Source organism: Paracoccidioides lutzii, assembly GCF_000150705.2.
Source record: "Paracoccidioides lutzii Pb01 unplaced genomic scaffold supercont2.52, whole genome shotgun sequence".
Taxonomy (NCBI): domain Eukaryota; kingdom Fungi; phylum Ascomycota; class Eurotiomycetes; order Onygenales; family Ajellomycetaceae; genus Paracoccidioides; species Paracoccidioides lutzii.
In genome coordinates, this window is record NW_015440998.1 from 1 (window position 1) to 72,089 (window position 72,089).

A 72,089-nucleotide genomic window follows, 5' to 3' on the forward strand; every position below is an offset into this window, starting at 1 on the left:
CTTTATAAATTACTTTAGTAAGTAGTGTAAATAAAAAGCTAGTATAAAAACTATTGATATTACAATATAACAGATAGCAATATAGAAAATTTTTTTATACAACTCATATTAACTTTTTAATAATCTAGAACTTTTAAGATTTAGATATTTGATAATAATTTAAATAATTTTTTGAAGAAATTTTTTTTTAAATATAAATAAAATCAATCAGTTTTTAATAATTTAATTATAAAAACTTATAATATTTTTAATAATTTTTCTATTAAAAATTAGTATATTTTTTTGACTTAATCAGAATATAAATTATTAGTTTTTTACTTTTTTTGTATTTTAAAAAATGATTATAAAGATTTTATTATATTATTTTAAAAATTAATCTTAGTTTACTAAATTTTTTTAAAAAATCTAGTCTAGTTACTGAACTAGTATTAAAATTAAAAAGATTCTATTAAATCTTCTTAAATTAAATATATAAAAACTATAAAAAAAAGTTAAAATATAATATAAATATTTTTTATATCTATAATAAAGAAAAAGATTCAGAAAAAAACTTATCAAAAACTTTCAGAATAAGAGATTTAAAAAAAAAAATAAAAGAGATAAATTAATAAATTAAGATAAATAATTTAATAATCTAGAGCTTGTAGCATCTATTTTGAAAAATTAAATAGATAAAGAAAAAAAATTAAAAGATTATTAATTATTTAATTTTAATATTAAAGTAAATTCATAAAATTATTATATTTAAAGTAAATACAAATATCTTAATCAAATATATTTCACTTTAATCTCAAATTAATTAAGTTAAATAAAATATTCTCATTTAAAATCAATTAAAAGTAGTATATAATGCATTTAAAAAGTCTATTTTTTTCAGATTATAATATTTTAATTGAAGATATTATAGATAAATTTAATCAAATTAAATCTATTTAGCTAGTTAATATATATAATAATAAATTTTATAGAAAGATGATAGTAGTTGAATAGTAAATATAGCTTTATTTGATTTATCAGTAAATAAAAGATCAATTATAAATAAAGATTTTAATACTCATTACTCATGATTAAATACTAAATATATTGAGTCTATAAAAGTAGACAAATTGATAAATTAATTGATTGTAAAAGAATTTAAATTAATTAATAAATCTAATAATAAAATATACTATAAATAAAATCTATTAAAAAAAATAATTATAAATTTAACTTTTTTATTCAAAGAACTATATTAAAAAAGAGTACAAAATTAGTTTATTAATTCAGAAAAAGTATTAGAATTATATCTTAAAGTTATTTAATATAAGGGGCTGAACTCATATATTCACTCTGGCTGGCTGACTCAGCCTAGTCATCATTTGCATGTGCGCACATGATCATACTATATAAGCTTGCTTAAGCTTGTGTTCTCATCTCATTTTTTTCTTCCCTTTTCCAAGTAATTCATCTTTGTTATATAAAAAGACTAGCCTTTAGTTTTTAAAGCTTAACTCTCTACATTATGAATTGCTTCACTCCTTTCATTGATAGATCACTGAGAGTCTTAATTCTGTATCATGAAGCTCAGCAAATATACTGACATATAACAGACTGTTGAGAGCCTTAAATTCTGTATCACAAAGTTCAGTGATAGCACTGATATATGAATAGACAGAGTTAGCAATTATATTAACAAATGAATGAGCAACATTGAAAATATCTAGCTGGACAAGATAAAGTGACAGACTTGTACAACAAATACACAAATAAATCAATATGAAGCAATGAGCAGAGATACCTCCAGCAGCTTTGAACAATAATAAATGACCTTTCTTCAACAGCAGAAACAGGTTCAGTGTGAGAACAGAGATTTAATAGCAGCTCAGCAAGCTGAAATAGCTAATTTATAACAAGCTTTGAACATTTCAACATCAATTCTCTCTCAATTGAATCTGCAACTACTCATTGCAGTCAAAAGATCAAAGATCAAGCTATCAGACTGTGAGAAGTATGATGATTCTAATCTGAAGCACTACTCTTAGTGAGAGCTAAAGCTTCAATCAAAACTTAAGATCAATGGAAAAGCTTTAGGTAATAATGAAAAATATGCTTGGTGTGTGTACTCAAGACTGGAAGGAATAGCAGCAGCTCAAATTTACCTCTGAGTTGAGAATAATAAGGACAAGATCAACTTCATAGTAGAGAGCTTACTGAAGCAGACACACATGCTCTTTAGTGATTCTGCATGACAGAAAAAGACTATTCAAAAGCTCAACAATCTATGACAGAGTAGAAGAGCTCTCTTTGACTTTCTACTTGAATTTAATCAGCTATTGCTGAAAGCTGATGATCAGGAATGAGATGTTCACATTAAAAAAGAGTATTTGAAATCCACCCTAAGCATGGAGCTGAGGGAAGGCATGGTGGATGTAAGAGAACCATCTCTCTATAAGAATTACTGCAAGAAGCTTAGATTAGTTGATTATCAACTCTCTGAGCTTAAGACTTTAAGGCAATGATCTAAACATTGTGAGAGCAGATCTTCTTCAGATCATACAACATCTAATCCACACTCTCTACTTCATCATGCTGTCCTTGATTGATAAAATCAGTCTCAAGCTTCTGCTGATGATCTGATAAATCTCTCTCCTGACACTGTGACTCTAAGTATCCACCACATCAAATTGATAAATCAGACAGAGATTAATTAATGAAGAGAGCAAGGCCTGTACCTGAAATATGAAGTCAGAGGTCATATGATTAAGAGCTGTCTGTTTAAATCTCTCAGACACCCTGCCATCCTCATGATAGCTAAGATAATCTTCAAGCTGATACTGAATGATGACAATGTGAATATGAGTGAGGATTCAGAAAAAGAGTAGCTTTAACTCAAAGACACTGAAAGGAGTAAAATAAGAAGCTTATAAAGAAGCAATGATGAAGATTTAAATCTAAGATAATATTCAAATCCTTCACTGTCAATACTCTAGTAGACAATGCCTTTTCAACTAGAGCAATAATAGATAATGAATGTAATATCTATGATCTTATTTCTCAATTCTACATTAACAAGCATAAGCTCCTGTGCATTAAAATTCTCCCTGTTAAAATGACTGGCTTTGAAGACTTCATGAGACTCTCCACAAGCATGATGACTAGCATTCAAATTGATATAGATGGTCATGTAACTGAACAGGCCTTTCTCTACATAGTGAATGAGTTATATGATCATAATATGTATATAGATAACCCCTGGCTGGCCTAGTAAAAGGTGACTGTGATCCCTTATCAAAGAATTGTAAGATTTGAAGAGAGTGACATAGAGGTAAAGCCTAGTTCAAATGCAAAAGCTGATGTGATTCTCATCTCTGCTGTAAGCTTCTCTAGACTTGTAAGCACTCAAGAGAAGCAAAACATCAGGATCTTCATTGTCAGTTTGACTGACATTCAAAAGACTCTAGAAGTGAAATCAAAGATTGACCCTAGAGAAAAGCTGCCTGAACATTATCATGAGTTTTTGAATATATTTGATAAGGAAGCTACCAATACTCTACCTCTACTTTGTGATCCAGGTAGAGATCATGAGATTGAACTGATTAAAAAGACTGATGATAGTACAGAATAATCCTCTTGAGGCTCACTATATAATGTGTCTCAAGAGGAACTACTGACTTTGTGAAAGACTATTATAGATTATATATATAAGAGTTTTATTAAAGTGAGCAACTCTCCCACAGCTGTCTCTGTACTATTTGCAAAGAAGTCTGAGAGTGAACTAAGATTTTGTGTAGACTATTGAGCTCTTAACAAAATCATCTGAAAGAATTGATATTCTCTATTATTAATCAATGAGACTCTACAGTGAATTGAATGAGCTAAATAATTCACTAAGCTGAACATTATTGCAGCTTTTCACAAGATTCAAATCACAGAAGATGATGAGTGAATGACAGTCTTTAGAACCAAATACAGGCTATTTGAGTAGCTGACTACACTTTTTGATTTGGCCAATGCTCTGAGCACATTTCAAAAATATATCAACTGAGCATTACATAGATATATGAATGACTTCTGCTCAGTCTATTTAGATGACATCTTGATATTATCCTCAAAAAGCTTATGAAAGCATTGTGAGCATGTACAAAAGATGCTTATGCATCTACAGAAAGCAGGCATGCAGACAGATATCAGAAAAAGTGAGTTCAAGATGAACAGTACAAAATATCTTGAATTTATCATTGAAGCAGGCAAGGATATATGAATAGATTCAGAGAAGATTAAGACTGTTTTGAAATAAGCAACGCCTACTACTCTTAAGAGTGTATAAGAATTTTTAAGCTTTGTCAATTTCTATAAACAATTCATCAGACATTTCTCAAAGATCATGATCTCACTGACAATTCTTACACATAAGAATGTTTTTTTTTGTAGATGAGCAAGGCTGAGGAAACTTTTAAATGGCTAAAATCAATGTTTATCTCTGCTCTGATTCTGCTTCAATTTGACTCTGACTATAAGACTATATTGAAAATAAACTACTCAGATTATGTCTCAGAAGAAGTGCTGCTACAATATGATGAGCAGAACATTCTACACTCATGTGTCTTCTTCTCTCACAAGTATTCATCTGCAGAATGCAACTATGAGATTCATAATAAGAAGTTATTAGTGATAATTGAGTGTTTAAAGAAATAGGACAATGAGCTACAAAGTGTAAAGAAATTCAAAATCCTCACAGATCATAAAAATCTAGAATACTTTATGACTACACACAGATTAAATGAAAGACAGCTACATTGAATGAATATTCTCTATTGATTCAACTTCAGAATTGATTATCAGTCAGAGAAGTTGAATGCTAGACCAGACACTCTATCATGAAGAGAGCAGAACATGTCACAGAGTACTGATGATGACAGAATCAAGCAGAGACAAGCTCAACTACTTAAGTTTAATGTACTGACATCTGAAATGAAATCAAGAGTGACTACTGTCAGTGTGAAACCTGAGATGTATCTTCAAGCTCAGTAAAATAAGATTCACAAAAATGACAAGATTCTGCAGTGTCTGAAGCAGACTTTTCATGAAGAAAGATTCAGATTTTCTTCTGAACTCAGCATTAAGATCTTCATCTCTGAGTGCTCTTTAAATGAGAACAGAGAGCTTCTCTTTTGAAATCATAAGTGAGTGCCAGACTTCAAATCTCTTTGAATTAAATTAATGCACAAGACTCATGACTTATCTCTTACTGATCATTTCAGACAAGAGCAAACAGCAGAAGTTCTAAGACATGAGTTCTACTGATCTGACTATGCTGCTGATGTGAGAAGAATGATCAGAAACTGTCATCTTTGCAGATCAAACATCACATAAAGAGATCAACATCAGAAACTGCTTAAGCCTCTCCTCATTTCTGAACACATGTGACAGGAGCTTTTCATGAACTTTATTGTAAACTTATCAAGCTCTAAAGAATACACAAATATCATAATTATAATAGATAAACTGATCAAGAGAATTATATTAAAAGCAGTTAAAAATCTGATGCAGAGATAGTGACTAGAGTGTTTCTTTGCAATATCATTTCTCAACATGACATTTCTAAGACAGTAGTGTCTGATTGAGAGTCAGCTTTCACAAGTATATTTTGAACTCAGATGTGTGAGAAATTAGACATTAAGAGACAACTCTTCACAGTCTATTACTCAGAGATTGACAGAGCTACAGAGTGAATGAATCAGACTCTGAAAATCTATCTACACAAGTACATTAGCTTTCAACAAGATGACTGATGTGAATGACTTCTTCTGACAGAGCTGATCATCAATAATAGAGATGCTGCCTCAACAGATGTGAGCTAATTCTTTTTAACACATCTTTTTTATATTTTCTTCATTGATATAGCTGATGCACTCTCTGTTGAAACACCACATAATCTCATTGAGTTTGTGAATGATTATAAGAGAAAGATCTGTGAAGTGTTGAAGTGAGCTCAAGTAAAAATGACAGATGCTCAGCAATCTCAAGAGAACTACACAAATAGATGAAGAGACTCAGCTTTAAGCTTTCAATCTGAAGATAAGATCTGATTGAGCTTAGAGAACATGAGAACTAATCATCTGTGCAAGAAGCTGAATGCAAAATATAATTAATATACTATGCTAGAAAAGATAGAATTTCATACTTACTGACTGAATATCTCATCTGACATTCATAATGTCTTTAATTCAAAGCTTCTACATACTACAGTGATAGATTCTCTGTCTAGTCAGAGACAAACTGACTAGCAGTCACTCACTATAGAGACTCTGAAAAGACCTGAGTTTGAAATTGAGAAAATTTGAGATGAATGAATCTATCAGAGAAAAAAGTAATATCTTGTTAAATAGATAGATTGAGCTAAGTCTATATGAAATGACATGAGTCTTCTACAAGAAGTGAAGACTTTGAACACTTGAGAGGCCTCTCAGCAGGCAAAATTAGATGTAAAGAGAGCTTTAAATAGTTGTAAAGACCTGCAACAAAGAGAGAGAAGAAGAGTATTATAAGAAGCTGAACCTTTAGATTCACTCTGACTGACTGACTTAGCCTAATCATCATTTGCACATGCACATATGATCATGCTATGTGAGCTTGCTTAAGCTCATGTTCTCATCTCATTCTTTTCTTCCCTTTTCCAAGCAATTCATCCTTGTTATATAGGAGGACTAGCCTCTAGTTCTTAGAGCTTAATCCTCTACATCTGCTCACAACTTTAAAAAATCATCATATATAATATAGAATTTCCACAAGGCCAATTCTACAAAAGTCAGATCATCAAAACATCTAGATGAATGAGTAAGAGTATGGAAAACAGACAGCTATCTGAAAGATAAAGATGATGACAATCTACTGGCATGAGGGCATGCTCATTTCTAGATCAGAAGGTGATGTTAGACTTAGCGCCAGGGCTCAGTGCTGGGGAGGCCCAGGTTCATCTCCATCATGTGGTCACGTGATGGTGCCCCACATGTAACCCAGTGGACCAGTATGATCTGGTCATGTGATCACACAGATTGTTTACAATATGTCACATGACCATGTGGGCTGTTTATAATCTGAGCAGATCTTGACATCTTTTTTTCTCACCAATCTTAGTATTTTGTTATATAGCAGTTAGCAACGCAGAGAGATTCTATCTTAAACAGCTCACATCCACTCTCTAACACTCATAATCATTGAGTTAGAGTTGAAGATTGTCATTTTCATTCACATTCTTCTAAGCTCTATTACTGTCAAACTATCAAAAGAATCTTAGCCTCTAGATAAGAATTCAATAATGACTCTGATATTAGTAAGGTATAGAAGAAAATTTATAAGAATTTAATGAATAATAATCAAAACAGTTAGTCTATTGGTAAGCTTGAAAAATTTTCATTTTACTCTTTTCTTACTTCTAATATAGCTGCTTGAGAGCAAGCACTCTTTTAAACTCAGAGGTAATATTATAGTTCAGCTGCTTATATATGAATTAAAATTGATCTGTTTCAATATCAACTATATTTAGTTGCTTATATTGATCTGATTCAATTTTCAATTATATATACTCTGAAGATTAATTTAATTCAATCTATAATCATCTATATATTTGACTATTTATTTATTTTTTATTCTAATTCTCAGTTTAATATGCTTATTACAGCTGCCTAGTTAAATAGATAAATTGAAGCTGTTGTCTTATTATTATTTTAACTTTAATTAAGTTATGATATATATTCATATCTATATGAGCTTCTCAGTAGTTGTGATTGTGCTGAATGCTCAAATCTATATCTATATCTATTTCTATATCTATATCTATATCTATGTTCATATGTATATCTATGTAAGCTTCTCAGTAATTGTGACTATATTGAGTACTCAAAATTTTGATTAATTTTTGTCTTTTTTATCTTTATTTTAAAAGCTTTTCTTGCTGTCTTTTATCAGGAATTTGAAAGTCCTATCAATAAGCTTTATCAAAATCAACAGCTCTGAATATCAATTTCAATTTTAACTCATCTGATACACTTTCTGCCAGACTTCAATTGAATTTCTGACAGTTTATATCACTAAGTTTGAATATATTCTCTATGAGATTAAAGTTTAAAATTAGTTAAATTCTTCAAAGATATCTTAATTTTACCAAGGCCTCAATATATCAATTCAAAATTATCTAGCTTAGCAGCTAAATCTCCCTCAAATCTACAAAAATTCTTGTATATTGTTTTGCAATTAGCTTCTAATTCCTTCTTTTTATTCTTTTCACATACTTCTTAGCTAATCATGTTAAGTATATAAATTACTCTAATCTCTCAACAGCTTACCTTGCTTTGATAGCCTAGTTCAATTTGATTAATTTGATCATTATAATTACTTTGATTATTATAAATATTATAAATTTATGAATCTCAATTAGATTCAAGTTAATACTATTGATTTTCTAGATGATTTTTCATCATATGCCTGTCAATATCACTCTCTCAATAGGAAAAATTTAATCAAAAAGGCTGTTATGTACACTGTGAATCTAATTATCATTTAGTTAAAGACTATTATTTTCATTCATATTCTCCTAAGCTCTATTACTGTTAAACTGCTAAAAGAATTCTAGTCTATAGATAAGAATCTGATGAATAATGATCAAGGTAGTTAGTCTACTGATAAGCTTGATGAAATTTTATTTTGCTCTTTTTTTACTTCTAATATAGTTACTTGAGAGCAAGCACTCTTTTAAATCAGAGAGTAATATTATAGTATAGTTATTTGTATATGAATTAAAATTAATCTATCTCACTATATTTTAAAAATTGATCTATTTTGATCTCAATCATACTTTGTTGCTCATATTGATTCAATCTGATTCTCAATTATATCTGCTTTAAAGATTAATTTGATTTAATTCTCAACTACTTCTATATATTTGACTATTTATTCATTCTTCATATAATTCTTAGTTTAGTATTCTTATCATAGCTGTCTAGTTAAATAGATGAATTGAGGCTGTTGTCTTATTATTATTCTATCTATAATTGAGTTATAATATTTATAACTTTTAAAAATTTTATATATATATATATAAAACTCTAAAATAATTGAATAAGAAAAAATTCTTTCAAGAAAATAGTGAGTTTTACTTTACAAAGCTAGTAATATAATTGATAATTTGAATACTTTATAAGTTATCAATCAGTCTATAATTTTTAAATTTTTTAATTAACTAAAGATTTTATAACAGTCAAAAATTAAAAAAAAGATGAAAGTTAAATATTTAATTTATTAATATAAAAAGAATTAAGAAGACTTGAAACTAAGCTGCTGCTTTAAAGATTAAAAACAACTATAAAAGTTAGAAATTAAGATTAAAAAAAATAGCAGCAGTAGCTTTAATAGCAGGTTTAAAAATTTACATATTTGAATAATAATTTAATTGAATTTATAGTTAAATATTTATTTAAGTAAAAAAAAAAGTTGCTTTGCATAAAGTGATTGAAAAACACTTTAATCAAAATATAGATTAACTAATTTAGTCAAATTATATATATAAATACTATGTTAAAAAATTAAAAATTGATATTTATAGCAGAAAAATCTTTAATTCAATAAATAATCTTTATGAATAATAGAAAATAGTCTTTATAAATTATAACTATATTAGAAATAATTAATTTACTATTTGAAAAGTGTGAATACAGTACTTTTACTATTGTAAAAAAAATATTAAATCAATAGAATTATATATAATAATATTTTAAACTAAATATAAAAATTTTATATAAATGATTTATATTGATAAATTATATAATAAAAAATAAGATTATACTGAAAAATTTCTATAATATTAATAAGATTAACTTTCTAATGAGAATTATTTTAATAGTCAAAGTAAGTAATTATTAGAGCTAAGAAAAATAATAAATAATTTCTTATAGTTAGAAAATAGAAAAGAGATATCGGCTGACTGTATATAGTACTACTATATTAACAAAGAAAAATATAGAGTTTATAGCTGTTAATATTATACAAAAGTGAAAATGAAAGAGATTATAGTTTTATATAGCTGAATAAAATATTTTAATAGCTTAAAACATATTAGCTAAAACTGCTAAACTTTAGAAATTTAATTAATATATAGAGAAAAAGAATATAAATTTTATCTCAGAGATTAGAAAATAAAGACTTTTAATTTATAATAAGTATAATATATTTAAATATAGTATTATATATTATTAATAAATATAAATATTTATTCTATATAATTTTTATATATAATTTCTTATAATTATTGTTTATTTTAAAATTTTATCAAATAATATAATAAAAGTAATCTGATAGATGATATAATTCAATAAATAATTATATTAATTTTTAAGTACTTATTTATTAGAAATAAAAAGTATAAAAGTATCTTTAGTTTTTTTTTCAATATAAACTATATAATATTAATATAATTTTGTTAATTTTATTTTCATTTTATTATATTTTCTAGTCTTTTTTTGAATACTTCTTATATTTTTCTTATTTTATTTTGCTATAAAAATATCTAGAAATAAACTTAACTAAATGATATCTTTTAAGTAGTTTTACTGATATAAGAATTGTATAATTGATAAATAATTTATAATATATTATAAGAAATCTAATCTGACTAGAATGAGATCAGATTATGTGATAAGATAAGTTAAGTCTTTTAGTGAAATCAACTTATATATATTCTAAAAGAAATTAACTTAGTTAATTAACTACTAATATAATTCATCTTTTAAGTAAATTATACTCTCAAGTGAATCATCAAAATCATCATATTTCAACTAGTTAAAATTTAATTTAAAATATTTATATTAATAATATCTTAATAAATTAAATTAATTTATATTAAAATTAAAATATTTTATTCTTTTATAATCAGATAAATTGCAAATACTGGACTATTATAAAACTTCTGAATATGATTAAAATTCTATATATAAAAACATTAGGAGTTGAATGACTAACTGTTTAATAGATGCAGTAGCTGAAAATAGCAAGCTAAGTAGCTTTTTATCTGATTAAATTTTCTTTTTATTAAATTTTTTAAATATATCTCTTATATTTTTACTTTTATTTTTTATTTATATTAAATATATTCTGATATTACTTTTTTATAATAGTGATATTAATTATTTTATATTTATTAATTTTAATAATTGAATTAAAATTTTTTAATAAATTTTGAAATTATTGATTCTTTATATAACTTTTAATCATTTTAATTTACTATTGTAATTCTCGCAGATTATTAAATATTTAAAGTACTGAAAATAAGATTGAATTACTTAATCTACTGACTAAAGAGATAAAGATTCAGAATTAAATATCTAGCTATTGAATAAACTGATTTGATTCAAATGATACTATATCAATAGCTCTAAAACTACTATGAATATTTTAAGCTTGAAAAACTTTTATATATAATGCAGAGTAGATATTTAAAAAGTATATTTTTTTAATAATATTGAATTCAAATCACATTTATTATTCAATATAATTACTATATATACATTTTAAAACTGCAAAAATATTTACATATAATAACTGCAAGAAATGTGAGAAATATATTAGTATACAGAGAGAAATAATCTTATTCATCTTGTAAATATAGTTAAATTCTGAGATAAAATGACTTTTATGCTTATTTAAAATAAAAAAAAAATAAGTATCAATTCTATATAAATTTATAATAGAAATAAATAATTTAATAAATTATTTAACTTCTATCTCATTTGTAGTTCAGTCATTAAAACTAATATTAAGTCTTTAATTATTTAAAATCTCATCAAATCAGTCTTTCTGTAATTTCTAACTCTTAAAAATTATATATAAAAACAAGACTCAATCTGACATATTGACTGTCTTAATCATAGTCACACATTTATAATTTTCATATTATAGAAGCTTTGCTTGGTCATAGTACTTACTAATATTATCAGATATTTATTTGTATAATACATCTGTTTGCACACCTCTTCATTATTCAATATTTTTCTATTTGAATATCATAACTATATAGCATGACTGGCTAATTACATTAAGAATTATTTTCTATATGCTTAGAGCATATATGAATAGTATATCCTACAATGCCACATTCACTGTACTGTAGTGTTGTTCACCTTTATGACTGCTCATCAGACTGCTCTACTACCTCTCTTTCTACTTCATTATATCTTTATATAGTTTATACTTTCTTAAACAGTCAATTTTTCTTTTTAGCTTATATATATATAATATTTTTTATATTTTCTCTTTTATTTAGCATTTATAGTTTTTAATATTTTATTTTCTGCTATCAGAATAGCAGTACTGTGTATAGACATGTAATATTTCTTGATCAGCTGATCTAAAGCTTGATTGATTAGACTAATTAAACTTTATATATAGTGCTTAATATAATTCTTAACTTTCTCACTTTAAAGCTGTAGTTATTATATATTATAACATATGACTATCATTCAGAAAGATTGAGAATTATATGAGATTTCAATAGAAGTTGACATATGTATCTGTATATTAAACTAGGAAAAAACCTGCTGTGAATTATAAAATTAGTTTTATAGCTTTAAATTCACTTTAAATATTCTTTTCACTTAGAGCTATTGTATAAACTAAAGGATAAATGATTAAAAACTTATTCTTATCAATGTAATTGATGTCAAGTCTCATTCTTTTCTCAAGTTCTTTTCTGTATGTTTGCTTTAATATAGAAAAATAAGCAATATTGAAAGACTGCAAGAGATAAAAAGAATAAGCTGATATATAAAGAAGAATGATTAAGTTCTGAGTATAAAATTGATCAAACAAAAAATTATTATGACTGCTATATCTATTTAAGATCAAGAGTTAATATTGACTAATCATATAGGATTATATATGTTTATTGAATATCTCTTTAAGCTAGATCAATTTCAGCTTATCAGTTATCTATTTATTTTCATTGATTTCAATCCACTAGTTATACAGTAGTCTATTCTTATATTAAAAGGTTTGATATAACTTTCTTTTAAAAATGATTATTGATGATAATACTCAGTCAGTTGCATTAACTTTCTCAACAATAATAACTTATTCAGTATTTCTAAGCTATACAAGCTTTGAACAGAGGATATTTTTTAATTCAGTAATTATCTTGACTATTTCAATAATTTTTATCTAAAACTCAGTCTCATCAAAGTTATATATATTCTTTTATATAATTCTATATTTCTGAATAATATTTCATATAAGTTTAAATCATTATTAAATAACCTTAGAATCTTTATATAGAACTTATTAATGATTATAAGATTAAGAGAATCAAGTCTTTATTTCAGAGTGATAATCAATAAATTGATTAACTCATTTTGTATCAACAAATAATAAAGTGATAGTATTGTCTTAGCTTGTAAGAAGAAGATTAATTATTTCTCATATAGTGCTCATCTAGAGAGACTGACCTTATTCATCTATGAATATTATTTACTGAAGAAGGACTAATTTCTTTATAAAACTGAGTTTTCAATTTTTAAGCTAAGAATTTTTTGATATTATATGACTATGTAGTCACTCAACTAAGCTGGTGTAAGAAATCTGATATGCACATACAGTAACTCAGACACTTAAAATTTGATGTCTTCAATGCCTGAATGGCTAATTGAATTCTTCCTTCTTGATAGGAAGCTTGATTGTTTTTTGTTGTTGACATTTTGACAATCAAATTGATAGATGTGTTATGTAGCGAAAAAGTGTACAAACAGATGTCCTGTACAAACAGGTGTCCGATTGCATTACTAGTAATAATCATAGTAATAATACAGAGTCTTATTGCAAACTTAGTCTCATCAAAGTTATATATATATTAAAACAGAATTTTATGCTCAGTAATTGTATTCTTTAAGATTTTAAATCAAGTCTGAATAATTCTTAAATTCTCACATTTAGCTCACTCATGATTATAGTGTCTGAAATAGTGACAATGAAGCTCTGTACAATATTTAATCAGTTTGTAGATTCAGTTCTTACTAATTCAGAGAGCAGAGATTGAGACAAAGATTGAATGTTGAAGTTTAAGAAGATGATTAATCATATTCTCAACAAATATCAGAGAGGTATTCCTTGTTTTACCAGATCTAGAATTCACTGAACTAGTTGATTCTTTTTAGACTCAGTTAATTTGATTGAATTTGTATGTAGATTTACATATACAAGTCAGCTGTTAAATCTATAATATAGAGTAGTATATGAGACCTCATGAAGACATGCAGCTTTATGAATTGAGGTATTTTCATTATTTTTTTAAAGCTTTTATTGTGAGTTCAATTCTTCCCCCTATTTCTACAGAGTTTCTGACATTTTTATTGCGAATTGGTGGCATTCTCACACATTGAAGTGGGTGGGTTAGAAAGTTGAAGCTTTTTTGGATTTGATGGTTCACTCATAGGTGTGGTTCGCTCGGGTGTGGATTACGTTAGTTAATTGATGTTAAGTAATTAGTTAGTTAATTATCTTATGGTTGCATTAACTAAAATTCCACTCGATCATCAATTACTCTTTTCCAATCATCATCAGCACTGATTCACATCCACTATCTAACTAGTTCTACAAGTCGCATTTCTAACACTTCTCATACCCACACTCAGAACGTCGCTGTCAACCATCCACCACCCCTGACTGATGACCCCTCGTGGCTTTTGACTGCTGCGACTCTTAAGTGGGCCGGAAGAACCTGGCGGTTCAGTCTTGTCGTATTTTATTTCTTTTACAGGACAAATCATTAGTCCATCCACCATATACACTCATTCTCATCCGCCCGGGCGACTCGAATACGTGTATATCATCATTTGACACAATCAATATCTTGTGCTCTCCCCCTTCTTGCCACCTCAAAGGGGTTATTGTTTATCATGTTCCGCACGCAACAAAACGCCTTCGACGATGCCGTTGGTGAGTTGAATCCCCAATTGCCGTTTACCTCTGTGGATATCTTGACGACGAATCCTGAATTAACTTCCCTTAGCCAAGGCGACGGACGAGAACTTGACTTCGGAAAACTGGGAATTCATTCTTGTATGCTAAGCATTCGGAAAATTGAATCAAGTTCTCCTTACCACTTAATATGCTAATAAACAATGGTGTAAAGGATGTTTGCGACAAGGTCGGCAGCGAGGATACCGGGTATGGGCTTGGAATCTTTGTGTAAAACCACAGATACAATAAGTGGAAGTAATGAGCTGACTTCGTTTGTCCGAGTTCCCAGAGCGAAAGATGCTGTGGCTGCAATGATAAAAAGACTTGCCCACCGGAATGCCAATGTGCAACTTTATACCCTTGAAGTATGCTTATTTCTTTCTTTTTTGGGCTTACCTCTATGTTATGGTTGTGGTTCCTTTGTTGCTAACAGAATCAGCTTGCCAATGCGCTTTCGCAAAATTGCGGCGTTAAAATGCACCGTGAGTTGGCGTCGAGAAGCTTTACGGATGCCCTACTACGACTTGCAAATGATCGGGTATGTCAACTGATGCTTGCGTTGATTTGGCGTACGCACATGGCCCACACACTCTTCCCTTCCACCATGCTAATCCGGTTCTTCAAAGAATACCCACCAACAAGTGAAGGCGAAGATTCTAGAAAGAATGGAAGAGTGGACAGAGATGTTTTCGAGCAATTCTGACTTCGGAATTATGGAGCAAGCATATATGAAACTCAAGTCGCAGAGTGAGTGACAGGCTGAATGGTGTTGTGGGGAGTGTTAATGTTGGATTCGTGGCTGACCGTTTGCTGGAACAGACCCGAATCTCCAACCGCCGTCCAAGCCAACAAAGCGACAAATCACCGAGCTTGATAGACAGAAGGAGGAAGAGGAACTTCAAATGGCACTCGCACTGTCCATTAAAGATAAACCTTCTTCTCCCACTGCCCAAAACAAAACAGCCACCCAACCTTCTGCCAGCGAAACCAACAAACCCCAGCCTGCGCCCTCCCAGCATGTCCCATCTGGAACGACGGCGGCGACTGTATCTCGCGTTAGAGCTTTGTATGACTTTCAGCCCTCCGAACCCGGAGAACTCCAGTTCCGCAGGGGTGATGTTATTGCAGTCCTCGAATCTGTTTACAAGGACTGGTGGAAGGGATCTTTGCGCGGCCAGACCGGCATTTTTCCCCTAAACTATGTTGAAAAACTTTCAGACCCAACACAAGAGGAACTCCAAAGAGAAGCGCAAATGGAAGCTGAAGTGTTCGCAGAGATTAAAAATGTGGAGAAGCTTCTAACACTTTTGAGCACCAGCAACTCAGAGCTCAATGTCCAGGAGAATGAGGAAATCACAACCCTTTACCATTCAACCCTTGCTATACGGCCAAAACTCATTGAGCTGATTGGTAAATACTCACAAAAGAAGGGTATGTGTTTGCATTTGTGTGTCACTTTGTCAACTAGTTTTTCTGACTTCTTCGAAGATGACTTCACGCAACTGAATGAAAAGTTCATCAAAGCTCGTAGGGACTACGAGTCCTTGCTTGAGGCATCGATGGCTCATCCGGCTCAGCCGCATTACGGACGTCCTCACCAGACCATATACGGCTATCCAGTGCAAAGTGGTCTCCAGGCATATCCCCACGGAGCTCCACCACAAGACCCTCAGCGTTACTATACCCCCCACCCTCAAGGTGCGCCTGTGTTTTGTCCCTTGGGTGTCATTTCTGACACAGAAACTTCTCAGGCACAGGAACACTGACGGCTAAAACGTAGACACTTCAAAACCTATTCAGCCCAGTCAAGTCCCGTTCTACGGGTCCGAACAATCCCAACTACCTTACCCAACTAACACCCAGACGCCCGACCCTCGACAACGAACACCCACTGGCACGCACCCGGTAAAACAACATCAACAACAAGTACCACCCGACTCCTACGGAACAAATGGCCTCGTTCACCACCGCCCCCAGAATCCCCCTGACCACCCTCAGGAGCTTGGTACATCAGTATACGATTCCCCTCAAGAGAACGCACCACCAAATATCCGGCACTCTTACCACCTACCTGTGCATCAGGCTCGATCGTCCGTCGCGCAGCAGCAGCAGCCGCAATTACAACAATCAAATGACTTTGCCTCCCCAAATTACTCCGCCGATGAAATCCCACAACTACTAGCCCAACCACAATCTGTAAATCCGCCCTATCCCACTCAGTCACAGCCCCCACAACTCGTTCAGCAACAGCATCAAGTTTCCCAGAACTCTCCTAGCCAACCTGCTCAAGCGCCTCCTCCTATGCCATCTAGCAGCCCAGTTCAACTTCCGTACCCCAGATTTTCTGCTGGGGCGAGACCAGGGCAAACTAGTGGTGGGTACCAAACCTATCAGTTGCCTGGCGTGAATCATCCAAGCTCACCAAACACCAACCCAAGTTCTTTTTACCGGTAAATAGGATCCTTTGGCGTTGAAAGCATTGGATTTATCGCCAAAGAAATAGGAAGATGATCGGAAGTGTATAGATCCACTACCGGGCTTACAGACATAGTTGGATATTGACGGCCAGGACATAGGTTTTTTTTAATTATTTGTGTTTTTATTATACATTACATTGTGACAACGCGCGGTCCAAAATCATTCTGGCGCGGCCCTCTTCCCCCCCCCCCCCCCCCCCCTAAAACTAACTAGAATGACATTCTCTTTGTCAAAGGAGTGCCTTACCAATCACTATGGTTATTATGTGGGCGGCTTTTGAGGATTAAACAACTCCGACCATTGTGTGCTTCACTAAACATCTTGGCCGTTCGTGTTTCAATTCATCTCTCTCCTATTCCATATATATCATATGTTTCTTCTTGTTTATGCCTTTGCTCTCGACACTTCTCAGTTTCCTGCACTTCATCGTTTTCCTCTCCGCGCTCCTGATTAGTTTTAACCACCTATTGGCTAGTGAATGGGGTGGTAGGTCGGATTCAGATTGACGGATTTATGCAGACACATGCTTAATGACATATAAGAGTCCTTTGCGTAGTCCAATTACCCCACAAGTAAATATAAATCTCACTCAAAGAGCCCAGTTATCTTGTCGTATCCAACAAAGTTTGGCAATACGTTCTGTAAACCCAATATTCTCACGTGACCTCAATTGTTCGGTCCAATCTTCCAACATTTCGAGCTTTAGTTAATTTCTGACTTGAGCTTGAAGGAGTGCAACAGCTTGTTTAGGCTGTAAAACAAAGACTACAGAAGTACTATTCCATTTTAAGTTGTGGATATTACTCATGAAAGGCGCTAGACTGTTGATTCGCATATTCTTCTGTGGACCCAGCTGAGCATTTAGCTGCTGGTATTCATAACTTCATTGGTTACTTCGTCATCTTTGCCACCTACTCCTCTGGTCGGTGAGAGAAACCCTTTTGAATCATCTAATACCATATTTCCTTACTGTTTCCTCACAATGATGCTTCTCCTTGGGCCTAATTCCCTATGGGTACTGTTGAGTGGTAAAATCGCGAACCTGACCTGACGGCAAGAGATTCACTGACTTTACCTCTAATATCACACCAGCATTGCCTGATCACCGGCAGGCAAGGAGCCTTCATGGATCCTGATTGGGATGAAGTTTCCCGGCTAGCTGTTCCTCCTTCTGGTCCCCATGTCCTACCGACTGTCGCCTCAACCATTGCTTTCGATGACACCCAGGAATTGCTATGGACGGGCAATGAATTCGTGAGCTGACCCCTCACCCCACCCTCTCCAGCTTGGGGTTGGTGGTGCATAAGTGGGATAAGAAATTTACTAATACATATCCACTTCCTCTTGTTATTAGGGACGGGTGGCCTCCTTCTATGGGCCTGAACTCCAGAGATATACGTCCGTTAGAGCCCACCCCGCATCTGAGGGACCAGTCCGTCAGCTTCTATTTCACCACAAAGGGGTGATATCGGTTTCTTCCAAAAGTGTGCATTTCATCTCCCGGCGCGGCCTGACAATATGGCATATTACTCACGAAGAAATGGAAGATCTCCGCTGCATGAGTTTCACCCAGCAGTCTTCAAAAATAATCGTTGCTGGTTGCCAGCCAATAATGTTTCACATTGACGTTGACAAAGGAACCATCGTGGACAAAATTACGACGGAATTCCGCTATACTATAATGAAGAAAAGCCGTTACTTGTGCGCTGCGACAGATACTGGCTCTGTCAATGCTCTAAGTTTGTCCGATTTTAGCGTAGTGAAAAGCTGGAAGGCGCATGGCACTGTTGTTAATGATATGGATGCTCGGAACGACTACCTTGTTACTTGCGGCTTTTCTGTACGGCATCTCGGCTCACCGATTGTCGACCCTTTGGCGAACGTTTATGATCTGAAGACCTTAACCCCTTTACCTCCAATCCCTTTCCACGCCGGAGCCGCCTATGTCCGAATGCACCCAAAATTACAGACAACAAGCTTTGTAGCCTCACAAACCGGCCAGCTCCAAGTAGTTGATCTGATGAATCCCAACGCAATTAATTTACGACAGGCAAATGTAACATTTATGCTTGGCCTTGAAATCTCCCCTTCTGGGGAGGCTCTCGCTGTCAACGATGCGGAATGTTTAGTGCACCTCTGGGGTTCTCCCTCCAAGATCCACTTTAACGAAATGAGCAAAGAATCCGAATTTGCAGATGTTCCTTCACGTCCTCCTTTAGTGGATTGGTTGAACGATACTCCTCTTAATGTAATCGGGATGCCATATTACCATGAACGGCTCCTTTCTGCTTGGCCCAGTCATATGGTTTTCGAGATTGGAAGCATCCCTCCACAAGTTGATCAGGCTATTACTCCATACCTCCATGCCGGCGAAATTGGACACTATGCCCCCAATCCACGTAAGACACGGAGGTATCAAGTTGAAAATACACGTGCACAGCCGATCCCCGAACCTGCATTGGCCGCTCCGAAGTTCTTGAGCGAGCGAGCAAGGGCGCAAGCTAAAGCCAAGTTTAACAGTAACTTGGACGAAGCTGCAAAGAATCTGGCAGAAGCAACTATTACTCAAGACGCAGAAGAAGATCCACTTTTGAAATATAGTAATGTCGAGATCAAATATAGCAAATTTGGCGTCGACGATTTTGATTTTAGGTCGGTTCCCTTCGAACAAACATATAACTTCCGAATGAATACTAATTTTATAATCCAGGTACTACAATAAAACTGTATTTTCAGGGTTGGAAACACATATAGCCAACTCTTTCACAAACTCCCTTCTCCAACTATACAAATTCGTTCCCTTGATCCGGAATCTGGCTCTCCACCATGCAGCAACGAACTGCATATATGACAATTGTTTACTCTGCGAAATGGGGTTTTTATTCGATATGCTAGATAAAGCAAATGGGCAAAACTGCCAAGCAACAAACCTGTTAAAAACCTTTAGCGGTTTTCGAGAAGCAGCAAACCTCGGCCTTCTTGAAGAAAATCTGACCGCCAAATCTCTTTCGTTATCTATTCAGTCTGTCAATCGATTTTTTTTGAATCAGATCTCCCACGATTTTCGATTGATGTTCCCACATTCCGACCAGCTAGACCATACACTATCAACAGATGCAGTTGAATCAATTCGCTGCATGCTTTGTCGCAATGAGACCATACGACCTGGTAATGCATTTGTAAATGAACTAATCTATCCTACAATCGATCTTAAGCAGTCGCGGCGCAGTTCCTCTTATCGATTTTCGAGTATCCTCAAGTCTACAATCGAACGTGAAACACAAAATCGAGGCTGGTGCAGCCACTGCCGACGGTACCAGCAAGTATCGATACGTAAAACAGTGCATAGGATGCCGCTTGTGTTGATGATAAATGCTGCCATCAATAACGCCAACATCCGCCAATTGTGGGGTACGCCTGGATGGCTACCAGAAGAGGTTGGGATCCTCCTTGAAGATGGTCGTATTCAATGTTTCGAAGGCGAAGAGCTAAAAGCACGCCAAAGAAATGACATTCCTAACTTTACGGTCTATGAGCTGGTAGGACTAGTTGCGGAAATTGATATCCCCGACCATCACAAGCCACATTTGGTTTCTTTCATCAACGTCGCCATTTCCTCACGTGATACGAGCGAAATGGATCGTTGGCATCTTTTTAACGATTTTCTGGTTACAGAGGTTAGTCGAGATGAGGTGTTTGCATTTGCTCAGACTTGGAAAACACCCTGTAGTTTGGCTTATCAGGTGCAAACTGCTCGGCATGGCGTGGACGATTCCTGGAAAGACGAACTTGATACCACTCTCCTATTTTATGAGTGGTCCATGAAGTGCGTTTTCTCTGATATTTTTATTTTTTTTCTGTTCCTTTTCCTCCCAAACCCGCACCATACTTCTCTCCTACCCACCATCGGATTATTTTTACTCTAACTAGTCCGCAGCAATTATCGCCTAACTGAGGCATGTCAAATTCTCCAGGCAGACGAAAAGCCGTCTGCGCGAACCCCTGTCGCTTTGGATACCGAGTTTGTTGACCTGGAAAAGGCAGAAATTGAGGTCAAGGCAGACGGTACACAGGAAATGGTTCGGCCGAGTAAAAGTGGACTTGCGCGAGTTTCTGTCATCCGCGGCTCTGGCGCTGCCGAAGGAGTCCCTTTCATCGATGATTATATTACCATCAAGGACCCGATCGTTGATTATGTTACACAATATTCAGGGATCAAGCCTGGCGACTTAGATCCCCGAACCAGCTCTCATAACCTTGTTCCTTTAAAAGTGGCTTATAAGAAGTTATGGCTTCTTCTAAATTTGGGTTGTGTCTTCGTTGGGCATGGTCTGGCTTCGGATTTCCGAAAGATTAATATCCAGGTCCCCAAATCACAATCTGTGGATACACAGTACCTCTTTTTCCATCCATCGAAAAACCGTCGCCTCAGTCTTCGCTACCTTGCTTGGGCTGTTTTTAAAGAATACATCCAGGAGGAATCGACCATATCCACGACTTATGCCACCTCTACCGACCCCGCTCAAGCTGCTTCTGAAGGTCATGATTCTATCGAAGATGCTCGCATGGCCCTACGTCTTTGGAAGAAATTCCAAGAATATGAAGATGCGGGCATTGTCTCGCAAATGCTGGAAGAGATATTCCGCGAAGGCTTTAAACTGGGCTTCAAACCTCCTCCGCGGAATTTTTCTAATTCTCTTGCGTTATCAGGGACTGCCAACTCACATCTCCCTGTCAGCGGCCGCAATACCCCAGATTTAGGAATAGTTGCTGGAACCCTGAGTTCCGGTGGAAGTATGAACGGCAGTGCTCCATCTACCCCCGGACAAGCCTTTAGAAGATCGGTTGCCCTTACTCCAAGTAACGGTAGCTTTGCGGGAGGAGCCAGCAAGGTGCCAGACATTTTCGGAGGCAGTCATCTACGATGAGACATCTTCCCCAATATGACGTAGTCTAGCAGCAGAGGTATCTATCGACTTATTTGAAGTGACTGCTTATTCTGGCAACCATTGGCGGATGATATTCTGTTTTCGTGTTTCTATGGTACAGCTTAGCTGATGCCTAGATTGGGCATTCAACAGGTCGACATAGCTCTGTTGCACTGTCAATGATTGACCAATTACTATTTACGACTGTATGCGTATGAATCTATTTACAGGATATACAGGCGCGTTGAGTTATTAATTTTTTGGTGTCCAAGTTGTGATTAGTTACCATTTAATTCTGAAATACACTACCTTTATGGAACCTCCATAGCCCATCCGCAGATGCCTGCTTGAAATGCCAGGAAAGCAGCACTGCCCAGGTGTCTACTTCGACTCCTGAACGTCCCAATCTTACCGCCCACCTTTAGCCGCTGTTCTCAAATCGGATTAGGCTTCCTAGCAAAATTTACCTGATCTAGTTTCTGCTTAGCTTTTGGAGGCCAGATATTATTATCCCCCTTAACCAACCATCCGGTTGGTTTAAATTTGTATATAATGGAATTGAGCACAAGACGCAAGACAGAACTCCGGGCTAAGTGTTTACCTTATGGGGTTTGTCATTGTATGTTTCGCAAGTTTCACTAAACATGACAAAATTCCATCTATGTTTCTTTTGCACAATGGAATGAACCCGTTGAAAATGAAAATCCCGAAGCCCTAGGGGGAAATATATGAATGACTTGTTGGAGAATCATTCAATCATGTCGAAACGTAGCTTGTTGAAGCGAACGACGGTATCTGGAAAAGAAAGGAGTGCAAATGTTTAGCTACAGTGAGAGCACACTTACACTCAATGCCCCCCCTTCTTCCACAAGAGCCTTAACTACATTATCTTCCACAGTCCTATCTACACCCAGGATCATCAATGCCTCCTTTTCAGGTTCATAACACCCTGTTTCGTCAAGGCCGGCTTTGACCTCGCCAAGACCTTTGATCTTCTGACCCACTAGCAAGCTCTTGGAAACAGGGGCCACGCCCATAAAGTTGATGTTGACACCTCCCTTCCCCAATATACTTCCGACAACTCCAATTTTCCCAGGAGAGTCATAATTGTGACAAATTAGCAACGTCCCTTCAGGAGCAAAGGAGGTAGTAAATCGACCGAGCCGAGATATTAGGGGTTGAGACTGCGAGCATGTCCCAGAAATTATTTGTTGTTCGGGGACCAGTTTTGCGGAGGAAACGGAAATTGCCTCGCCTGGTGGGGGACGGAAGGATGGGCGGGAAGGCGGGCGAGCGACCAGTGTGATGAGAGAAGAATATGAGTGTGATGCCTGGTCTCGGGAAAATTGCTCGTTGACGACAATGCCACGTTCTCTTGCAATGAGCTCTGCGTTGACTATATTCACGTTTACACCTGCGGTATTGCTGATCGGCGCAATGAGGCCCTTAACCAAGGCAGCGAAGAGTGGTTTTGTATTGTTAATTCCCGAAATCTCACCTTCATAGATCAGGTCAAACGCAGTACTGTTTGCTGTGTATGTGGAGGACGAGGTATAATGCTGCGTATACAAGCTTCCCATCTTCTCAACGAGATGCACAAACGGTTGGAGCTTCTTATACTCCTCTGGTAAAATCAGCGGGGCATTTACAGCGCTTCGGGGAAGAGCACCGCCTAATATCTGAAGCACTTGCTCGCAAACATCAATGGAGACATTCTCCTGTGCTTCAACGGTAGAAGCACCAAGATGCGGAGTGGCCACCACACGAGGGTGGGCGATTAGTCTTGACGCGCTGGAGTCAGCAAATGGTGGTTCAGAGGTAAATACATCGACTGCTGCTGCAGCCAGCTGGCCTGATTCCAGAGCTTCAAGAAGGGCGACTTCGTCAACAGTCCCACCACGAGCTACATTTAGTACACGAGCACCCCGTTTCATCTGTGAAATCTCTGCTGAAGATATCATGCCCTTCGTAGATGCGATTAAGGGTGTATGGATCGTGAGAAAGTCCACTGTTGGTAGTAGAGCAGCGAGGGAAGGAAAAAGGTTGACAGAGGCGGATTCTGCAACTGCTGGGGAAGCATAGGGGTCCACAGCGTTAACCTTCATACCGAGCCCCTTGGCGAGCCGCGCAACTATTAAACCAACTACAGGAATGAATACTGTATGAGAGGGTGTGTTGTTCCTTTCCCGCTTCGGGTTCAAAGTCAAGCAGAAAGGTACGAACCTTTTCCCAATCCAATGATTCCTAGAGTTTTGCCTTTTACTTCAATGCCCACTAACCGACTCCTTTCCCATTTACCAGCTTTGAGGGTTGAACAGCCTTCAGAGATGTTTCTGGCCATTGATAACATGAGTGCTATGGTATGTTCTGCGGCAGCGCCGACATTCCCTGAAGGGGAATTTATAACTACAATCCCAAGCTTGGTTGCAGTAGGGACATCTGTTTGAAGAAGACTGCTTGTTAGTCAACATTTCAAAACTCCAATAGGCAAAGATTATATTCCCTGGCCCGAAATCATGGAGATAATTAAAGTAACAACAACAATAACACACACAAATGATGAAGCATGTTAAAGACATATAGAGATGCAAGGGGGACAGCAGAAAAGAAAAACACTAAAGCATTCTCACCAACGTTATCAACACCAACTCCCGCCCTCGCAACAACCTTCAGATTCTTCCCAGCCCGCAAGACCTCGGCAGTGACTTTGGTCTCTGAACGAATAAGCAATGCTTGGTAATCCGGGATGATTCTCAGCAGCTCTTCTGGACTGAGACCTCTTTTCTCGTGTACATCCAGTGTAGTTCTGAGCAAAGCTAGGCCATCAGGTGATAGGTTCTCTGGGACTAGCACCTTTGCTGGCACGCCGTTCTCGGATAGTAGAGGCATAACTAGTGGAAGGGAACTATGGGTGATGGATGGATGGTATTGAAAGCTGTGTTGAAATCAAATAGATCGATCGCCTTGAAATTGCAGTGAGATGAAAAGCTGCAAGCTGATGATACGGTGGCACGAATATATATCCCTCAATGTCTAAACAATTGAAGACGACTAAAATAAGGAGATTATTCACGTAGTACTCCGTATTAAGACTGTCTGAAAATAAGTTTCTTAGCTGGTGGTGCAGTGGATGATGGTTTTAAAAAGAGAGAGGAACATAGCAAGCAAATGATAATGCACTAGGGGAAGGGATTTTCACAGTAGTTAAATGAGTACGTCTGTATGGTAATCCCTTAGATAAATACTCACTCAGTGGCATGGCCTCTCAATGTTCTCTCTGCCCCGCGAATCTACGCAATCAAAGGAAAACTGAGGATTTCGGATGCGGAACAAATCAGCGCCACAAGGCATGTTGTGTTATCATTGGGCGACGAGAGTAGTTAAATAACTCCGGGTGGTTGACTAGCTGCTGTCTGTTCGTGGACCTTGTTACCTTGGGAGTTATTAGATAATGAGTGGATTTCCTTAGTTATGAGTGATGGATAACTTTAACGATGTGTCTATCTGCCTGTGCCTAACTAAAAGGGGCCTCGATAAGTACCCGGAGAATGAGTTAGCGGGAGATTGAGTTACCTGGAACCAAGGAACATCCATTTCCATTGAAAGGAGAGGTTTTTCATTGGACTGGACGTTCCAACGCCGCTGAATGACTTTACCTTCATATTGATATCCATGGATGCTTCGGAGGTACCTGGCGGACGATAGGAGAGCGATATATACCTATAGTTACAGTTACAGTTAATAAAAGGCCCAATGGATAGACGGATAATCCATCTGTTTGAAAGTATCTCTGTACATGTACCTACTGCACATACATAGTTAAACCACGTTTTATGGTTAGTTACAGGTTAAGTGAAACAAATGAAAAGATAGAATATAAAACAGCATTAATTAACCCAGAAATTCGTCTCCGGCCAGTTAGGAAAAATTGAGGCCAACAGAGTGGTGTATCGGCTACGAAATAGTTATCTCCTAATACTCCATGGAGTCCTCGAAAAGCTTCCTTAATTCTTCTCTTTCAGCTCCCAGCTCTTTACTCAGGGTAGGGGCTAGGTTCAAAACCCGCTGTTGCGGAATGGTTCCTTCGATCAGATCGTCCACATTGCTGGAATTAAACCCAAGAGCCTTCAACCCTCGTGGCTGGTCACCCAACCCAATCAGAAACTCTGCGATTGTTTCACTCAGCAACTCTCCAGCACTCTCTCTTTTTACATTGGAGATATCCTTCCCGAATGCTTCCGCTGCGGCTAAGTGACGGTCCGGGTTGCTTGCCGCAGTGAATTTGAAAACGGCTGGCGCTGTTACCGCAACAGAAACGCCATGGGGGATTATATCGTGACCCACAGCATATCCTGGGTGCTTATAGCCCGGATTTTGCCCAGAGATTGGGTAGCTCATTCCGTGGCACAGATGAACCCCCGCATTTCCGAAGCCGATGCCAGCTAACGTTGCAGCGAGTAGCATTTGGCTTTGTGCTTCGCTGTCGTCTGGGTCTTTCACCGCACGGGGAAGATATTTTACGGTACTGCGCAGTGCCTGCAAGGAAAAGATATCTGAGATTGGGTTTGCACCCTGGTAAGCTGGTCGGTTAATTGGGTTGGAAGGGCGTGGGGTTCTTTCGTTGTAAGGGATCGCGGTCCACGACTCAAGCGAATGGCAGAGGACATCCAGACCGGAGGAGGAATGTACCTGGGACGGCATAGTTCGCGTGTTGAGAGGGTCACAGATACCTAGTGTAGGCTTCATATTTCTGTGTGCAACGCCCGTCTTTGCTTTCTTCGAAACAAGATCGAAAATCGCCGTCCCTGTAGTTTCAGAGCCAGTGCCAGCAGTGGTGGGTACGGCAATCAGGGGCTTCAGCTGCGTGGCAATTGGCAGGCCTTTGCCAAGAGGTGCATTTACGAAGTCCAGAAAATCGGCTTCGGGGTTGACGCAGTACAGATTCATGAGCTTTGCCGTGTCAATAACGGATCCACCACCTGCGCCGAAATAGGTCAGTTTTTGGCCAGTTAGAAGACGGGAACATTACTAAGCACACATCCATAATACGAGACACACCCACGGCCAGAAAAGCATCGGCATTATAAGGTTTTGCAAAGGCAATGGCATCCTTGACTCTATTGCAAACGGTTCGTCAGCACATCAAGTTCCCACTTAGGCCGCCTCCCACGGCCCAGCCAGCTAGGAAGAAACGTGATGATGGAATGAGACGTAAAAAACTCACGAATAATCCTTTGGCTCCACGCGCACTTTATCGTAGACTGTGAATGCCACCCCTTCTTTTGTGAGGGCCTCGATTACATGCTCCATAGTATCAAGTTTGGCAATGTTTTGATCTGTCACGACACAGACCCGTTTGGCACCCAGGTTCTTGAAATCCATACCAACCTCCTTGGTGGACCCTGGGCCAAACCTGATGCTCGATGCAGCCATTTCAAAAGCATATTCCTTCTGGTGTGCGGGATCTATGGGTGTTGCGAGGTTGCGGATGTGTTGGGATATCAGAGAATTATATCGATGGTGATGGTGATGGGTGGGGTTAGAATGGCAGGGGCAATTTGGAGGATGGGTAAACTGGACAGTCCGGAGAAGATTGAAAGCCCTGGAAGAAGCTGAGGAAGCTATTCTGATAGACGGGAGGCCCATGGCAATCTATATTCTGGTAGTGATTGGAGACAATATGGGTGGACTGATGTTGGGGTTAGAGGAGAACCAGGGTTAACAGTTAATAAAATATAGCTATAGCTGCTATGCGTTCGATAGCAGATGCCAACTAAATAACCAACGAGACCCAAAGGTGTAGAAGAAGAATATTATAATAAATGACTGATTACGATTGTGGTTGTTTGCGGGGAAGGGCAGTCTCTCTTATAAGGTCTGTTGGGAGTTGTAAGTTTTGGGGGAGAATAACCGCGGTTTCGGAGCTTTTAATCACTGAAACCATACATCATTTAACCTAATTGTTTAACTAAACGACTGACAACAGGCTATTGGAGGGACGGGCCGAGTTATGGAGAACAAATTCAACAATCCGGAGCGTGAACCGCGGCATAAATACCTACCTGTTAACAAAGTTATCCCGTAAGTTAACCAACAATGTCTTCAATTGACTGATCAATTCTACTCAGCTATATCGTAGGTATATATGTTTGTGATCGAAAAGCCTTGATAACCAAGTTAGAGGGCAGAGTTGTGGTCGTAGTTAAATACTTTTCATTAATAGCGGGAAGTACGGTAGACCACCACCCACTCGATGAGCACTACCACTCGATAAGCACCCCCAACATATATTATTTCTTCAACTTCCAACCTCAACAGCATGGTCAGCAATGAAGCTATTAAATTAGTAATTGAAGATTTAAGATCACAAGAGATTCCAAATTACAATGCTGCTTTCAAAAAATTCAAAATCAATCAAATGACACTGATGTGCTGCTATAGAGATGAAGCAGTTTCAAATTCAGAAGTCATCTTCAAACACTGCAAAAACTCATCAATTCACAAGAAGATTACCTTCCTCTGCATATAAAATATATCTCAAGTCATGGGCTTGCTCCTACATCTCAAAATATAAAGAATCTTGTGCTTAAGTTGACAAAAAAGAAGATTGAAATCAACTGAGTCTGCTGCTTTTACATATGTCATAAAGACAAAATGAAAAACATTTTGTCTATAAACAATTGATCAGAAGTGACAACTTTCATATCATTCTTCACACTTGAGTACTTCTATACTTATGTAAATAAGACTTTAATTTGATTGCAAGAGTGATTAAATATTGATTACTCTGTTCTTTTAATTGAAAATAATTATTAAAAAATATAATATTAAATCATTAAATATATATAATTATGATAAAAAATTTCAATTAATCTTAGATAAATTACAAAGTAAATTACCATAAAGAAGACTTTATAATTTAAAAAAATTACTATAATTTATGATAAAAATTGAAAATTTATCTAATTGATATAAAAGAGAAAATGTGAAGAGCTATACTCTAATCTCTATTAAATTTCTTATGCTACTATAATCTACTATAGCTTATTACATTAACATACAGCTAACTAACTATTAATTAACTAGTTGTTAATTAATCATGTAAGCATGGAAGTCACAGCTTACTATTCTATCATTTATAAGTTCTTACTGAATTAGTATAATTTTAATTAAGCTAGTCAGTTTATATTTTAATCAGATATTTTTTCAATCACTCTATTCAAAGCCACTCTTCTTTCTATTTATGTAAATATTTAACTATAAATTCAATCTAATTATCATTCAAATATACAGACTTTCAGATCTACTATGAAGCTGCTACTACTGCTTTTTTAATCTTTATTTTTAATTTCTATAGTTATTTTCTAGTCTTTAAAAATAGTAACTTTATTTTAAATCTTTTTAAATCTTTCTATATTAATAAATTAAATATTTAAATCAACTTTTATCTTTTTTTTGATTTTTGTTATAGAGTTTCTAGTTGATTAAAGAGTTTAAAAATCACGAACTAACTAATAACTTATAGAGTATTTAACTTATCAATCATATTACTAACTTTGCATAGAAAAATTTACTGTTTTTTTATAAAAATTTTCTTTTTATTCAACTACTGCAAAGTCTTATATATATATATTTAAAATTTTAAGAAATTGTAAACAAGAGATCTTGCAGTTAAAAAGATTAAAAAAATATAGATATCATTAATTTAAAATTAAATTAATTTTAATCTTGAATTTGAAAATAATTTAATTTCTTTAAAAAACTAAATAATACTAAATTAGCTGCTTTTTATTTTTAATATATATTATAAAATTCTAAAATCTTTGAATGTACTTAGTTATAGACTTGTATAAATTTTTTTTCTTTATAAAAACTACATTATTCAGATAGATTAAGATAAAGATCTCAGCTTTAATATAATATTTTATGAGTAAAAAAGTTTCAAAATTCAATGACTGAAAAATATGAAATATATAAGTTAAGAAAAATATTAAATAAATTAAATTTATATAATATTCTTAAAGAAATTTGATAGTAATATAATAGTTATAATTATTTAGTATTAATAATTTATACTAATTTTTCTTAAATGTTTAAGATTAAAATATTATATAAAATCAGTTAAAATTTTTATTATTTAATATTTATTTATTATTTGATATTATATAGATTTAATTAAGTATATTCATATTTTTAAACTAGTTATATTGTATATTATGATCTTGAAAATAATTAAAGAGTCTATATAATGATATAGAACATACTTTATTTAGACTTCTTAATAGTATAAGGCTATTAGGCTGAGAAAATTAGTAATCATAACTATATAAATAATAGTATAGCAATCAACTTCACAATTACTCCGCATATGAATAATATGTAAATATGAGAATCACCTAGTAATGATACTAAGAAAAGAAGTAACTGCATTAAGAAAAAAGCTATATAAACAGAGTATTCTTTGAACTCATCTTTAAAAATTATCTTAGTATTTTATTCATATAGCTTATCTAGCTGACAATTGAATATCTATTTTATCTGTATCTAGATTGAAGCTGTGATAGTCTATATAGTCTCTATTAGTATTAATAGCTTCAAAAATTGAAACTCATCTATGATTAAAAGGAAATTAAATATAAACTTTGTTTTTTCTTTACTTAGCAAGTATTTTGATATTTATATATATTTCTAAAGTAATATTATACTTATTTATATTTTATATATTTTCTGTAATTATCTCATTAGTCTATTATATCTCAGAAAATTAATTATAGAACTGTTAAAGTATTTATTATTAAATATTTTTTATTTTTTTAGATTTAACTCTTTAGTTAATTATAAATTTTATCATAAAATTTTATTTTAAAAACTTTTTTATTTAATTTTTATTTAATTAAATAAGATCTTAATTTAATTATAAAATTTTAATTACTATTTTTTGTATATATATATATATATAAGAGAATAAAAATTTTAACAAATTTTACTCTTTTATTTATTGAATTAGAAAGATATTTTACTCTAAAGTCAATTTTTACTGATGTTGAAAAGATTAATTTATTAAATAAAATTATAATTTCTACTTTTTTAATATATTTTATGAGATATTATAGGCTTTAACAATACCTTATTTAAATTAAAAATATTAATTTTTAAATTTTCTATAGTAACCGATATAGTAACTTCATTATTAGACTTCATTAAAATAATAAAATTGAGAAAATAATGATAAAAGTAATATGAATTAGATTTAAATAAAGTGATTGAAAAGAAGTTTGATTAAAATATAGATCAACTAACTTAGAATATATTATATAATTTTTTATTTAATAATTAAAATAATTTTAATATTAGTGTATATTAAAATAATTTATAAAGCACTAATTAAAAATTTATATTATTACTATTAGATTAAATAATTTTATAAATTTTTTTCTAATATTGAGTTTTTAAATAATGAGGTATATTTTGACATTCTAAGTAATCAGAATATAATTTTGATATTTATTTATTTTATTATTGACTTAGTTTTTATTTATATTAATATCAGATATAAACTAATTACTTTAATAAAAAAGTCAAAGAGTTATTGATAAAACCATTATAAAATCTTATATAAAAAATAGATTTTTTTTTTTATAAAATTCCACTACTTCTTATATATATATTAAAGTCTATAGATATTAACTGTTGGAAAATCAATAATTCAGTAAAAAATAAAAAGTTATATTTGATAGATGATTCTATAACTAGTATATACTACGCAATATTAATTTGCTAGATTCACTTTATTCATATTATGATTATAACTATCTATAATAATAAAAATTCTCAGTCTCTTTTATAACTAATTTTCAAAAATCTTTTATATATTTTTAGTATTTATTAAAAGCTATTCAGACCTTTTTTAATATATTTAATAATAATATTCAATGAATAAATTATATTTAATATTAATATCATATTATTATTTTATTAAACAAGATAAAAATTATTCTCATTCTCAATGATATGCAAAGTATTCTATGAAATAGCTGCTGTATACTTTATAAGTTTATATATAAAAAATAAAGTTTATTTTAATTAAGTAGTTTTACAAGTACTGAATCTTTTCTCATATAGTAATTTAAATAAAGCAATAAAGGTAAAGTAGTTATTGATAAAAATTGAGTAAGAAGTTACTTAATAAATAATAAAAATTTTATTATATATTGAGAATTAGATGATAAACTCAAAAGGTAGCTCTATATATTATTTGATAATAGACTTAGTAGATAACTTAGAAGATATCTTAGTAGATGATTTAATAGACAGCTCAGTATATGATTACTCAATAAATAGCTTAGTACATAGTTTAGTAGACAGCAGCTCAATAAACAACTTAGTAGATAGTTTAATAAACAGCTAAATAGATAATTCAGTAGACAACTCAGTAGATAATGACTTAGTAAATAGTTAAGTAGATAACTTTAATATACAGTAGCTTAGTGAACAGCTTCATAGATAATAGCTTAATAAATAGTTAAGTAAATAGCTTAATAAGTGATTTAATAAAGAATTTAATAACTAACTCTGTATAAAACTCAGTAGTTAATATAGAAAATATACAAAAATATTTAATAAGATTTATTATTTTCTATTATTATAATTTTTAAGAATTGATATATAAATATTATACTTTGCCTGCAGTTAGATCAGTAAAAAGTTTATATATATTTATAATTTACTATATTAAATATATTATAACTATATAAAATTAATTTATTATATATTTTATAAATTTATTGATTATGTTTAAAATATTTAATTATGATTTTATCTATTAAAATCTTTAAACTAGATATGTAATATTTTTTACAAGTAGTATAGAATTTTATAACTAAAAACTCTTTTACTATTTTATATTATTAATTCTTATTTTAAGCTTTTAGTTAATATATCTTACAGATATTTAATATATGAATATATTATTTTATTTATTCAAAATAAATACAATTTATATAATTTTATATACAATAAATAGATTTTTATTTTAGATTATTCCTTTAATATAACTCAGTTTAACAGAATATATAAGCTTTTATATAAAAAAAATCTATAAAAATTTTTATTTCTACTATTTTAGTATTTGTAAAAGTTTATTAATGAAATAATTTGAAAATAATAGAGGTTGTAGTTGAAAATTCTTGATTTTCAAATATTAATAAAGTTGATTTTAAATCAACTTCCGTTTTAAAGAGTTTTATAACTTTATTATTAATGTTTTTATCATCTTTTTTCAATTTTGCATAGAGATTAATAAAGTTACTAAGTATTTTAAAAGCTTTTCTTAAGAGAAAAATAAGATAATTAAAATATAAAAACTATTAATATAAATATTAATAGAAAGATTAAAAACTGAATTTCACAAAAAAGATTACATCGAATGGAATTTTATTGACTTCAAAAATAAAATCTCTATAATAATATTCTTACTAGCTTATTTTTATATCTTAGATATTTTTATATAATATAAAAAATAAATTAATTAGCTGACTTATAAAATTTAATTTTTATATAAAGTATTATTATTAGATTTAGTAGGTTATTTACTGAATTTTATAATAGTAAGTAAATTTCATGATAAAGAAAAATAACTGAAAAGTATGCAACTTGATAGTTTTAAAACATATTAAAATTTATATATATTTATCAACTTAATAAAAAATTATATGAAATCTTATTAATTATTAAATAATACTAATATAAAATTTTATATACTAATTAAAATCATATTAATTGAATAAAAACTTATAGATGAATAAATAAAACTTATAAAAATATTATTATCTATTCTCTTTTTTTTTTCTTCTTAATAAATTCTTTTATATTTAATAATATTCAATATAATTATATATTTTTAAATATCTAAGTCTAGTTTATTATATTAAAATTTGTTTTTTTTTTTGACTGCATAACTATACTTATATTCTATTATAATCTTTTCTTATTATTATTATCAATCTTTAGAATACTAGATTAATTTATTATATACAGCATAAATAGTTTTATTACAAAGTTTTAAATCATAAAATATTAAAATTTTAAATCTTTTTAGAGTTTTCTTACTTCTAAGTCAAAATATAAAAAGAGAAATTTTTATCAATAAAGTTTTTTTCATACTCAGACTCAAATATAGTGAGTATTTTATTATCTAATAAATAATATTTTAAATCTATAACTCAGCCTACTGTGATTGAGTACATGATTAAAATTGAGTGACTGAAGCAAGAGAATAAAGTCTTGTGCTAATGCTTCTATTCAATTTATATAAACTTTTTCTGTATTTTTATATTCTATCTTCTCCGTCTTTATCACAGTTGAAAGATATAAAATTTATCTTTCAGATGTAAAAGTTTTTAACAGATTTAATCTGTATTTATATGAGCTATGAAAATTTAATATAAAAATCAAACTGATTATAAATAATAAAACTATCTATAATAAGTTTACATATATTATATATATATATAGTAAACTCAGAGAAAATATAAAAAGTTAAGCTCTAAGAACTAGAGGCTAGTCCTCCTATATAACAAGGATAAATTGCTTAAGAAAGGGAAGAAAAGAATGAGATGAGAACTCAAGCTTAAGCAAGCTCACATAGCATGATCATATGTGCACATGCAAATGATGACTAGACTGAGTCAGTTAGCCAGAGCAAATCTAATAATTCAATCTCTTATAATACTCTCCTTCTCCCTCTTTGTTGCAGACCTTTATGACTATTTAAAGCCCTCTTTATATCTAATTTTGCCTGCTGAGAGACCTCCTAAGTGTTCAAGATCTTTGCTTCTTGTAGGAGACTCATGTCATTCCATGTAGACTCAGCCCAACTTACTCATTTAACAAGATATTGTTTTTTTCTCTGGTAGGTTTATTCACTCTGAATTTTCTCAATCTTAAACTCAGATCCTTCTGAGATCTCTATAGTGAGTGACTGTCAGTCAGTTTGCCTCTGACTAGACAGGGAATCTGTCACTGCAGCATGTAGAAGCTTTATATTAAAGACATTGTGAATGCTGAGTGAGATGTTTAGTCAGTAAGCATGAGATTCTATCTTTTCTAGCACAGTATATTGATTGTATTTTGTGTCCAGCTTCTTGCACAGACAATTAGTTCTTATGTTCTCTAAGCTCAACCAGATCTTATCTCCAGGTTGAAAGCTTGAAGCTGAGTCTCTTTGTCTATTTGTATATTTCTCTTGAGATTGCTGAGCATTTATCATTTTTACTTGAGTTCACTTCAATACTTCATGAGTCTTCCTCATATAATCATCTGCAAATTCAATGAGATTATGTGATATTTCAACAGAAGGTGCATTGACTATATCAATGAAGAAGATATGAAAAAGATGTATTAAAAAGAATGAGCTCACATCTGTTGAGGCAGCATCTCTATTATTGATGATCAGCTCTGTCAGAAGAAGTCATTCACATCAGTCATCTTGTTGAAAGCTAATGTACTTGTGTAGATAGATTTTCAGAGTCTGATTCATTCACTCTGTAGCTCTGTCAATCTCTGAGTAATAGACTGTGAAGAGTCATCTCTTAATGTCTAATTTCTCACACACTCAAGTTCAAAATATGCTTGTGAAAACTGATCTTCAATCTGATACTACTGCCTTAGAAATGCCATGTTGAGAAATGATGTTGTGAAGGAACACTCTAGTCACTGTCTTCACATCAGTTTTCTTAACTGCTTTTAATATAATTCTCTTGATCAGTCTGTCTGTTATAATCATGATATTCATGTATTCTTTAGAGCTTAGTAAGTTTATGATAAAGTTCATAGAAAGCTCTTGCCACATGTGTTCAGGAATGAGGAGAGGCTTAAGCAGTTCCTGATGTTGATCTCTTCATATGATGTTTGATATGCAAAAATGACAGTTTCTGATTATTCTTCTCACATCAGCAGCATAGTCTGGCTAGTAGAACTCATATCTTAGAACTTCTGCTGTTTGCTCTTGCCCAGGATGACTGGTAAGAGATGAGTCATGAGTCTCATGCACTAATCTGATTTGAAGAGGTTTGAAGTCTGACACTCACTTACAATCTTGAAAGAGAAGCTCTCTGTTCTCATTTAAAGAGCACTCAGAGATGGAGGTATTAATGTTAAGTTCAGAAGAAAATCTGAATCTTCTCTCACAAAGAGTTTACTTTAGACACTGCAGAATCTTATCATTTTTGTGAGTCTCATTTCACTGAGTTTGAAGAGACATCTCAGATTTTACACTGGCAGCAGTCACTATTGATTCCATTTCAGATGCCAGTATGTTAAACTTAAGTAGTTGAGCTTGCCTCTGCTTGATTCTCTCATTATCAGCATCATTTGACATGTTCTGCTCTCTTTATGATAGAGTGTCTGGTTCAATGTTCAACTTCTCTGGCCAGTAATCAATTCTGAAGTTGAATCAATAGAGAATATTCATTCAACATAGCTGTCTTTCATTTAGTCTGCATGTAGTCATGAAGTATTCTAGATTCTTATGATCTATAAGGATTTTGAATTCCTTTACACTTTGTAACTCAATGTTCTATTTCTTTAAACACTCAATTATTACTAATAACTCCTTATCATGAATCTCATAGTTGCATTCCACAGGTAAATGCTTGTGAGAGAAGAAGGTATATAGATATAGAATGCTCTGCTCATCATATTGTAGCAGCACTTCTCCTGAAACATAATCTGAGAAGTTCATTTCTAATATAGTCTCACAGTCAAGGTCAAATTGAAGCAGAATTGAAGTGGAGATAAATATTAATTTTAGATGCTTAAAAGCTTCCTCAGTCTTGCTCATTCACAAAAAAGAAATATTTTTGCATGTAAGAATAGTCAGTAAGATTTTGATCTTTGAGAAATCTCTGATAAATTGTCTATAGAAATTGACAAAGCCTAAAAATCTTTATACATCTTTAAGAGTAGTAGGTGTCACTCATTCCAAAACTGCTTTAATCTTCTCCAGATTCATTCATATATCCTTGCCTACTTCAATGATGAATTCAAGATATTTTGTGCTGTTCATCTCAAACTCACTCTTTCTGATGTCTGCCTGCAGGCCTGCTTTCTGTAGATACATAAGCATCTTTTGTACATGCTCACAATGCTCCTGTAAGCTTCTTGAGAAAAATATTAAGATGTCATCTAAATAGACTGAGCAGAAGTCATTCAGATATCCATATAATGCCCAGTTGATATATTTTTGAAACATGCTTGGAGTATTGGCCAAACCGAAGGGTGTAACCAGTCACTTAAATAGCCTGTATCTGGTTCTAAAGGCTGTCATCCACTCATCATCTTTCATGATTCAAATCTTGTGAAAAGCTGCAATAATATTCAGCTTAGTGAATCATTTAGCCTGTCCAATTCACTGTAGAGTCTCACTGATTAATGATAGAGAATATCAATTCTTTCAGATGATTTTATTAAGAGCTTGATAGTCCACATAGAATCTTAGCTCACCCCCAGACTTCTTTGCAAATAGTACAATAGTGGCTGCATGGAAGTTGCTCATTCTAATAAAACTCTTATCTACATAATCTGTAAGAGTCTTTCACAAAGTCAGTAGTTCCTCTTGAGACATTTTATATAATGAGCCTCAAGGGGTTGTTTTGTGCTATCATCAGTCTTTTTAATCAGTTCAATCCCATGATCTCTACCTGGGTCACAAAGTGGGGGTAGAGTATCAGCAGCTTTTTTATCAAATATATTCAAAAACTCATGATAATATTCAGGCAGCTTTTCTCTAGAGTCAATCTTTGATTTCACTTCTAAAGTCTTTTGAATGTCAGTCAAACTGACAGTGAAGATCTCAATGTTTCACTTCTCTCAAATGCTCACAAGCCTAGAGAAGCTTACAGCAGAGATGGGAATTACATCAGCTTTTGCATTTGAACTAGACTCTACCTCTATGCCACTCTCTTCAAATCTCATAATTCTTTGATAAGGGATCATAGTTGTTAGGGAGTGAATGCAAGCTGCATAAGAAGAAAGACTCTCTGTGTTGCTAACTGCTATATAATGAAATACTAAGCTTGATGGGATGAAAGGGGGTGCTGGGGGCCTGCATGAATTATAATCACCTGCATGGTCATGTGGTCACATGATATGAATTAGGCCTAATTGAGCGACCTGCATGGTTGCATGGTCACATGATGTGGGTTAGGCCTAATCAGGTGCTGAGCTTAATCTGATGTTGAGTCTAACCAGGCACCAGCCTTCAGTCAGGCTCAGTCAGATGCTGAGCCTAACATCACCCCCCAGTCTAGGGACAGGCATGTCCTCATGCTGGTAGGTCATCATCAATCTCATCCTTCAGGTAGCTGTCTGTCTCCCATGCCTTCAGCCACTCATCTAGTCACCTTGAGAGTCCAGCTTTTGTAGGATTAGCCTCATGAAAGTCACATATGACATGTGGTGATTCTTTGAAGTTGTGAGCAGAGTATCATGAAGAATTCTCATCAAACCTCTTTCAGTGCATCTGATACTGCAGCTTGCTCCAGCTTATTCTACTGATCAGTATACAATCTATTTCTCATTCATTCTCATCATCTATTTCAATTGGGTCTGGTGGTCTGATAGTCTAGCCAGGTAGAGAGTCTCTGAAGTCCTTGCATAGCTTGTTTGAGAAGAAGATTGAATGAATCTTCATTGTTATGAGAAGGTCCAGTTTGTAGGCATTGCTCATCTTTTTCAGAATTCTGAAGAAGCTGGCATTCTGCTCTGTCAGTTTACAGCTTGATCAATTCATCTTGTATGATTTCAATGTTAGATAAACAAAATCTTCTACTGCAAAGTCAGGCTTTTGATGATGCTTGTCAGTCTGTCTCTTCATCTGTTTCTGTGCTGTCTTTATGTCTTTACTCATTTGATTTCAGATCTCTCTCATTTGATGAATGAAGCTTCTTGCTGCTTCTCAATTTCTTTTCTCATTCATGTTCAATTTCTCCATCAGTGATTGTCAGTCAAATGACATTTGAGATTCATATTCATTTGCTGTGAGAAAGAGAGAAATCTCTGTGAAAGCATTTGAGATAGCTGTGGAGGCATGATCTATAATGAGCAGTCACTCATCTCAGTCATCTTGATAGTAACTGACATAGAGGTGAAGATGAATGACAATGTATTGATTCATCACTTCTGTCTGTCCATCAGTTTGTGCATGATGCACTGTTGAGAGTTTCAGTTTTATGCTCAGAATCTGTGTAAACTCATCTCAAAAGCTTGATATGAACTGGGAGCCTTGATCAGAGACAATTGAGTTAGGCACCTCATTGTATGAATAGTAGAATTGAATGAATAGTCAGATCAGCTCCTGAGCTGTAACTTCTCAGATGATTGAAATGAAGATTGTCTTCTTGCTTAGCTGGCATACTATGACTAAAATAGCATCATAATCTGTTTTGCTTTTCAGCACATTCATGAAGTCCATTACAATATGCTGCTATGCTCATTCTGATATTGATAATGACTTTAGCAAATCAGAAGTCTTATCTCTTGAAATTTTACTGATCTGACACACATGACAGTTCTGAATATAGTGTAGAATGTCTGTCTGTCAAGTGACTCATCAATAGTGTGATTGCATCAGGATCAGAGTCTTTCATTCTTCAGGATGTGCTGTTGAAGCTTGATCATAAATTTTCTACAGTAGCTTGACTATCAGAGTTTTCTTTTTCTGAACAGACATCACTAGTCTTTCATTGTACTGTAGCACATTGTCCTTCATTGTATAGAGACTATTCTCATCATCTGCCTGCTGCTGCAGAGGCTCAATTGAGATGACTGTCTTGTTTAGAGACACTATGCATTCAGCAATGCTCTTTTTCTCTGAGGAGTTGATGCTAGCAATGTCTGTAGAGAGAGTGATCTGAGGGTCAAGGATCTCTGATTCTAGGAGAATCTGCATACAGCTGTCCTGTTGTCTTCTAATCTGCTCAGGCCTGCTCAGTGTGTCTGCTAGCAGGTTGGCCTTGCCTGGTCAATACTTGATCTCAAAGTAGAAACAGGAGAGGAACTCTGCCCAGCAAACTTGACATGCATTCAGCTTCTTGATAGTCATGAAGTATTTCAGTGTGTGATGATCAGTGAGAATCTTGAATTGTTCCTCTCATTGTAGTCCCTCAAGCTCTGCTCATCATTCTTGTAAGACCTGAACTACTGTCAGTATTTTCTTATCATGAACTTCATAATTAAGCTCTGCACCATTCATTGTCTTTGAATAGAAGACTACTGAGTGTCAAAGATCATTTTCAAATCTTTGACTTAGTATCTCAGCCACTACTCTGTCAGAGACATTAGTCTCAATATGAGTCTTCTGCTCAGAGTCATAGTAACACAGTGTTGGAGTCTTCATCAGCTGCCTCTTTAGTTTTTCAAAGACTGATTTGCATTCTGATGTCCACACAAATAGAGTAGTCTTCTTTGTCAATTGATACAGTGGCTTTGCAATTCAGCTGTAGTTTCTTATGAATTGTCAGTAGAAATTGTCAAATTCTAGAAATGACTGAACTTTTTTGACTGTGATGAGAATCTGTCATCTCACAATGACAGCTGTCTTCTCTGAGTCTGTCTCAATCTCTTCTGTACTGATGATGAACTCTAGGTATTTTGTCCTCTTGACTGCAAACTCACATTTCTGAATGCTGACTTGCAAACTCACTGTCTTTAGTCAGTCTAGCACTGAGTTTACCTGCTGCTTGTGCTTCTCCAGATTCTTGCTATAGATTAGAAGATCATTCATGAATGCTGTCATAAACTTGTCCAGATAGTCAAAGAAGATACTGTTAACAAATCATTGAAAGCAGGCAGAGGTGTTTGTAAGGTCAAAGGGGACCACCTGATATTTATAGGTCCTGTAGCAGGTTCTAAAGGTGGTCAGATCCTCAGACTCAGAGTCCATTCAGATGTGATGAAACCTCTGCTGAATGTTCAACTTTGTAAAGTATTTTGCCCCATTGAGTTGATTCATCAGCTCATCTATCAGGGGTAAGAGATACTGATCTTGTTTGATTATAGCATTCAGCTTGCAAAAGTCAATACAGAATCATAGCTTCTTCTCACTACAGGCAATCAGAATTGAGAAGGTGTAGAGAGCTGAACTTGAGATGATGAAATTCTTTGCTAGATTGACTTCAAGATAGGTCTTCACTGCCTCTAGTTCCTCTAGATTCATCTTATATAGAGGTGCATGTCCAATGTCCTGGGTGAGGTCAATATCAGGCTGGAGCTCTATTTTAAAATCAACATTCTTTCATAGGGGGGACAGTTCATCTGATGCTTTCTTTGAGAAGCAGTTCTTCTGATCTTTCAATCATTCTGATAAGTTGCTGATCAGCTTCTCATCAGACTCATTCTCAGCTCTCACTAAACCTCACTTCTTCTCAAGCTGTTTATCAATTTCATACAGACTGATTATGAAGACTGTTGACTTCTTGTTCTTCATATAATCATGAAAGGAAGCAGTCTCAATGCAGTTCATATTCATCATCTGTGATGCTGTCTCCTCCCAGGTCAGCTTCTGCCTCATCTCAGGCATCATGACTGAGCTGATTCCTTTCAATCTGCAGAGCTGAGTCTGATGCTCCTGTCTGATCTTCTCATTCAGCTTGATCTCTCTTTGTTTCACATTCATCTGATGCTCAGACTTGAGGTCTGAGCACTTCAGTACTGACCAGAGTACTATCTTCAACATCAGCTCCATCACCTGTTCAGGGATAGACTGTTCACTCAGTCAAATCAGACATTGATTTTTAACATCAAGTCATATATCCTGTGCTGTCAATCACTTCTGTCCCAGGATGACAGAGTGCTGATCTAGGTCTGTTATCAGCAGAGGGACATTCTGAAATCTCCAGTCATTCACTCAGAGATTTAGAGTCAATGTGTGGTCTATCACCCTGCCAGGGGCGCCATTGTATCCCTTCATGTGGCATTTGAATGAGAGTTCTTGAAACTTCCTATCAAAGAATCTTGTCAATTCTATGACATATCAGATATCAATAAAATTCACTTCATTTGCTTCAGTATCAGCAAGAGAATTTGTAGAAGTAGCAATTCCATTGTAGACTAATTTGATTGATACATTAAAGCTTTTCCTCTCAATCAAGTCCTTCATCTCAAATCTCTCACAGACTATTGAATTACCTGAGGTGAAGTCTTCTCTCAGACTCACTCTTTTTCTGAATCTGCTGAAGACTCAGAGACATCATTTTCTGTGAACTCAGCAATCATCTGCTGAGACTTCTACTTTGCAAGACAGTTCCTGGCAATGTGACCTTTTTTCTTACAGTAGTAGCACTGAATATTCAGACAAGAGCTCAAGACCTTCTTCACAATAGAGGATTTTGTTGTAGAGATGCTGAGAGATGTTTGACTGTTGATGATTCACAGAGTGTTCTGCTTGAAGATATTAGACTCATTTCTCTATGAGCTCTTTGATTTTTGAGTGACATTGATTGTCTGAAGGATATGAGCTGCCTGCACACAGATTTTCTGAAACTCAGCATATGTATCAGTGATTGCATTGGCTACTGCTATCATCTTCTGAAGATCAAAGAACAGCTTGTCATTGAAGTCTGTCTTGTAGTCCCTCCTGACAATCTTGACCTCCTCTGTCAGATGTAAAAATTTTGTGACAAATTCATGATAATTATCCTCATTGCACATAATCAGCTTGTGATAATCACTCTTGACATTTTGCAGCTTGTTAGCATTCTCATATATTGACTTGAGATGCTCAAACATCTCTTCTACAGTTTGATATTGCTTGAAGTGGTCCTCTTTCATACAGAGTGCAATGTGATGTGCTGTATCCTCATCAGTCTGGTTTTCAATGTATGCTATTCTCATGTGTTCAATAGGATAGTGATTGACATTCTCTTAGAGCTTGTTCTTCATCTGAGAGAGTCAGTGTTCAAATTTTGACTTCTTACTGTCAGTGAGATGTTTCAGATCATCAATCTTGACAGATCTTCTGACAGTCTCAGAAGAAATGACATCTTGACTTGCTGCTTGATTGCTGACTGTCATGCAGATCAGAGTGTGACTAAGTTCATCACATTTAGCAATTAGCTCATCAATTTGACTTTGCTTGACAGCAGTCTGATTAGTAGTGTTGTCTCATTTCATTCTCAGACATGTGACTGTATTTCTTAATGTTTTTTCATCATCAAAGATGTCATTGAAGATCACTGTCAACTCATTATAAATACAGTCACTGTCTGAGTGAATTGCCTCTCTGAATTCCTCAATTGAGATGTGTGATTGATCAGTTGATCTTATTAAGAGATATCACTAGTCCTTTCAGCCCCTTCCAGGGGGTTGGAAGTCTGTGATGATCATCTGATGTTGAATTGAGCTGTTGTCTTCAACAGTGCTGTTGTCTTAGCAGTTAATCTGATATGTTGTCAGACTCTGAACTAGCAGGTTCTAATTCAACTAAGACACTCAAGTTTTTTGCTGAAACCTGAGTGAGAAGGTAGAAGAGAAGCTTAGTATTGTGTTAGAGAGTGAATGTGAGCTGCATAAGAAGAAAGACTCTCTGCATTGCTAACTGCTATATAATGAAATACTAAGCTTGATGAGATGAAAGAGGGTGCTGGGGGCCTGCGTGGATTATAACCACCTGCATGGTCATGTGGTCATATGATATGGATTAGGCCTAATCAAGTGACCCGCATGGTCGCATGGTCACGTGATGTGGGTTAGGCCTAATCGGGCGCTGAGCTTAATCCGACGTCGAGTCTAACCGGGCACCGGCCTTCGGTCGGGCTCGGTCGGACGCTGAGCCTAACAATAGTCATCTTTTGCTGGGCCAGCCAGGGGTCATCTAGATACATATCATGATCATGTAACTCATTCACCACATAGAGAAAGGCTCATTCAGTTACATGACCATCTATATCAATTTGAATGTCAGTCACTATGCTCATGGAGAGTTTCATAGAGTCTTCAAAGCCAGTTATTTTAACAGAGAGAATTTCAATGCACAGGAGCTTATGCTTATTAACATAGAATTGAGAAATAAGATCATAGACATTACATTCACTGTCTATCATTGCTCTAGTTGAGAAGGTATTATCTACTAAAGCATTGACAGTGAAAGGTTTGAATATCATCTTAGATTTAAATCTTCTCCATTACTTTCTCATAAGCTTCTTATTTTACTCCTTTCAGTGTCTTTTGATTGAAGCTACTCTTTTTCCTGAATCCTCACTCATATTCACATTGTCATCATCCAGTATCAGCTCAGGAATCACCTTAGCTATCATGAGAATGGCAGAGTGTCTGAGAGGTTTGAATGAGCAGCTCTTAATCATATGATCTCTAGCTCCACATCTCAGGCACAGGCCTTACTCTCTTTGTTGATTAACCTCTGTCTGATTTATCAATTTGATGTGGCAGGCACTTGGGGTTACAGTATTAGAAGAGAGATTCATCAGATCATCAGTGGAAGCTTGAGACCAGTTTCATTAATCAAGAACAGCATGACAAAGTAGAGAGTGTGAATTAGATGTCATATGATCTGAAGAAGATCTGCTCTCATAATGTTTAGATCACTGTCTTAAAGTCTTAAGCTCAGAAAGTTGATGATCAACTAATCTAAGCTCCTTGCAGTAATTCTTGTAAAGAGATAGTTCTCTTACATCCATCATGCCTTCCCTCAACTCCATGCTTAGAGTGGATTTCAAATACTTCTTTTTAATGCAATCATCTTATCTGTGACTATCAGCTTCTAGCAGTAGCTGATTAAATTCAGGCAGAAAGTCAAAGAGAGCTCTTCAACTCTGTCATAAATTGTTGAGCTTTTGCATAATCTTTTTTTGTCATGCAGAATCACTAAAGAGCATGTGTGTCTGCTTCAGTAAGCTCTCTACTGTGAAATTGATCTTGTTCTTATTATTCTCAACTCAGGGATAAACTCAAGCTGCTGTCATTTCTTCCAGTCTTGAATATACATACCAAGCACATTTCTCATTATTACCTAAAGCTTTCTCATCAATTTTAAGTTTTGATTGAAGCTTTAGCTCTCACTGAGAGTAGTGCTTCAGATTAGAATTATCATACTTCTCACAGTTCAGTAGCTTAGTCTTTAGTTTTTTGACTGCAATGAGTGATTGCAGGTTTGATTGAGAGAGAGTTGATGTTAAGATATTCAAAGCTTGTCATAGATTAGCTATTTCAGCTTACTGAGCTGCTATTAAATCTCTGTTCTCACACTGGACCTGTTCCTGCTGTTGAAGAAAGATCATTCATTGTTGTTCAAAGCTGCTGAGAGTGTCCCTGCTCATTGCTTCATGTTGATTTATTTGTATATTTGTTGTATAAGTCTGCTGCTTTATCTCATTCAGCTAGATATTTTCAATGTTGCTCATTCATTTGTTAGCATGATTGCTAACTCAGTCTATTCATATATCAGTGCTATCACTGAACTTCATGATGCAGAATTTAAGACTCTCAATAGTCTATCATATGTCAGCACATTTACTGAGCTTCATGATACAGAATTAAGACTCCCAGTAGCCTATTAATGAAAGGGGTGAAGCAATTTGTAATGTAAAGGGTTAAGCTCTAAGAACTAGAGGCTAGTCCTCCTATATAACAAGGACAAATTGCTTGAGAAAAGGAAGAAAAGAATGAGATGAGAACTCAAGCTTAAGCAAGCTTGCATAGCATGATCACATGCGCACATGCAAATGATGACTAGGCTGAGTCAGCCAGCCAGAGCAAATCTAGGGGTTCAACCCCTTATAGAAAATATCTTAGAATAGTTTTACTTCTGAGCTTTTTATACTACCTGAGAATTATGAATATCAATTACTGTCATTGAATAAATAAATAAGCTTTTTCTCAATTCTGTATATACAAATAATATAATATAGTAATTGTACATCACAAAGTAAGAATCTAAGCTGATAACAAAGTTTCTACTATTATTTGATCAGAAGCTTGAATCATAACATAATACTAAATTTCTTTTTCTCAAAAAACTCTAGAGATTGAGTAGTAAATCTCAATTTCTATATCTATATGAGGTTTTTAATAGTTGCAACTACGCTAAATACTCAAATTTATATCTATATTCATATTTATTTCTATATATATATTTACGTCTATGTTTATATTCATATTTGTATAAGCTTCTCAGTAGTTGTAACTATGCTAAATGCTTAAAAACTTATATTAATTTTTATTTATTATTAATTTTATCTTTTTTATAGAAACTTCTCTTGTTGCTTTTTATCAAAAATTTGAGAGTACTATTTAAAAGCTTTATCATCAAAATCAACAGCTTTAAATAGCTATTAATCTCAATCTCAATTTTATTTGAAGCTCTTACTACCGAACTCTAAAAAGTTTCGTAGTTAAACTCTAAAATTTACCACCTAATTTCTCTCAATTAAAGTTAAATTATTCATTGATTAAGCTGCTATTAAAGATTCAATTGCTCAGTTCTACTATATCTTTTTGAATATATATTTAAGTATAAAAGTAATGATTTTTCCCCGCTAGCTTAAGCTAAAAAAGTAAGTTGTTAAAACTATAATTTAATTCTCAATTAGCTTTCTCATATATATAATAATTCAAATAATATAATTGAAATAAAGGACAAACTCTATAATTTAAAGCAGAGTTAGATAAATTTCTGATAGTCTATATTACTTAGTTTAAATACATTTTTTATAAAATTAAGAATTAATTGAATTTTTTAAAAATATATTAATTTTATTAAAATTTAAATATGTTAAGTTGAAATTATCTATTTTAGTTACTAAATCTCTCTTAAATCTATAAAAAATTATTGCATATTATCCAGTAATTAACTTTCAGTTCTTTATATTTATTTATATCATATGTTTCTCAGCCTGCTTATTTTAATAACTTTGATTACTTTGATCATTTTAATAATTATGACTTTATAAATTTAAATTAAATTCAATTTAATACTTTTGATTTTTCAAATAATTCTTCACCATATACTCTATTACTTTCACTTTCTTAATCAGACAGATTCTGTCAAAAAGGCTATTGTATATACTATAAATCTTATAATTATTGAGTTAAAGACTATCATTTCAATTCTCATTCTTCTAAGCTCTATTACTATCAAATCATCAAACAAATCTCAGCCTCTAGGCAAGAATCTAATAATGATCTGATATTAATGAGATATAAAAGAAAATTTATAAGAATTTAATAAATAATAATCAAGGTTATTAACTTATTGATAAATTTGATAAATTTTTATTTTACTCTTTTCATACTTTTAATATAGCTGCTTGAGAGCAAGTACTTTTTTAAATCAAAAAATAATATTGCAGTGCAGCTGCTTGTATATGAATTAAGATTAATTCACTCTATTATACTCTAAAAATTGATCTAATTCAATTTTCAATCATCTTTATATATTCAGCTGCTAATTTATTTTATATTTTAATTCTTAATTTAGTATTTTTATCATATCTGCCTAGTTATATATATAGATTAAAGCTATTATTCTTGTTATCATTCTGACTTTAATTGAGCTATAGTATCATATGATTATATAATTGAATTGTAAACTATTTACCAGGTTATGTGATAAGAGTAGATCTAATCTAGCGCTAAGTCTCAGTATGCTGAGTGTAGCAATTAGCTAAAATTACTATATATTAAAAATTTAATTAATATATTAAAAAAAAAATTAAAAATTTAAACCCAGAATTTAAATATTAAAAATTTTTAATTTACAACAAATATAATACATTTAAATATAATATTAAATATTATCAATAAATTTAAATATTTATTTAATATAATTTATATATATATTTTTTATTATTATAATTAATTATCTATCATATCATATTATCTATTAAATCACTGTAATTTAAAATATTTATATTCTATTAAAAATTTTATAATATTAATCATTCTTATTAAAAAGACTTTTAATCAAAAAGCTCAATTTATATTAGTTATTAAAACTTATAAAGTTTAATAAATTATAATTATTAAATCTACTTTTAAGTTATATAATACTCTTTATTTCTATTTAATATATAGCTTATACAACTTAATCATATATATAAGTACTTAATTAAAAAAAATCAAAACTTAATCTATCATATAAATATAATTATAAATAAACTCAGTATAAGAATTTAAAAAGTTTATTTAAATAATTTAAGTTAATAAATTATAAAAAAATATAAAATTATACTAAAAAATATTTATAATTTTTATAAAATTAACTTTATAATAAGAGTTATTAATTAAAATAGTTATTAAAATTTAGAAATATAATAAATAATTTTTCATATAGTTAAAAATAGAAAAGAAATATTAACTGAATATCAATAGTACTATTATATTAAAAAAATATATATATATAGAGCTAAGAGCTATTAATATTATAAAAAAGTAAAAGAAAAAAAATCATATTTTAATATAATTAAAAAAAATATTAATAGCTTAAAATATATTAACTGAAACTACTTAATTTTAAAAATTAAATCAATATATAAAAAAAAATATTAAAAATTTAAATTTAAAAATAAAAAAATAAAAATCTTTAATATATAGTAAAAATAATAATAAGAATAATAATATTATTCTTTATTTAAAATCTATTTAATTAGTAACTTTAATATTTATCTAGTTAATCTAAATTTTAACTATTTTACTAATTTAATTAATAAATAGCAATCAACCTATACACTTATAGAGTTTTATTTCAGAATAATATAGTATTTAATAATCTTTTAATAAAAGATATATATATAGTTTCAATATTGATTCAGTTTTTTTTTTTTTTTAATTTAAATAAAATAAGTAATAAAATAAAATAAAATAAAATAATACAAAATAATAAACTAATATAAAAAAAACCTTAATAAAAATATTAAATATAATATATTTAAATATAATATTATATAGTATTAATAAATATAAATATTTATTTTATTTAATTTCTATATAAAATTTTTTTATAATTATTACTTAATTTGATAATTTGTTATATAAAATAATTAAGATAATCAATTAGATAATATAATCTAATAAATGATTAATTAATTATATTAATTAGTTATAATATACTTTATCACTAAGTGATAAATATTATTGAGTGACAAATTTTCTCTGAAATTATTAAATATAGATAAGTAAAGCTTTTTAATTTAATTAAAATTTTATATTAAATAATATAGATTTTACTTGAAGTATATATTTTTGATATTAATATTACTTTTAAAATTAATTAGATATTTATATTTTATTTTTAATTATATATATATTTTATTTACTGTATATTCTATTAATAAATAAAGTAGAAAAATTTAATAATTATAAAATAATAATTAAAGATAATATATAAAATTATTTAAAAAAATAAAATTTATAAAGATAATATTAAAACTTTAATAAAACTAACTTTTTAATAAAATTATATATAATTTATAAAGTTATTTCTATAGTTAAGTATAGTAAGAGGGTATATATAGTTATTTAGAAAAATTATAAATAAGTTATAATTATTGAATATATAGAATCAAATAAATATTTTATATTATTAATAATAATTTTAATATTAAAGATTAATACTTTTTTAGAATTAAATAATAACTATAAATACTAATAATTAAACAATTAATATAACAGAATTATACTAGATAAAAGAGATATTTGAACTATACTACAAATACTATTTAAAAAATATAAAGAAAATAATTATTTTTGATAATTATAGCAGTTATTTGACTGTAGATTTTGATATTTTTTATAAAGAAAATATAATTATTTATTTTTTATTACTACTTATATATTTTATCTTTTTTAATTATTAAATATTAATATTTTTGAGCTATTAAAATATATATATAAAAAGTTAATTAAAGAAATAATAATTACAAAAAATAATTATATTGATAAATATAATTCTCTTTTTTTTTATTTATTTATACAACAGAAGATTTTTGATAAAAGAAAATATTTATAGTGGTTTTATTAAAGTAAAGCTTAAACCATTAGATATAGAAAAAATTTTATTAAAAATTAACTTTTAACTATATATAATTAAAACTATAATAATTATTTTTAATTAATAATAATATTTTAATATCTTTAGTATTTTAAAAATCTTAAATTACTTATCAAATTAATCATAAGATTTATTATATAGAAAAGTTTTAATAAGTAAAAATAAGTATTTAATAGATTAATATCTTATTTATGATATTTTGAGAAAAGTTATTAAATAGCTATCAATAAAAATATTTTTTTAAAAAAATTTAAAATTTTACAAGTAGAGAAAAAGAAAAAATAAAAAATAATATACAGAGATATTTTAATCTATATCAAAATACTATTCTATCTATATAAAAAGTTTATATATATATTCAACAGCTTGATATATAGATTGAAGCTTAGATTGAAGCTCTATTTTATCAGAGAGCTTTATTACATTATAAAAACTATAAAACTATTAAATATACTATATACAATTATTCTAATAAAGAACTATATATTCAAGTATTATATAATATTAAAATATTAATATTTTAAATATTGAAATATATTAGTTATTGAATACTTTAAATATTTAATGATTTTTTTCAGAGAGAATTAACTGCTTAATAATATTTACTATTTAATATAATCAATTATCTATCAGATTATAAGATTATATTATGTATTGAATTATTTTTATCATTTTATTTAAATAAATTTTAAATTAAATAATAATTATATAGAATAGATACTTAAATCTAATATTGTTTAATATTATATTTAGATATATTATACTTACTATAAATTATAAACTTTTATTTTTTAGTTTTTATATTTAAATTCTTAATCTCTTTCTTTATATTTTGATCAGACTTCTAAAATTTAATAGTCTTAACTAATATATTTTAAGCTGTTAGAATTCCTTTCTTAAATATATAAAAATGTGATTTTTTTCTCTCTTACTTCTGCTTGATATTAGTAGCTTTCAATTTTATATTTTTCTTTGCTAATATAAAAGCACCATATATAATCAGCTAATATCTTTTCAATTACTGATCGAGAGCTTGATTAATAAAATTAAAAAAAATTTTTATATAATATTTAATTATACTACTTCGTAGCTTTAACTGAGTTATATTATGAAAAGTTTTAGAGGTTCAGAAAAGCTAAGATTTATGCACTGATTCAAAGAAAAATAAGTATGAAATTGAATATGAAGTTGAATAAGCTTCTCATTTGAATTGTATAGTACTAAACATATAAATTTAAATTTATTTTTTATAATAATATTCTTTATAAACTTCTGTTTAACTACTATATAGCTAATTAGAAATTTTTCTTTATCTATATAATTGATTTCTAGTTTTATACTTTATTTTATTTTATTATTATATACTTCTTTTAATAATAAAAAGCAACTCATATCTAGTGACTGCAGTAAATAAAAGAAGTGAGAAGATATATATAATACTCTAATATTATAATTTAATACAACTTATCAATTTTAACTGTGATATAACTATTATGCTCATTCAGAATTAATACTCTTTTTCTTTTAATCATATGAGTATTATTATGAGGATACTAAGGTGGATGAACTAAGTGTCAAAAGAAAGTGTGAGAAGCTCTATAACTAAGGTTGTAAGAGGGGAGGTGTATAGATGCTGCGAGCGCTATGAAGGGAAGAGAATAGCAATGAATGAAATATATGTGTAGAATTGAATAGTAGCTAACTACTGAATCTCTCAAAGGAACTTTGAGAATTCAGAGTGTTTATATATATGAATAAGTAGTAATAGATTTTATCTCTAATCTTTCATGAAATGAGGAATTAGTAATGCAGTGATCTGAATCTTCATGAAGTATCCTTCAAAAACTGCTGGTGCTAAAGAACTGATTTTTGAGAAGTGCTGATCTGTGCTGATTCTGAATACTGAATTTTGAGATGATATTGATTTTCTAGAAGGTGCTGATTCTAAAGTGCTTTGATAAGCAGTATGAAGATAATGTAATCAATAAGTGAGTCAGCCACATAAGCAAGTCAGCTACTTTTCATCTCATCTCAGAACAATATCTTCATCATCAAAAATGTCAATCACACAAAGAAATAAAACCTCTACTGTTGTGAACCAACAGGAGACTCCCAGGGATCATTGGATAAGAATTGCAGAGGATAAAGGAACTAGGGTTTCAGACAGAATAACCCTGGGGTTCCAGGACTAACCTAAAGAGATGGTCACATGATTGATAGATTTATAATATCTATCAGAGGTTACCAAGTCTACCGGGTGGTAGATTGGTAGGCTGGTATGACTATATACCATGGGCTGTCAGATCTATCAAGAGGTTTCCATCATGTATATAAACACACTCATTACCCCTAGGATCAAGAGGCCTATCTTCTTGATCATGATCAATTTTATATTCTCCATTCATCTACCCAATCTCTACTCCACCCTACTCACATTGTGTCTGTGTTTATCTGATACATCCCCGCTCCTATACTTGTCATAGCTTTTACCAACTAACTCTACACCCTCTCAGGTGCCCGTCTCACTCAAGCCCTACGCACACCTGACCCCCTAGCCGTAGCTATCGTTGGTTATAAGGATCCTCTAATTGACGTCCTTACTACTCATGATAGTGGCACTACCCCCTGTCCTAGTTATCAACCTTACGGCACTCCCGTTCGGCTTAACCTTACCCCTCTGCTACAGGTGAAGCTTGCTAGTGATAGAGGCTCGGTAGCACCTCACTTATGGCTAAGCTCGCGTACACCCACGCAGATGGATATTTCATTCTTTTCTCTTTGCTTTTCTCTTCTTTTTAGAGTTATCATCATATAGATTAGCTAGTTATTATTATGAATACTACTATTTTATGCCTACTACGTTCTGACTATCGTCACAGATTCTCTAAACATGTTTTATATTTTAATACTTTATCCGAGTTAAAACTAAATGCTTTACGCTGGAGAGACCCTCAAGTGTAATTTTCTCTGTCTCTGATGTTGCAAACAAATAGTTATCTAATCCCGCAATATTTATCATATTTATTCCGTTGTACGTTGCACTTGTTTTTCAGCTTTACGATGGAGAAATGGGCCCCACCCCGCCTCACAAGCCAAAACCATGTCTCAAACCAACATCACATTCACAGTGACACCAACATCCTCTTCCCTTTCAACTTCCTAATCACCAATCACCAAACATTAAACACCTCAATATCAATATAAAACAGCAGTATCTTCCTCATACTGCAAATAAAATGCTCTCATCCTCTATCACCCCCTTCTCAACCACAATGTCACCAACAACCACCCTTACCACCTCCGCCCGCCCTCTCCTACACACCCCCTCCCCTCTAACCCTCATCGTTGCTACAACCCCGATAACAATGTCCACTCTCAATGCTAATGCTCCTTCTAACTTCACACGCCGCTGCCTAGGTATCGGCCATGCGGGCACCCTTCCTTGGCCCAGCATTAAAGCAGACATGAAATTCTTCTCACGAGTCACAACCCATGCGCCTCCCCACTCATTGCCATCATCACTAGACAGCACAGGCACAGGAAGGGCCGTGAATGCTGTAAATGCAGTAATTATGGGGCGAAGAACATATGACTCACTTCCCACGCGCTTTCGGCCGCTGCCGGGCCGTGTGAATGTTGTCGTGACGCGGGATGGGTCAGGGAAAGAGAAGGAGAGGATTGAGGGGGAGTGGAGGGCAATGAGGGAGAGGGAAAGGGAGAGGAAGAGGAGAGGAGATGGTTTGAGTGCTAGTGGTGGTGATACATCTACATCTACGACAATAGTTAAGAATGATATTGAAACCCCCGATATCCTTATAGCGAATAGTCTCGAGTCAGCTGTGACAGCACTTTATGATGCATTCCAAACCAGTACTGATGACAGCTATGCTGTACTCCCCGGACCCCTCTCCCACAACTCCACCCGCTACCTCGCAAATACCTTCGTAATTGGCGGCAGTGAGATATACGCCTCTGCTCTTAACCTTGACTGCAAGCTGGATGCCGGTGTTCCTGATGGCCAAAGACAAGGTATCAGGATTGTCATGACAGATATAAGGCGATTTCCTGCTGCATTGAATGATGCTACTGATGATGGAGCTACAGCAACCTCAGTGAATGGAGTGGAGGACTCTGTGAACGGTTTTGAATGTGATACATTTTTCCCACTTGATGAGGATGAACTGGAGCGCGGAGATGGAGAGTGGAGGAGGGTGAGCAGCCAGGAGGTTTCCGGGTGGGTTGGGGTGGAGGTGAAGGAGGGGTGGGTGCAGGAAGGGGAGGTTGCGTTGAGGATCCTGGGGTTTGAGAGGAGGGGGGTGAGATAGGGACAGCGGGATGATAAGGGTCTATCTACCAAGCTCTCAAGCCTTATTTGATGGAATAATAATAGCGTTTTACGGGACACATGGCAGGAACTAGAGGTGCATTGGGAATATTTGCCTTCGATCTGAGTTGAATTTCAATAAAATTTGACGCAATTTATTATCATGTTAATTTTATGTTATCTCTCTAACATTTCTTTTTTATTTTGATAGTTAACTCTTAGATTAATTAATGCTATTTTACTGTAGACTAAAGACACTATAGCGCCTCTCTCAAAACCACATCGCATCTCATACCACCCCATTTCACCCCATCTCTATCTAGCCCATTCAAACCCACAATCAACATACTATGTAAGAATTAAACACATCGCATCATAACCTTCGCCTCACCTATCTCTCCCCTTCAGCACCAATCCCATCCCTCTTCGCCTCCGATGAATTCAACTACCCAAACGCCGATGCCCACCAACCGGATTAAGAGACCGCGGCTTCCTTGACCAAAGAACCCCAGCAGCACCACTGCTATCACTCGAATTCGGCTTCGTACTACTACCATTCGCCGAAGTCATCACATGCGAGGACGATGATACCGGTACTCCATCATGCTCCTCAGCGCTGGACAGCGAGTCGCCAAATAAAACCAGCAAGTTGTCGTGGACGACGACGCAGGCTTGGAGGGCTTTAGAATCCTCAGAGCAACCTCCGTACAGGCAAAGCGGCAGCTCTGTTCGCCAGAGGCTCCCACAGGCACCCACAGGCTCCTACGGACTCCCACGGAATTCGACTGGAGGGGCTCAGGGTTCAATTCGTCTGCCAAGGCACAAATTGGTGAATTGTAGTCTACCAGTGGCTTCTGTTTTTAAAGGACTCATTTTGGATGATCTCAATCCAGTAACCGTCTGGGTCTAGGATAAAGGCAACATTTTTCATCCGCCCGTCAGTCAGACGTTTCTTCCAGGTTACGTTTTGTGCCTCGAACCGAGCACAGGCAGCATCGAGATCGTCAACTGATACGCCTGCGTGGTGTGGAAGGTCGGTTAGTTGGGAAAACTGCCTAATGTATTTATTTAGATAGAATAGACAACCCCCTATGAAAAGAGAAGTGGAACATCATCACATACAGATATGTCCAAATCCCTGAGGCTCCGAATTGCCATCATGATACACTTTTCCTTCTTGCTTCTCTGTGCCGTGATTCCAGGTCAATTCCAGCAACCCTTCCCATTCTGCGACTGGGTTGGCATCACCCTCTTTAAGCGATGGATTGGATGAAGGATACGCCAGGAAGTACAGATTGCAATCCGCACCAGCAAGCTCGAGCGTGCGAAGAAGGGTCATTCCAAAAACTTCCTGGTAGAATTTCAAACTTGCTTCCGGGTCCTTGACCCTAACCATGGTGTGGTTCATCCGGTAGGTGGATGGATTTGTCTGTGCAACGGCCGCATCTGTTTGATGTTTCCGGATAATCTCCACCCAGTATCCGTCTGGGTCTTTGACGAAGGCAATATTTCGCATCCTCCCTTCGGCGAACTTCTTCTGGAAGCTGTAGTTGGCATCTTCCAGGCGCTTGCAGGCGAGTTCGACGTTATCCACTGAGATAGCGAGATGACCAAATCCGCGGTGAGGCTCGACATTGCCGGTCGAGACAGTGTACGAAGGGTCGTTTTCGGTTCCATAATTGTGAGTAAGTTCGATAATGCCATTCCTATCCGTCCAGTGGCGGGAGCCAGATAGGGCCTGTGGGCCGTCATATGCAAGGAAGTAGAGGGAGAACTTGTTCTCTGGGAAATCTAGTCTGTTGATTTGCGAAAGGCCCAGAAAATTGTAAAATTCAACTAGTTATATAAACATTTGAACCCACCAGCTTCTGTTAGCAATGGTTTAACTACCAGTACCCGGAATAATAAGATTGAACTGCCTACCTGATCTTTTTGGATCCTTTACGCGAATCATGGTATCTGATGCGGTTCCCAATCAGTTGCTCCGGCCGATAGTTACAGGTAGTAGTAATAGCAGCAGCAGCATTGAGGTCGAGCGTACGATTGAACTTGTATTTTGATGGATCTGTGGCCATGATTGCGGTGGCAGTGCTACACCAAGACACAAAAGCTGCCACAGAAGTATGTCAGTGTGTCAGTAGTTGTGTCGGCATGACAGTACAGAGAACAGATGAATGCGCTCAGCAATGGAAACCAAATGGGCTTACTAATTCTTGCTTGGGGATTACGGAAAGTCGACGCAGCAATACGGCGAGAGACAGGGAGATAGAAGGATACCTTAGAATTTAACTATAGCTACGGTAAAGCCGATTATTTAGAACAATAGAGACGGGTCCAGGGGGAATATTCATTTGCGAATCGTGTGAAGCAATAATATGCCTTTTTCTGCCACAAAAAAGAAATTCCCTTTTTGGCTATCGTTTCCAATACTGCGTTCTTATTGGCCAAATTCCCACTCTTTCAACGGCTGAGGAAAAGTTACACTCACGTGATTTACCTCGACCGTAACCAGATCCAAATAGCTAATTTTGTATCAAAATTGAGCTGTATTGTTCTCTACATTTATTTTCTAACTAAGCTAGCCGGTCTATAATTCAACCAGACCCTTTTTCAACCACCCTATCCAAAGCAACCCTGCTTCCTATTTGGTAAATATTTAACTACAAATTCAATCAAATTGTCATTCAAACATGCAGGCTTCCAGACCTGCTACTAAAGTTGCTGCTGCTGCTTTTTTTAACCTCAATTTCTAGCTTCTGTAGTTGTTTTCTAGTCTTTAGAGTAGCAGCTTTCTCTTGAGCCTTCTTCATCCTTTCTATATTGATAAACTGAGTATTTGAATTAACTCATTTCTTAGTTCAAAGATGATTTTTAATCTTTGTAACTGACTTATTACTTCTCTATTTAAAAGCTTTAAGATGAAATATTATTTTTTGAACTAAGTTAGTTTTTTTTGTTTTAAAGTTTTTCTTTCTTTTGATTTTAAGGCTTTTTTTTTAGATTTTGAAACTTTCAAAGACATTGGTTAAGCAGAAATAGAAATAGATATAACAGTTACTTGTGTAAAAATAAACTTTTTAACTGCACTCTGTGCTAGTTCTGATTGATTTTGAGTAAATATTTTCTATTATAAAGGACTATTCCTTCATTCATTAAGTTCTTACTCAATTAGTAAGATTTCAATTAGTGTATAAAATTTTGCACTGACATTGTTCAGTAACTAATAAGATCTCTTATAATTTTTTATAAATAATAATTGATCATTTAAATTTACTAATTTGTATTTTCTTATCAAGTTGATAGATTTGTATAAAATTCAATGTATTTTTAACCTGTCAACTTGCATGCCTTTTAGTTTCTTTTTTTCATTATGAAATTCATCTATCAATATGAAATTTACTAAAAAACCTATCAAATCTAGTGATAACACTTTATATAAAATTAAATCTTAAGAGTTAACTAATTGATTTATTCTTCAGATTATATAAAAATATTTAAAAATTAAAAATAAATAATTAAAGATATTATTATAGAGATTTTATTTTTAAAATTAATAAAATTTTATTTAATATAATTTTTTTTGAGATTTAATTTTTAATTTTTCTATTAATATTGATATTAATAGTTTATATATTTTAATATTTTATTTTTTTTTTGAGAAAAGCTTTTAAAATATCAGCAACTTCATTAAACTCTATGTAAAATTAAAAACAGATAATGATAATACTGATAATAAAGCTCTAAAGCTCTCTGAGATAAAAAATAATATTATTACAGCTTTAATTTAAATACAGATAAACAGGTATTTAATTATCAATTAAATAATCTATCTAAATAAATATTAAGATAATTTTTAAAAGATATATTCAAAAAAAGCTCTGTTATATAGTTTTTTTTATAGTACAGTTGCTAGACAATTATCACATTTATATATTATATGTATATGAGGAAATTGTAAAGTTAACTGCTATACTATTATCTAAATAGTTGTAATTTTCAATTACCTCAGCCTGTGCAATGACTGATTGCCTTAGCTTGTGATAATTGCACTATTGAGAAGATTAAATATAAGCTTATTTTATATTATCATATTATTTTCTCTTGAAGTCTATAGATGTTCTCATATCAATAGATTATCATCTGCTTTATCTACTATATAGTCATTTTTTTTTCAAACCTTCAGTCATTTATCTAATTATTTTGAGAACTTTATTTTTATTGAATTTGCAGTATAAAATTCTTAAATTAAATATAGTGATTTTTTTTAGATTTTATGCTAAATATTATATTGAATCTTCATCAAATTCTAGTCATTTTATCTGATATTAAAGCTTTTTATAAGAGACGCAGCTTGTTAAAATATTCTCAACTTCTTATTAATTTTCTTCTTATATATTGACTAATTCTGATATTTTATTTAGTTATTTTGATGAAGAGTTATTTGCAGTTTTCTATAACTTATCAGAAAAGAATATTTAGTAAATTTTTATATTATTTAGTAGCTTTAGTCTATAGCTATTATTAAGTCTTTTAATAATCTCAAAAAAATTTTTATTTTACTATATAAACTTCCTACTGAGATGTTAAATTCTATAGTTTTTGAGTAACAGAAAGATCTTATCTTCTATATTAAAGTTTAACTTCTGATGATACTTGTTGATCTGTAGTTTTATGATTTTTTCTATTTTTTTTTCATATTATCAGCTGCTAGCTTTCAGATTTTCTTTATTTAAATAATATACTATTAGGTATTTTATTATTTGAATTTTTTTTCTCTAGATAATATTATTGATAGTGACTTTTAATCATAAAATATTTAAAATTTATAATTATATACAGTTAGAGAAAGTATTATCTCAGTTAATTTATTTATTAGAGCTTCAGCTGCATGATTCATTATTAAAAGTCACTTATCTCAGTTGTTTTGATAGTAGTTTATATATAAACAAAGTTTGATCATCAGATATTAATTGATAATCTCAGTCTGATCATCTGTTTGTATATGATAAGCTAATAAAAGCTTCACCTTAACTCTTAATTATCTAAAGACCTTATTTTAGAAGTATAAAATGAATTATAATTTATAATTTAATATAATTGAATTTGATATTTTATAATATTTATAGTAATACTTTAAGAATAGTCTCATTAGCTCTTTAACATTTATCATTTTTATAATATAAATAGATATAGACTTTGTACTTAATTAGTAAATAATCATCAATATCATATCATGATCTTTTTTTATTATAGAGTTATTTATAATATTTATTGAGATGTATTACTAGACTCTATTAAGAATTGATAGTAACTTTAGTAGCTCTGAAGTTTTATTACAGAAAATCTTTATTTATTGACATATTAGATAATTGTTTATATATTAATTGTCATTTTTGATTTAATCATATCAATAGTATCTTACCTTCACTAACAAGTATAGCTTTCTATTTTCAAAATGTACTATTGATGACTACTAATGAATCTTCTGTAGAAAATATACTTAGAGAGTAGAATATTTCTCAATTGATATCATTAAGTACTTTTCAAAATACAAAGTTTATCTATCAGCTCTCAATGCTATTCTTTTTACTATACTTTCTTATATCATAATTTTAGTAATTTTATCTCTTTATTTCTTATCTTAGCTTCGTCAAGAATATGTATATCTGCATCTAGAGGCTTGATCTTAATAAATTTTTTTAATAATCTTTAAATTTAATCTTTTTAACTTAAAAAAATAATTATATCTAAGTGTTTTTGCTATTTTTCTAAATTTTTGAGTGACTCAGTATGTCTACTAGTAAATTCTGACATTCAAATCAGTATTGAATTAGAATATAAAATTGAAATAGAAACTCTGTTTAGTATAGTTGTTAGATATTGAGATTCTTAGTTATCATAAAGTATTTAAAAGTCTGATAATTAGTTAATATTTTGAATTTCTCTGTTCTTTGAAGATTTTTTAACTCAGTACATCATTCTATCAATACTTTCAAAATTACTAGCATCTTTTTATTATGAATTTTATAATTTCTCTCTGCTTCACTTATTGAAGCTGAATAAAATACAACTGAATATCACTGCTAATTCTCATACAACTGAGATATGACATTAGCTATAGCATTATCTGAAGCATTTGTCTTTACTCAAGTTTTTCAATTTAAGTTATAATGATGAAACACTGAGATTTCAGATAGAGATCTTATCATTTGATTAAAAATATACTAATAGAGCTAATTTCATCTAAAAAATAAATTTTTTTGAGTAAATTTAAACAGTAATTTTAAAATCTGACTGTATTTCTTGATAAAATATTGATAGAAGTTATAAAATTTTAAGAAGAATTGAATTTTTTTGATTATATTAGATACTGCTCATTATGATATTACTGTAATTTTTTCTGAGTTCACTTTAATATTTTGATCAATGATAATAAAACTTAAATACTTTATCTGTTAAATATAAAACTTGTATTTTAATATACTTATCTATAGATTAGCTTCTTATAATCTAATTAATATTTTGTTGATATACTTCTTATATTCTTTTAAGATTTTATCATAAATAAATATACTATTTATTGAAGTAGTCATGAACTGATTCAAGTAGTCAAAGAAGATAATTATAATAAAGTATTGAAAGATTATCAGATCATTGCTTAAACTAAAAAGTATAATTTTATACTTGTAAATTTATAATATATTTTAAAGATAGTCAGATCTTCTATCTTAAAGTGTATATATATTCAATAAAAGTTTTGATAAATATTTAATTTGATAAAGAACTTAGTTTTATTTAGTTACTTCATAAGCTTATCAATTGTAAAGGGTTAAGCTCTAAGAACTAGAGGCTAGTCCTCCTATATAATAAGAACAAATTGCTTAGAAAAGGGAAGAAAAGAATGAGATGAGAACATGAGCTTAAGCAAGCTCATGTAGCATGATCATGTGCACATGTGCAAATGATGACTAGGCTGAGTCAGGGACGCCCTCAGCAGCTTTGAACAACAATAGATGACTTTTCTCCAACAGTAGGAACAGGTCCAGTATGAGAACAGAGATTTAATAGCAGCTCAGCAAGCTGAAATAGCTAATCTATAACAAGCTTTGAACACTTCAACATCAACTCTCTCTCAATTAAACTCACAACCACTTATTGCAGTCAGAAGATCAAAGATCAAGCTATCAGACTGTGAGAAGTATGATGATTCTAATCTGAAGCACTACCCTCAGTGAGAGCTAAAGCTTCAATCAAAACTTAAGATCAATGAGAAAGCTTTAAGTAATAATGAGAAATGTGCTTGGTATGTGTACTCAAGACTGAAAGAAATGACAGCAGCTTCAGTTTATCCCTGAGTTGAGAATAATAAGAACAAGATCAACTTCACAATAGAGAGCTTACTGGAGCAGACACACATGCTCTTTAGTGATTCTACATAACAGAAAAAGGTTATACAAAAGTTCAACAATCTATAACAGAGTAGAAGAGTTCTTCTTGACTTTCTGCTTGAATTTAATCAGCTACTGCTGGAAGCTGATGATCACAGATGAAATGATCATGTTAAAAAAAGGTATTTGAAATCTGCTCTAAGCATGAAGCTGAGAGAAGACATGATGAGTGTAAGAAAATCATCTCTCTATGAGAATTACTGCAAGAAGCTTAGATTAGTTGATCATCAACTCTCTGAGCTTAAGACTTTAAGACAGTGATCTAAACATCATGAGAGCAGATCTTCTTCAGATCATATGATATCTAATTCACACTCTCTACTTTGTCATACTGTCCTTGACTGATGAAACCAGTCTTAAGCTTCCACTGATGATCTGATAGATTTCTCTTCTGATGCTGTGAACCCAAGCATCTGCCATGCCAAATTGATAAATTAGACAGAGGTTAATCAATGAAGAGAGCAAGGCCTGTACCTGAGATGTGAAGCTGGAGATTATATGATTAAGAGCTGTCTGTTCAAACCTCTCAGACATCCTGCCACCCCCATGATAGCTAAGATGATCCCTGAGCCAGTACTGAACAATGATAATGTGAATATGAGTGAGGATTTGAAAAAATAGTAGCTTCAATTAAAAGACACTAGAAGGAGTGAAGTAAAAAGCTTATGAGAAAGCAATGAAGAAGATTTAAATCTAAGATGATATTCAAACCCTTCACTATCAATGCTCTAGTAGATAATGTCTTTTCAACTAGAGCAATGATAGACAGTGAATGTAATATCTATGATCTTATTTCTCAATTCTATATTAACAAGCATAAGCTTTCATGCATTGAAATTCCCTCTGTTAAAATAATCAGCTTTGAAGACTTCATGAAACTGTCCATGAGCATAGTGACTAGCATTCAAATTGATATAGGCAGTCATGTAACTGAATGAGCCTTTCTCTATGTGGTGAATGAGTTATATGGTCATGATATGTATCTAGGCAACCCCTGGCTGGCCCAGCAAAAGGTGACCATGATCCCTTATCAAAGAATTGTGAGATTTGATGAGAGTGGCATAGAGATAGAGTCTAGTTCAAATGCAAAAGCTGATGTGATTCTCATCTCTGCTGTAAGCTTCTCTAGACTTGTGAGCACTTGAGAGAAGTGAAACATTGAGATTTTCATCATCAGTTTGACTGACATTCAAAAGGCTCTAGAAGTGAAACTAAAGATTGATCCTAGAGAAAAGCTGCTTGAACATTATCATGAGTTTTTGAATATATTTAATAAGGAAGCTGCTGACACTCTACTCTCACTTCATGATTTAGATAGAGATCATGAGATTGAACTGATTAAAAAGACTGATAGTAGCACAGAACAATTCTCTTGGAGCTCATTATATAATATATCTTGAGAGAAACTACTGACTTTGTGAAAGACTCTTACAGATTATGTAGATAAGAGTTTTATTAAAGTGAGCAACTTCTCTATAGCTATCACTGTACTATTCATGAAGAAGTCTGAGAATGAGCTAAGATTCTGTGTGAACTATCAAGCTCTTAATAAAATTATCTGAAAGGATCAATATCTTCTATCATTAATCAGTGAGACTCTACAGTGAACTGAATAGGCTAAATGATTCACTAAGTTGAACATTATTGCAGCTTTTCACAAGATTCAAATCACAGAAGGTGATGACTGAATGATGGCCTTTAGAATCAGATACAGACTATTTGAGTGACTGATTACACTTTTTGATTTGGCCAATGCTCTGAGCACATTTCAAAAATATATCAACTAGGTATTATGTAGATATCTAGACAACTTCTGCTCAGTCTATTTATATGACATCTTGATATTTTTCTCAAGAAGCTTACAGGAGCATTGCAAGCATGTACAAAAAGTGCTTATACATTTACAGAAAGTAGACCTGCAGGCAGATATCAGAAAGAGTGAGTTCAAGATGAACAACACAAAATATCTTGAATTCATCATTGAAGCAGGCTAGAGTATATGAATGAATTCAGAGAAGGTTAAAGCTGTTTTGAAATGAGTGACATCTACTACTCTTAAGAGTGTATAAGAATTTTTAGACTTTGTCAATTTCTATAGATGATTTATCAGGGATTTCTCAAAGATTACAATTCCACTGATGATTCTTATATGTAAGAATGTTTCTTTTTTGTGGATGAGCAAGGCTGAGGAAGCTTTTAAGCATCTAAAATTAATGTTTATCTCTGCTCCAATCCTGCTTCAATTTGACTCTGATCATGAGACTATATTGGAAACAGACTTCTCAGATTATATCTCAGAAGAAGTGCTGCTACAATATGATGAGCAGAGTATTCTACACTCATGTGTCTTCTTCTCTCACAAGCATTCACCTGCAGAATGCAACTATGAGATTCATGATAAGAAGTTATTAGCAATAATTGAATGTTTAAAGAAATAGAACACTGAGCTATGAAGTGTAAAGGAATTCAAGATTCTCACAGATCATAAGAATCTAGAATACTTCATGACTATACACAGATTAAATGAAAGACAGCTATGTTGAATGAATATTCTCTATCAATTCAACTTCAGAATTGATTATCAGTCAGAGAAGTTGAATGCTGAATCAAATGCTTTATCACAAAGAGAGCAGAATATGTCACAGAGTGCTGATGATGAGAGAATCAAGCAGAGACAAGCTGAACTACTTAAGTTTAATACACTGGCACCTGGAATGAAATCAATAGTAGCTGCTGTCAGTGTGAAACTTGAGATGTCTCTTCAAGCTCAGTGAAATAAGGCTTACAAAAATGACAAGATTCTGTAGCATCTGAAGCAAATTCTTCATGAGAGAAGATTCAGATTTTCATCTGAACTCAGCATTAAGATCTCTGTCTCTGAGTGCTTTTTAAATGAGAATAGAGAGCTTCTTTTTCAAGATTGAAAGTGAGTGCCAGACTTTGAATCTCTTTGAATCAGGTTAGTGCATGAGACTCATGACTCATCTCTTACTGATCATTCTGAGTGAGAGTAAACAGCAGAAGTTTTAAGATGTGAATTCTACTGATCAGACTATATCACTGATGTGAGAAGAATGATCAGGAACTGCTATTTTTGCAGATCAAACACTGCATGAAGAGATTGACATCAGAGACTGCTTAAGCCTCTCCTTATTTCTGAATGCATGTGACAGAAGCTTTTTATGAACTTTATTGTGAACTTATCAAGCTCTAAAGAATACATGAACATCATGATTATAACAGACAGACTGATCAAGGAGATTATATTAAAAGCAGTTAAGAAAACTAATGTAGAGACAGTGGCTAGAGTGTTTCTTCACAACATCATCTCTCAACATGACATCTCTAAGGCAGTAGTGTCAGATCAAGGATCAGATTTTACAAGCATATTTTGAACTCAGATGTGTGAGAAATTAGGCATTAAGAGATGACTCTTCACAGTCTATCACTCAGAGACTGACAGAGCTACAGAGTGAATGAATCAGACTCTGAAAATCTATTTACACAAGTATATTAGCTTTCAACAAGATGATTGGTGTGAATAGCTTTCTCTAGCAGAGCTGGTCATCAATAATAGAGATGCTGCCTCAACAGGTATGAGCTCATTCTTTTTAACACATCTTTTCTGTGTCTCCTTCATTGATATAGCTGATGCACCTATTATTGAAACATCATATAATCTCATTGAGTTTGCAGATGATTATATGAGGAAGATCTGTGAAGTGTTGAAGTGAGCTCAAGTAAAAATGACAGATGCTCAGCAATCTCAAAAGAAATACACAAATAGACAAAGAGACTCAGCTTCAAGCTTTCAATCTGAAGATAAGGTTTGATTGAGCTTAGAGAACATGAGAACTAATTGCCTGTGCAAGAAGCTGGATGTGAAATACAATCAATATACTGTACTAGAAAAGATAGAAAAGATAGAATTTCATGCTTACTAACTGAATGTCTCACTCAGCATTCACAATGTCTTTAATATAAAGCTTCTACATGCTGTGATTATGAATTTCCTGCCTAGTTAGAGGCAAACTGACTGGCAGTCACCTGCTATAGAGATCTCAGAAGGACCTGAGTTTGAGATTGAGGAAATTCAGAGTGAATGAACCTATCAGAGAAAAAAGCAATATCTCATTAAATGAGTAGATTGAGCTGAGTCTACATGGAATGATGTGAGTCTTCTATAAGAAGTGAAGATCTTGAATGCTTGAGAGGCCTCTCAGCAGACAAAATTAGATGTAAAGAGAACTTTAAATAGTTGTAAAGGCCTGCAACAAAGAGGGAGAAAGAGAGTATTATAAGAGATTGAATCTCTAGATTTGCTCTGGCTGGCTGACTCAGCCTAGTCATTGTTCACATGTGTGCACATGATCATGCTACATGAGCTTGCTTAAGCTCAAGTTTTCATCTTATTCTTTTCTTCCCTTTCTCAAGCAATTCATCTTTGTTATATAGGAGGACTAGCCTCTAGTTTTTAGAGCTTAATCCTTTACATCTATCAATTTTATAGAGATTTAAAATAAAGATCTCTAACTTCTTGCTTTTCTTATGATGATAAAATGTCACATTTTTAATAAATATCATTCTTTACTGCTTGCTCAATTTATTTCTTTATTGAGCTCTTATATATCTTTCAGCAACTTTCTGTTTGAATATTTTATCAATAAGTCTATTGCAATAATTTGTACCTTATTGATACTCTGATTTTATTACTAATTTTTTGAGAATTTTTCTTGAATTTATTATATTATATTCTTCTGATATTTTATTCTCAGTTGTTCATAAGCTTAGTCAAACTAGATATTGATTCATTAAATTTAGTCATATTTTTACTTTATTAATCATAACTATTCTAGAATCATGTCAATGCTTTTTATATTCATTATTAATATTAATATGATGAAAAATCTTTAATTATTTACTCATAAATAGAGAGAGATAATTTCTATGATTGAACTTTCTCTCTGATTATTGAATTTAATAATCTGATAATCTTCTGTTAGCTTCTCAGAGTTTATCTCTAATACTTTGATATATTTGTATGTAAAGCTTATATTTATTTACTTATAGATGCAAGAAGATGACTTTGATGATTGAAGTTTCTCTCTTTTCATTAAATCTCATGACCTGGTAATATTTTATCAGCTTCTCAGAATTTACTTCTAAGGCTTTGACATATTTGTATATAAAGTTTGCATCAATAAAAATACAGTAATTTACTCTATAATCTACTAGTACTCTTGTAGCAATAGTATATTCATTAAAAGATACTTTAATATATATACTAAAAGAATTTCCACTTATTAATTTATTTATATTCAAAGTTTCTAGTATAACTATCTTATCTGAGAAAAAGACTTCTTTTAGACTTAATTTTTTCTCAATTTAATAACAGTAATTTCAGTATTCACTTCATTTAGTTCTATTTATTATTTATGTAAGTAATTTTGTACTATATAATCTTTGCTTTAACAATTAAAGTATTTTACATTCTTTTTTTAATTTTCATTCTTCAATCTATTTTCAGTTATTTATACTAGTGTAATTGAAGTCAATTTATGATTTTAAGTTGAGAAAGTTCTCTTACAGCTATTTTATATTATAGATATTTTTTTATAATTAAGTAATTATCAGTTATTTTGACTAGATATATCTTTAAAATAGTAAACAGTCCTGGTGCAGATCTCTTAAATCTTATTAAAAATAGTGTAATTGATGCAGACTGCTATAACTATATATTGAAGATCAAAGAAAATTTTATAAAAAAAATCTAATTTATAATCTTTATTATAAACTTAAACTTTATCAATTAGATGTAAGAATTTGATCACAAATATATGATAGTTATCTTTATTTTTTATTATTAATTATTAATATTTTATTATTATATTCTCAAACTTATTTACATTCTCATATATTCTCTATAGATACTTGAACCCTTTTTCAGCTGTTTCAAACTTCTTAGAATAATCTTTCTTTATTTCTAAAATTAAGCGTCAGATAACTTTATTATTAATTCAGTTTTCAATATAAGCAATATGACTTTCTTAAGTTGAAAAGTGGTCTATATTGATAACTAACTTGTATTTCATTTAAAAGAATTAATTTCTAAATATTAGTTCTTTCTTATTGATAAAATGCTTAGAGTTATCAAGTTTGACTGATTATTGTATCTGTTGAGTATTTATCAATCTGATTTAATAGGTTAAAGAGTTCACTGTCTGCTATAAAATATTTCATTTTTCTATCAAGCTGTTTACTTGCTGGTCAAGTTCACTCAATTAATTTATCTATTTATTTTATTCTATTTTAATTCTTTTCAAAGTCTCTTTTGCTTTATTTATAAGATTAATAATCTCTTGATATACTCAATTTGAGTTCTTTTCAATTATCACAAGAAATTATTTTTATAATATCAAATTTCTTGATCTCATATTTTTCTCAATCAGAGTTATCATATTTCACTCTAATCTTCATAAACTGTTAAACTCTTTAACTGCTTTTAACATCTTATCAGTCTTTTCAGAAGTTTAAAAATAAAACTAAATAAAAATTTTCAAAAGTTTTTTATTTAAAAATTTATTTTAAAAAGAGTAAAAAAAGTAATTAATTTTAGTATTATATTATAACTTCAATCTATATGCAGGTTAACAAATGTTTAATTGTTAACTAGATAAATTATCTTAGTAAATACTAAAACAATTTTTAAAAGATGAGTTTAAGAAAAACTTTATTTATATATCTTTTTTTTATTAGCATAGTTGCTAGGCAATTATTATATTTACACGCTATTTGTATGCAGAGAAATTATAGAATTGACGGTTATGCTGTTGTCTACATAGTTGCAATTTTCAATTATCTTAACTTGTGCAATAGCTGATTGTTTCAGTCTGTGATGATTACACTATTGAGAAGATTAAATATAAGTTTATTCTATATTATTATAAATATAGAATTAACTTTATTATTATCTAAAAATTAAAAATCTTTAATTTTAATCTCTACTATCTTTAAATTTTTTTATTAATAATTTTTAAAAAATATTAATATATATTGAAGAAATAATTTTAAATAAAATTTTATTCATTTTATATAAAAATATATAAATTATATCTATTTTGAGTAAATAAAATAGTATATTTATATATCAAATTATCATAATATATACTAGTTAGAAACTTAAAATAAAATTAATAATATAAAATAGAGTCTTTAGTTACAGAATTCTATACTACTTGCTGGAAATATTATATATATAATTTAAAAATTTTAGCAGATGAGATCATAATTAAATATTTTGAATAAAGTCAATATATTTATAAAATATATAATAAATCAATTTTATAGAATTATAGTATATTTGACTTAGTAAAATATAAATATATATAGATATTTTTCTAATCTAGTTTATTAACAGAGTAAAATATCTATAAATTAATTTTCAGATATTACAAGAATAGAATATATAATAATAAATTTTCTTTAATAATTTTCTACAGTTTCTATATTAACTACTGAGCTGTCTACTGAGCTATTTACTGAGCTATCTACTAAGCTATTTACTAAACTATATATTGAACTATCTACTAAGCTGCTGTCTACTGAGTTGTCTACTGAGTTTATTATCAAATCACTCGCAGAGTCGTCTTCTAAGTTGATTATCAAATTCTCTATAAGTAATAAAATTCCTATCATTTGCAAGTAACTTCTTATTTAATTTATCTTAATAACTACTTTACTTCTATTGTTTTATTCAAATGACTATATAAAACTAGATATAATACTTATAAAACTACTTAATCAAATTAGATTTTATCTTTTTTATCTAAATTTATAGAGTATACAGTAGCTATTTTATAGAATATTTTATAGATTTTTAAGAATAAAAATATTCTATCTTATCTAGTAAGATAATAATATGATATTAACACTGATTATAATTTATTCATTAAATATCTTTATTAAGTGTACTTGAAAGCAGTATAGAGAGCTCTCAACAAATGCTAAAATTATATGAAAGATCTTTAAAGATCAATTATAAAAGAGATTAATATTTTTTACTATTATAGATAATTATAATCATAATATAAATAGAGTAAATATAGTAAATTAGAACTGTATAGTATATACTAGTTATAGAATCATCTATTAAATATAATTTTTATTTTCTACTAACTTATTAATTTTATAATATTTAATATCTATAGACTTTAATATATATATATATAAGAAGCAATAAGGTATTTTAAAAAAAATTTATTTTTTTATATAAACTTTTATAAATAGTTTTATCAATAACTATTTAAATTCACTTCTAAAATTTATGATTATCTTTTATTTCAATAATTGAATTCGAATATATATTATTAATAAATTATTTAATAAAAATAATCAGTTTATATTTAATATCAGTATAAATAAAAGCTAAATCAGTAATAAAATAAATAGATATTAAGATCATATTTTAATTATTCAGCATATCAAAATATATTTCTCTGTTAAAAAACTCAATATTGAAAGAAATTCTATAGAATTACTCAATTTAGTTATAATAATATAAATCTTTTATTAGTACTTTATAAATTATTATAATATATAGTAATATCAAAATTATTTTAATTATTCAATGAAAAACTATATAATATACACTATTAATTTGCAATAAAAATACTTCATATTCTCTAGAAAAAAAGAAAAAACTTAAACTTATTATAAAAACTTTAGAAATTAAGAAATTATTTTAATTTTTGAAATTGCTTATTTATTTAATAATTTTTATTTTATATTAATCTATTGACTGAATGGTTAGTAATTAAGAATGAATTTATATATAAATTTATACAAATTATCTTCTACTGAAAAAGATAAGCTATTTGAATAAGTGCTGAATCAGACTAAATAAAAATTTTCTATATAGTTAGTATTGATTGAGAATATAATTAATTATATTCTTATTTTATGAAATTTAATTATCTTTATCACTTTCTTTCTCTGTATTAAGAAGAACTAAATGTCAAATCTAATAGCATACTGTTTAAAACTTTAAAATTATAATTTCAGATACTATAATTATGAACAGAGTAAGTGTAAAAATTAGTAAATTATAAATTCTTGATTTAAGATCTTTAAAGATATAATTACTAAGTATAAAATTCTGTCAAAAGATATATACAACTTTAATACTACTAAATTTACTATAATAGTTTATATTACTATTAAAATTATTATTAATAGTGAGTATTACAGTATAGTAAAGTTTTTATAATTTAAAAACTATAATATATAACTGTAATTAAGTTAATTAATATATTTAAATAAGTTCTATTTCTCTATATTATTTTCAAAAGCAAGAACTTTATAAAAAAGTAATTTAAAATCTTTTAGAAGGTAGAAGACTAAATGCTAGTTCAAATAACTGAACTACTAATGAAATAGAACTGAGATAATTTCTAATAATATTTATTTTAACAGCAAATTCTTATAAAATTTATAGATTTATTCTTTTTATTTTGAATAATTACAGCAGTTATCATACTTTAAAGTTTAATCAAATTTGCAAAAAAATACTACAATAATTCTTTATATATTATTTTATTTTTTACATCTTTTGCAGTTACTAAATGTGAGTACTGTGAAGGATAGATTGCTTGATTCATTATGTAGTGATCACTAGCTACGCGGAAGTTATATACAGTGCGAATTACATAAGAAGGTGGATAGGCCTGACACCCCCACTCACTGATATAACTATACTTGAGATTACATACAAAAAATAGCTTGTAGCTAGGTATTAGTATATAATTTGACTGGAAAACCCATATTGTTGAAAAATCAGTCATTTTCTTCATATAATCATTTCCACCTGCTTACTG

The 72,089-nt window shown here is 31.7% G+C and overlaps 6 protein-coding genes across 6 annotated transcripts; 3 read left to right on the plus strand and 3 right to left on the minus strand.

The window, feature by feature from the left end:
* Positions 1-14,915: 14,915 nt before the first annotated feature.
* Positions 14,916-17,433, plus strand: PAAG_08907 (class E vacuolar protein-sorting machinery protein hse1; the record flags this gene model as incomplete). The annotated part of the gene is made up of 9 exons (XM_015846664.1): positions 14,916-14,955; positions 15,029-15,078; positions 15,152-15,186; positions 15,269-15,344; positions 15,419-15,517; positions 15,606-15,726; positions 15,799-16,410; positions 16,468-16,677; positions 16,760-17,433. 9 exons carry the CDS (start codon positions 14,916-14,918, stop codon positions 17,431-17,433), a joined length of 1,917 nt encoding a protein of 638 aa, XP_015701585.1.
* Positions 17,434-18,582: 1,149 nt separating this feature from the next.
* PAAG_08908 (PAB-dependent poly(A)-specific ribonuclease subunit pan2) lies at positions 18,583-22,385 on the plus strand (the record flags this gene model as incomplete). The annotated part of the gene is made up of 4 exons (XM_015846665.1): positions 18,583-18,711; positions 18,812-20,109; positions 20,168-21,283; positions 21,395-22,385. The coding sequence occupies 4 exons, from the start codon at positions 18,583-18,585 to the stop codon at positions 22,383-22,385; spliced, it is 3,534 nt and encodes a 1,177-aa protein (XP_015701586.1).
* Positions 22,386-23,209: 824 nt separating this feature from the next.
* PAAG_08910 (D-3-phosphoglycerate dehydrogenase) lies at positions 23,210-25,274 on the minus strand (the record flags this gene model as incomplete). The annotated part of the gene is made up of 3 exons (XM_015846666.1): positions 23,210-24,516; positions 24,609-24,824; positions 25,016-25,274. 3 exons carry the CDS (start codon positions 25,272-25,274, stop codon positions 23,210-23,212), a joined length of 1,782 nt encoding a protein of 593 aa, XP_015701587.1.
* A 1,083-nt stretch (positions 25,275-26,357) lies between these two features.
* Positions 26,358-28,031, minus strand: PAAG_08911 (alcohol dehydrogenase; the record flags this gene model as incomplete). The annotated part of the gene is made up of 3 exons (XM_002789133.1): positions 26,358-27,364; positions 27,444-27,502; positions 27,610-28,031. 3 exons carry the CDS (start codon positions 28,029-28,031, stop codon positions 26,358-26,360), a joined length of 1,488 nt encoding a protein of 495 aa, XP_002789179.1.
* A 25,686-nt stretch (positions 28,032-53,717) lies between these two features.
* On the plus strand, positions 53,718-54,770 carry PAAG_08913 (hypothetical protein; the record flags this gene model as incomplete). The annotated part of the gene is made up of 1 exon (XM_002789135.2): positions 53,718-54,770. The coding sequence occupies one exon, from the start codon at positions 53,718-53,720 to the stop codon at positions 54,768-54,770; it is 1,053 nt and encodes a 350-aa protein (XP_002789181.2).
* Positions 54,771-55,210: 440 nt separating this feature from the next.
* On the minus strand, positions 55,211-56,844 carry PAAG_08914 (lactoylglutathione lyase; the record flags this gene model as incomplete). Its single annotated transcript, XM_015846667.1, has 5 exons — positions 55,211-55,440; positions 55,479-55,580; positions 55,667-55,786; positions 55,892-56,565; positions 56,693-56,844. The coding sequence occupies 5 exons, from the start codon at positions 56,842-56,844 to the stop codon at positions 55,211-55,213; spliced, it is 1,278 nt and encodes a 425-aa protein (XP_015701588.1).
* Positions 56,845-72,089: the final 15,245 nt, after the last annotated feature.